General features: G+C 47.9%; 1 protein-coding gene across 1 annotated transcript; it reads right to left on the bottom strand.

Annotated features, from left to right (window-relative positions):
* Positions 1–17998: 17998 nt before the first annotated feature.
* Positions 17999–21123, bottom strand: DUSP1 (dual specificity phosphatase 1). The gene is made up of 4 exons (XM_024753415.1): positions 20493–21123; positions 20071–20216; positions 19484–19703; positions 17999–19059 (listed from the first exon to the last, which is right to left on the bottom strand). The coding sequence occupies exons 1-4, from the start codon at positions 20857–20859 to the stop codon at positions 18689–18691; spliced, it is 1104 nt and encodes a 367-aa protein (XP_024609183.1). The 5' UTR covers positions 20860–21123; the 3' UTR covers positions 17999–18688.
* Positions 21124–71830: the final 50707 nt, after the last annotated feature.

Genomic DNA, 71830 nt, shown 5'->3' with positions numbered 1-71830 from the left:
TCCCCCAACAAGCAGATAAGAGGCCCAGAGCGGGGGAGGGCCTTGCCCAAGTTCATACAGTGAGAATCAGGAGTTACACCCATGTCAGGGACTCCAGGGTCCCTTCTTTGCCCACGGCACACACATGTGTATATGTCTGTGGGTTTTAATCCCCTCCAAGGGCTGCGCTGTCTGCTCCCCACTTCTTCCCACACTTCCTGTACCCAAGAACTTGCAGTTCCTGACGGTCCTGCTTATTTCACACCTGTGCATTCTGCTGGCTGTTCCCTGTGCTGAAACGCCCTTCCTCTACCTTTGCTGCCCCCTTCACCCCTCTCCCACCTGGCAAACTCCTACTCATACTTCAGGGCCCAGCCAACTGCCTCCTCCTTCAAGAAACCTTCCCTGATCCTCAGCCTAACAGAGTCAGTCCACTCCTCCTCCTTGGTCACAAGGTGCTTCTAAATCACAGCGACTGAGAGCTCCTGGAAGGTGGAAAACAGCCTCTCTCTCAACTTTGTTGTTATCAGTATCTACTAATAACTAAATTAGTATCTACTAATAACACACGAGAGAAAGAATTCACGAATCAACTGGCTTGTTGTTCCATGGTCTTAAAGGCAGCAGTTGTGTTTAGTGGTTTTGTTGTCGTTGTTGAGAGTAGAGCATGGGCATCCCAGCAGGGCTGCCGTGTGCGTTCTCACAGACTGTGCACTGCACAATGCCGGGGATGCCAAGCAAACAGACTGCAATGTGAGTGATACCCTCTGGAGGTGGGCAACATGCCAGCCTGACCCTTGGCCATTCTGGAAACACAGGCAGCCCATCAGGTAGTGGAACAGAAAGGGTACAGGCTTTGGATTCAGACTCACTTGAGTTCAAATCCCAGTTTTGCCACTTATTCACTGTGTGTCCCTGGGCAAGTGACTCAACCTCTCTGAGCTTCTGCAGTAAAATAGGAATAGATACCCACCTCACAGGGCTGTCATGAGAGTTAAATAACGATATACCTAACACATGGTAGGCCCACGATAACTGTTCCTTCCTTTCCTTAGACATCTGGAACTCCTGTACCCCTTCTCTAACTTCCAGACTGTTTGCACATCCAGTCCAAGTTCCTCTCAGACTGACTGTAAAAACTTTTTGTCCTTGTCCCAGAAGCCTGGTCACTAGGACCAGTTTGATACAGATCAGTAAGATCCTGTTCCTCTAGGAATTTCCCTCACAGATGCCCTCACATACGTGCATGAGAATATACACCAAAGCATCATGTATAGCAGCAAAAGACTGGAAACGAACTACACGCCCACCAGAAGAGGCAGAATAATGAATTACATGCATCCATACCATGGGTACCACACAGCCGTAACAAAGAGGCAGCTCCCTGCATACTAACAATGTGTCGTTTCCAAGATAAAGTAAGGGCAAAAGAAAAGTATGGAACAGTTTGTTTAGTTAACCAGCTGGGGGTCAGGATCTGACACAGAACAAGGAAAATGACATAAGGGAAAATTCTTAGTTCATCCGAGGGTGGTTCATAACTAGTACCACTCGGGATGCAGAGGAAAGAGGCTAATTCCTTACACACAATGATCCCGTGGGCCATTAAGGAAACTCCACTGAGAAAGGCTGGCCAGACCGTCTCTGAAGGACATAGGGGAAACTGATAATATCAGTTCCTGGAATGGAGAATTAGGAGACCCGGGGTAGGCGTGGAAAGAAGTCACTTACTACCCATCAGATACGTGGGTACTTTTGAATCTTTTGCCATGGACATGACTTAATCTGTTAAAATGAAAGCAAACCATTTTCAACAAGATTGCTTTAAAGTTTATATGTATGAATTAATAATAATAATAATGCTCTTTGACCTTGGGCAAGGCTCATGGTGACTCCATTTCCCCGTAATTAAAGTGGAAGGACCATCGGGGGAAGAGGACAGATTGCTGTTCTCACATCCCAGCGCCCACCACTGTGATCCAGTCCTGAGGGCCACCGCTGGATTTAAGCAGGGCTGTCTTCAGAGGTGTGGGATGTCACCATCCTGGGCCACGCCTGATTTGGGCACAAGCTCTAGGTCCCAGCAACTGGAGCTTGTTGTTTACACCATTTCCCAGGGAGCAGGGTCACAGTAGGCCCTGGCTCAAGGGGTCTAATTTTAAACACTGGGTTAAAAAAAAGGTCAGATCCTGGCTACCTCCAAGATGCATGCACTTTAGAAAGATGACCCTGAGTGCAGAGGCCAGGAAAGAGAAAATGATCTCTCTCTACTCCTCCCTCTCTCCCTCCTTCCACAAACTCCAGCAAGTGCCTATCTATCTGCCAGGAGTGCCCAGCGGGGAGGAAGCAGTGCCCTGGGGCAGTTCCCATTTCACCCTAAGCCAGGCGTCTCAAAGCTGCCTGACCTCAAGAATCCCATCTGGGGGCATCAGTTCAAAGTAGATCACTAGCCCCCAGCCACGTGATTCTTAGGGATCTATTTGGATTTCTTATTTCACATGTGGTTTTCATTTGTTTGGAGTTTTTTGTTTGTATATTTGTTTTATAATTTGTTTAGATCAGAATCCCAAATGAGAGCTACACTTGGCAGTTGGTTGATATGGCTCCAAATCTCCTGTACTCTGTTGATTTCCCCTCCATTTATTCATTTATTTCCTTACTTAGTTATTGTTTCTGTTTCCCTCTCTCTCTCCCTCTCTTCTTGCAATTTATCTGTAGAAGAAAGTCTATATCTATAGAAGAAGTCTGTATCTATAGAGCCTCTCACATCTGAAGTTGGCTGACTGCATTTCCCCAAGGTGCCACTTAACATGTTCCTCTGTCCCCTGTAGCTCCTGTAAACTGTTCAAATCCAGGGACCTGATCAGATTCCGGTTTGAGTTTAGGGCAAGACTACTTCCTGGGTGCCGCATGTCCTTCCATCAGGAGGCTCATACTCTCTTTTTGTGATGCGAGCAGCTGTAGCTGCCCATTCATCCATTAGGGGTTACCCAGTGATGACTCTCTAATTCTATCATTTTTTCCTACATTTTAAAGCAGGTATAAGTCTATAAATAGAAACTTACCCTCATCAACCATTTGGTTACCCTAAGGTACCATCTATATAGGAAAGGTAGAATTAATTATGATTCTTTCTCTTTCTTTAGGAGCTCAAATCCTTTTTGGTACAACAATTGTGTGCTGGCAGTAGGCACATCCTCTGAGCCTCTGTTGCCCCACCTGTAAAATGGGGATGCTGGTGAACTCACAGACTTATTCTGGTATGTGCAGAGAGTTCAGTTCTCCTGTCTAGGCTGTGTGCATGCAGGCTTTCTGTGAACTGCAGAACCGGGCACGCAGCAAGATTTTTCGGCCTCCTCCCACCCCTCGACCCAGCCTCCACCCCAAGCCCACTGCTGGAAGATGGCAGAAGCCATCAGGGGCTTCCCTTAGCCATGCACAAACTCCGTTTGCCGCAGGTGGCCCTCTCTGTGCCTGTTTCCTGTACGGTGAGGATGCTAGTGCCGTCCTGGGGCGGAGGGGCTGTGGTGCTGTGGGAATGCAGCCAGGGGCCTGACACCTGGGGAAACCCAGTAAGGGGTCCTCTCCCTGTTCTCCCAGCTCTCTCCCTTCAGGATACACACACACACCCCCAGTGCGCGCACACACACACACACACCAGCGTGGTCACTAAGGGCGGCCCTATTGTTTGGCCACTTCCCCAGCCCGGAGGGGGCGGCTGGGAACGCGAGGCGACCCTTCCTGCTGGACGCTGACTCGCCTGCGGAAGGAACAGAGCGTCTCGGCGCTGGTGCATTCCTCTCGTGCCGGGCCTAGCGCACGCACGCACGCACGCACGTCCGCACCTCCGGCGGCGTCCTGTCGCCCGGCCCCACAGCCCTGACGGCGTGATTCGGCTCCTGATCTGATTGGGGACGGGGCTCCCTGGGTGGGCTCAGTTGCCCATTCGACGGCTGAGCAAAGTGGAGGCCAGAGGCAGTCAGCATGCCTGGGGCAAATAGGGCAGAACCCGGGCCCTTGAAAATATGCATTTTCAAACTATTTTCTAACTACCTACTATTCCCAAGATTTGATATCTCCCCCCTACCTGCCTCCCATCACCTCTGGTACCCAGGTGCCCCGCTGTGCAGCCTGCAAGGGGTGGCCTGAGGACCACTCAGACAGCGGATTTACGTGACCACGTCTTGCCACTCCACAAGCAGTGGGGAACAGAGCCATCACTTCCTGAGCACCTACTAGTGTCAGGCCTCCTGTAATGACAGTCTCTCAATTAACCCTCATGACAACTTGACCAAATAGATATTATTTATCCCAAGTTAAGTGTCTGGCTAGGAAGTGACTGAACCCTGGATTTCTTGGGTCCAAAACCATCCTTTTTCCAGGCAACATAATTGGGGGACTCAGGACCCAGAACAGCAGAATTCAGATCCTGGCGCCCTTACTCACTCCCTGTTCTGCAATGGGCAAGTTGCTTCACCTCTCTGTGTGTCAGTTTCCTCATGTGTAAAATGGAGATGATAACAGTACCTACCATATAGGATGATGGTGACCATTCCGGAAGATGATGCAGGTGGTTTTCTTATTCTTATTAATTTCACTTGTAGAACTAAAAGGGGCTGAAATGGAGCTCAGGTCACCAACTGTCCCAATTTGTCTGGGTCTGAAGGGTGTCCTGGATGCCAGACTTTCAGTGCTAAAACAGGGACACCCTAGGCAAACCGGCAGGTATGGTCAGCCATCATGACGCTGGTGTTTTTAAAAGTCCATACTCATCTCCAAAGGGTAGGAATATGGCCGTTTCATGCTCTCAGTGCTGGTGAATTATCCCAGAAACCCTCAGGCCTCAAGCCCTTTGTCCTGGTCTCCCTACTGTGCCCTTGCATAGCCAAAGAGAAACCAGACATTCTCAACATGAAAATTTTCCACATCCTTCAGGGCAATCTTCTGGTGCCAGAAATAGCAGGATTTGGGAATCAGCCCAGGCCACTAAAAATAGCTCCCACAGCCCCCTGGAAGGCCTGCACCACCTGGGCCCCAGGTGGCCTGCCACCCAGCGAGCTTCCTGATCCAGCCAGCACCTTAAATGACCATGAGCTCCACTGGTCCTGCCGACCAAGGGCAGCGGACACAAAAAAGGCCAGGACCAACCTGGCCTGCCACCCAGAGATGTTCCTTCCTCTACCCCATGGCATGTCCTTCCCCTCCATCCAGACAAGACAGCACATCGCCTGCGTTCACACCTGGACAGTCATACGAGGGCCTCAGTGGTGCTCACACAAGCAGGGACACATAGCTGCCCCCTCCCTGCCCACCTACCTCAGTGCACACTTCAGCACACACAAAACAGCCACACGCATACACACCAATCATCTATTTTCACTACTCAATTGTCCCTACATTCTTAATTTAAGGCAGTGTTTCCAAATCTTTAATACCTTTGCTTCGATTTCTCTACAACCCCTCCACCTGGCAAATGCTAAGAAGATTTTTGCTTTTTGCTATTGGTAACTGGGGTTAAAAAAGAAAAAAAAAAAAGGATGAATATTCATTTTCAAGCTATTTTCTAACTACCTACTATTCCCAAGATTTGATATCTCCCCCCTACCTGCCTCCCATCAAGTCCGTGAGAGTCCAAGGCCAACAGAGAGAGAGGACGCCTGGGGACACTGTGGGCGTCCCCTCCAGATTCCTGCCCAGCCTCCCAGCCTGAGCCTCACAGCCCTGGTCTAAGGTGGGAGCAGGAAGCAAAGGTACTCTGCCTGGAGAGGGTCCAGGGCTGGAGGCCGGTACACCTGGGGCATCGCCACATGCTAGAGCAGACACACCGCCTGGGCTCCCTGTGCTGCTGCCCATATCCCACCCTGGCCTGCTTGCCTGCTTTCTGGGAGGGAAACAGAAGCAGAAGGAGGGGCTTCCCTGGTGGCGCAGTGGTTGAGAGTCTGCCTGCCGATGTAGGGGACACGGGTTCATGCCCCGGTCCGGGAAGATCCCACATGCTGCAAAGCGGCTGGGCCCGTGAGCCATGGCCGCTGAGCCTGCGCGTCCGGAGCCTGTGCTCCGCAACGGGAGAGGCCACAGCAGTGAGAGACCCGCGTACCGCAAAAAAAAAAAAAAAAAAAAGAAGCAGAAGGAGGAGTGTGTTCCGGAAACAGCCCTCCAAGGAGAGGAGGCCACATCCTTGTCCTGTGGAAAAGCAGAGGAAGGAGAGCTGCCTACCTGCCAGGGTTTGACAAGCCCCGAGCGCTGAGGCAGGAAGTCGAGTCCCAGTCGGGCTCCCCCCACCCCACTCCCACTCTAGCCTGAACCCTGGTTCCAGAGGCCTTGCTCTTAACTGCTCTGCCAGGAACCAGACTACCTGAGTCCATGGAAAGACTTGGGTTTTATTCCGGATCTGATAGGAAGCCCCTGGAAGGGTCTAAGCAGAAGTATGCCTTCAGGTATTAGTTAGAATTAAGTTCAGGTGCAAGAAAATCCCAGCATAACAGTGGCTTAAACAACATAGGAATATAGAAATATAGTTTTCTCTCACACAAAAAAAGCCCACCAGAGACAAGCCACAGACTGGGAGAAAATATTTCTGAAAGACACAACTGATAAAGGACTATTATTCAAAATACTCAAATATCAACAGTAAGAAAACAACCTGATTTTTTAAATGGGCAAAAGACCTGAACAGAAGAAGATAGATATAGAAATGGTAAATAGGGGACTTCCCTGGTGGCGCAGTGGTTAAGAATCTGTCTGCCAACGCAGGGGTCACAGGTTCGTTCCCTGGTCCAGGAAGATCCCACATGCTGCGGAGCAGCTAAGCCCATGTGCCACAACTACTGAAGCCGGCGTGCCTAGAGCCTGTGCTCCGCAGCAAGAGAAGCCACCACAATGAGAAGCCCACGCACCGCAATGAAGAGTAGCCCCCGCTCGCCACAACAAGCCTGTGGGCAGCAATGAAGACCCAATGCAGCCAAAGATAAATAAATTAATTAATTAATAAATTTTTTAAAAAGATGGCAAATAAGCACATGAAAAGATACCCAACGTCATATGTCATTAGGGAATCGCAAGTTAAATTAAGTTACCAAAATAAGCTACAAGGATATATTGTAAAACACAGGGAATATAGTCAATATTTTTAAATAACTATAAATGGAGAATAACCTTAAAAATTGCAAATCACTCTATTGTACACCTGTAACTTATATAATACTGTACATCTACTGTACTTCAATTAAAAACAAAAACAAAGGGACTTCCCTGGTGGTCCAGTGGGTGAGACTCTGTGCTCCCAATGCAGGGGGCCTGGGTTTGATCCCTGCTTGGGGAGCTGGATCCCTCATGCATGCCGCAACAAAGATCCTACATGCTGCAACTGAGACCCGGGCAGCCAAAATAAATCAATATTTTTTTAAAACACACAAAATACCACTACATGCCTATTAGAATGACCAAAATCCAAAACACTAACAATACAGGGACTTCCCTGGTGGTCCAGTGGTAAAGAATCTGCCTTCCAACGCAGGGGACACAGGTTCCATCCCTGGTCGGAGAACTAAGATCTCACGTGCCGCGGGGCAACTAAGCCCGTGCGCCACAGCTAGAGAAAAGCCCAAGCACCGCAAAGCAAGATCCTGAGTGCCGCAACTAAGACCTGACACAGCCAAAAATAAATAAATAAACAAATAAATATTTTTTTAAAAAAAAACCAAAACACTAACAATACCAAATGCTGGCAAGGATATGAAGCAACAGGAACTCTTATTCATTTCTGGTGGGAAGGCAATGGTACAGCCACTTTGGAAGACAATTTGTCGGTTTCTTACAAAACTAAACATGCTCTTACAATAAAATCCAACAATCATTCTCTTTGCTATTTACCTAAAGAAGCTGAAAGCTTATATCCATAAAACGTAGATCGGCCTTATTCATAATTATGTATAATATTATTTATGAATAATATTTATCATTCATTTACAAATGAATTATATTTGTAGTTTATGAATTTATTCATAATTGCCAAATGTTGGAAGCAACCGAGATGTCCCTGAGTAGATGAAAGGATAAATAAATGGTGGTACATCAGACAATGGATTTAAACCATCTAGACATGAAGGAAGTTTAAACGCTTATTAGTAAGTGAAAGAAGCCAGTCTGAAAAAGCTACACACTGTATAATCAAAAATGACATTCTAGGGACTTCCCTGAGGTGCAGTGGTTAAGTGTCCGCCTGCCAGTGCAGGGGATACGGGTTCGAGCCCTGGTGCAGGAAGATCCCACATGCCGCGGAGCAGCTAAGCCCGTGCGCCACAGCTACTGAGCCTACGCTCTGGGGCCTGCGCTCTAGAGCCGGTGCTCCATAGCAAGAGAAGCCACTGCAATGAGAGGCTCGCGCACCACAAAAAAAGAGTAGCCCCCGCTCTGGCAGCTAGAGAAAGCCCGCGTGCAGCAACGAAGACCCAACGCAGCCAAAAATAAATAAATAAATTTATTTTTTAAAAAAATGACATTCTAGAAAAGGTTAAACTATGGAGACAGTAAAAAGATCAGTGGTTTACAAGGGTTGGGGGTAGGGGGAGGGATGAATAGGTAGAACACAGGATTTTTAAAGGAGTGATACTACTCTGTAAGATACTATAATGGTGGATATATGCCATTATACATTTATCCAGACCCGCAGAATGTACAAAACCGAGGGTGATCCCTAATGTGAGCTATGGACTTTGGGTGATAATGCTGTATCATCACTGTTACAAATGTCCCAGTATGGGGCTGTACATTGATAGTGGGGGAGGTTGGGCCCGTATGGGGAAGGAGGTATATGGGAACTCTCTGTGCTTTCCACTCAGTTTTTCTGTGAATTTAAAACGGCTTTAAAAAATAAAATCTATTTAAGAAAAATTTAATTACTGATACAGACAACAACATGGACTAATCTAAAAAAAATTATGCTGATTGAAAAAATGCAGACACAACAGAAAGAATACAACATGACTCCATTTATAGGAAATCCAGAAATCACAATTTTAATCTATGGTGACAGAAAGCATGTCCCTAGGTAGGGATTGATCGGGAAGAAGCATGAGGGAATTTTTGATGATGGATATGCTCTATATTTTGGCTGTGTTGGTAGGTATAATACATTCTGCATACATTTGTTAAAATTTGAACATACACATAAAACTATATAGATTTGTCAAAAATCATTACATCATAAGGTTAAAATAGGTGTTTATTGAGGTAAAATTTATCTCGATAAAGTTAGAAAAAAGGGGGGAAAATGTCCCACTAGGGCTTATTGCTGTGCTCCATGAAATCCTTGTCAGAAGCATGAAGGCCTGAGAATTCCTTCCTACTTGCAAACTAACAAGTAAGCTGACCACAGTTTCGTAGATGCTTGCAGAAGACACAGGACAAGGGACTTTATTACAGCACAGCGGGCAGCATGAGGTTCATATTTGCACTGGTTCCCCTTGCCCCCCAAGTTCCATGGGGCCAGTGCAGTAGGCCCAGGTGGATGCTGTGCACACAATGGGTTTGGGTCAGAGCTAAGGCACACTGAGTTTAGGAAAATCCTAATCTTCTAAGAGGCTGCTAGCAAATCTAGCCAACATTTGCCCTGGAAAATAACATTATCTCTATTATCCTGCTCAGGAAACAAATCTGTTCTCTGTTCCAGAAGACACTATCTTAGTTTCCCCAGGCTATTTGCCTTAAAACAACTCTTGAAAAGAAATAATTTCATTTAAAAGGTGTCACAAAAGTTGTAAAAATGCCACAGAGAATTATCTCCCAACAGTCCTCAGGGACCCAGACTCCTTCTATCTTACTGCTCTGCCATCATTCCTAGTATTGCTTCATGGTTTTGAAAAGCTGCCTCAGCTCCAGCCATCACACCAGTATTCCAGACAACAAGAAGAAGGAAAGGGGGAAGAAAAGAAATCCCCTTCTCTTTAATGACACTCTCTGGAAGTTGCACACACCTTAGGCCTGACTTACCCAAATGGCCACACCTGGCTGCAAGGGAGCGAACTGTAAGACACATACCTAACTAAAAATCTATTACTAAAGAAGAAAGGAAAACCAGATACTAGCGGCAACCAGCTATCTATGTCCTAGTCAGTTTAATCATGGTCTGTGTATTTACTGAAAGCGCTGAGGATACAAGGATACATAAACCCCTTCCCAGGAGCCCTGGGGGCGTGGGGAGCCTCATCTAGTAGTCAGTACTTTCCGCCTTCCCCAAACTTTAAGAGCGATGGTGGGCCCCAGAATGAGGGCAGAGCTCACCCTTATCTTGCTTGGTGCAGTGGAAAGACCTTGCCGGACTTGGGCCTTGGACACTGAGTTCAGCCCAACTTATGGCTCTAAGCAAATCCTCTACTTTTCCAGGCCTCAGTTACTACTCCTTGTGACATGGCAATAATAATAAGCCCTGATGAAGAGGCCAGATGAGAGCATTAAATAAACCACACACGGAAAGCAATAGTCATAGTAGGAGCTCAATAAATGAGACTTCCTTTATCTTTCTTCTCTGACCCTGAGCTATCATGGCTATATTGGGCACTACCTCTGGCCAGAGATATCAGAAATAAAGTTGTCCCCAGTCTCTCATAGAACTTACAGTAGGATGAGCAACGGCCCAAGTGAAACTCAGGTCTTGCCTCTTCAAGGGCTGCAGGGCCCTTCAAACCAGAGAAGCAGCTCATAGTAGAATAACCAGGGTTGAATGCCGTGCCCTGTCACGTCCAAAGTCAGTGTGAGTGGGAGCCTGAATGGCTGACTCTGGGCCGTAGGGACAAGGTAGTCATAATCGTGTTATCTCATCTTCTTGGGACACTGTGCTCTCTGCAGTTTTCGGGTCCATGATGAGAACAGCCTAAAGAATTCATCCAATGAGAATACGGAGAGGAAGCCAGGGTCCAGGCTACTGCCTTTCAGTCTTTCTTCCTTGAGGGTCATGTCCTTGGCCTCACTCAGTGCCCCACAGAGCCCACCCTTTTAGATGCCCACCACAGGGGGCGCGGGGCTCTGGTCCATTTTGTGTAAGAGCAGCACAGTCGTGCGGACTCTCGTGAGGACTCTTGAGAATTCACCTCTAGGGCAAGTAGTTTGGGCCTGGGACAAGTCCTAGGGCCCTTCTTCTTTCCATAAAATCTAGTAAACAACAATAAATTGGCTTCAGACCATTCTTCATCCCCCTGAGGACAGGAGTCCTTTCTGTGCCATGTCCCCAGAATTCCAGGGCTCAAGAGTCACCCCCTGCAGAAAGCCTTTTCTTCTTTCTTCTCCCCTCTATCCACTCCTCCCTGCATCTCCCCACTCCCTTGTCCAGTCCACACCTTGCCACCAGCTCCCAGACCACTGTACTAAAATCCTGGGTCAAGACATCAGTCTCCACCATTTGCTGGGAGAGCCCAAGGTCAGGGATCGTATCTTGTCCATTCCTGTGCATCCAGTGTCCAGTGCAGGGCCTGGCACCAGTTAGAGCTCAGAAGGGGCTGCTTTTATGACTGGACTGCTTTTATGTCAACCAGTACCATCTGCCTTAGCCTCTACAGTGTCATCCACAATAAATACCAAGCCCCAGCCCCCCACCTGCCACTGCCACGAGGCTCTATCAGGCTGGCAATATCCTAGAATGAGGCCCCTCAAGAGTCCCAAATATTCCTTCATTCACTCAACCATTACTTCCCCAACTATAAGCCAAGCCTTACGTTGGGACACAGAAAAGGGCACGATCCTGCCCTTAGTGGCTCACAGTCTGGTCAGGGAGTCAGAGGTCCTCTTCCCCTCCTCCCCTCCCTCCCGCTTTCACTGCTGGCCTCCCTTTCTTTGTTCCTTCCATATGTACTTATTGAGCAACAGACAGACAACTAAACAGAGTGACAAGTGCCAGGAAGGTGCTGTTGAGAGCTCTGTGGGGGAGAATCCCCAGTGGTCACTGGAGCCCTTGACAAAGGACATTTCCAGGAGATTCAGTATAGAGATCTAACCCTCCTGCTAGATGAGAAGCTGTGAGTCATAAGCCCCAAGCAGCCCTACAGACTTCCCCATGAATCACCCACTGCCCCATTCTCCTAATTAGAGGCACACGCCATGGGGAATTCTCTTTGGATGGGAGGGAGGAAAGGCGGGGGGAAATGTGGGAGGATGGAGTTCAGAATGGAGCCCCTGAGGAGCTTTTCCCACTGTTGTCCTTCCAGAGTCACAGCCCTGATCCCAAGAACGGAGCCCCAGGATAAGCAGGTTTTGGATAGCCAGGGCCATCATGTTATTTCCTGATTACAAAGTGCTTTTATATGCTTTATTTCATTTGCACACCACTGTGTGTTACTGGAAATTCTCCAAGGGAAATTGCCTCATGTGGAAGGGAAAGAGGTTGGCTGAGCAGAAAAGAATCACTTCCCCCTAGCTGGAGCCCAGGACCCACCCAGAAAGGAGAGGAATTGTCCAGAGCCTTCAGAGTTCTCTCATTTATGCATCACATTTACTGAGTGCTCACTACATGCCAGGCACTGTTCTAAGGGCAGGAGATCCCACAGTGAACAAGACAGACAAGGTCCTTGCCCTCAAGGCCTTCCGTTCTAGTGGGAAAATAGACCACACACAAATAAGTAAGTGTTAGGCGGTGATAAGTGCTCTGTTGAGAAGTGAAGCAGAGAAAGGGATATGGGGTGGCCAGGGTTGGGGCAGGGCGGTTCTAGTTTAAGAGGGGTGGTGGTCAGGAAGTGGCCCATTGAAGAGATGACTTTTGAACTGAGAGCTGAAGGAAATGAGGAAGCCAGACGCAGGGATCTAAAGGGAGATTGGTCTGGGCGGAGGGAAGAGAACGTCCCTGAAGCAAAAGTGAACTCTGCCTATGCTAGGAAGAGATGAGTGAAGGGGAAGAGTGGCAGAAGGTGTGGTCAGAGATGTATCAGCCAGACAACTGATGTCAGGTTTTGTAGCCTTTGTAAAGACTTGGCCTTTTATTATGAGTGAGGTGGGTGCCATGGAGGGTTGGGGTAGAGGAGAAAAAGAAACCTCATGTGTTAGAAGTTTCACTCTGGGTTTTTAAAAGTCTAAATAACTCCCTTCCAGTCATGGCAGACCACATCGTCCAGAACCACTCTACTGCTGAGGACTGGAAAAGTTGGACAAAATACTTTTAAACATTTCAGTTTGAAGACGTTCAAGCGGTAAAAGGGCAGTGAGGAACTGTGGGATCAAGAGCTGGAAGAGGAAAACCCAGAGGGATGAGCATAGCATTGGGTGCCTCTTTTCCCCGAAGGGCTATCTGCCAATTCTGAAATGAGAAGCTGAACGGCTAACAACTTGAGCAGAGCTTTTAACAGACTCATGAGTATAATGGGACAAATATTAGAGTTCAGGGCACACCAGGAAGGAATCTGGTATACGCCTAGGCTTGCTCGTATATTACCCCAAAAAGTAATACAGGCTGGGGGGCTTGGAAAACCCCCAAACTTTTAGTTGCAACTACTAAAGAATACACCTTTAGAAGAAGAAGACTGTAGCAGTCATCACAGGGTCTAAAGCCCAGCTTCAAGTCCTCTCAAGCCATCTCTGTCTCTGTTTGGGTTAAGGTGATCTGGGATTCCTAGACCTCCAAGCCACCTAGAACAAAGTAAACCCTCTTGAGAAGAGGGTAAAACTGCCTTGAATAATCTCTAAAATTTTTCATACACAGTGCCTGTCACTCAATGAAAATAACCAGGCATATGAGGGAATAAAACATGATTTTACAAATATCAAAAGAAACCATAGGCAACAGATATAAACACAAGAGAATCTATATAGTTATATTGGTCACAGACATTAAAATAGCTATGTTTTATACGTGAAAATATCAAAATGGAGAAATAATAACAGAATTTTCCAAGACTAATGAAAGACATCAAGCCACAGATTTGAAAAAAGCACAAATCTTAAGCAAGGTAAATAGGAAGAAAACTACAGAGACATTATAATAAAACTGCTTTTAAAAAAGCTTGTAAAGCAATTATTCTCCAATAAAGATGTTTTTAAAATTTTTTTTAAATAAATTAATTTTAAAAAAAGAGAGAGAAAGAGAAAATCCAAAGCTACCAGGGAAAAAAGACAGATTACCCTCAGAGGGACAACACTAAGTTAGTAAGCTGCCTTCTCAAAAGACACTACAAAATTGAGAAGACAATGTCTTCAAAATGGTTGAAGAAATAAGGTTGAAACTGGAATTCTTCGCCCAGTGAAAACATTTTTCAATAATGAAAGTAAATTAAAATATTTGTAGGGAAGCAAAAGCTGAATTTGTCATCAAAGGTGTGTACTATAGGCAACACTAAAAGGCTTTTGGTGGCCAACAGACTGAGAGGGACAGTGCAGAAACAAGAACAGCCCTGAGGCTACTGCGGTAACATAGGCAACTTCTGATGGTGGCTGGACAAGAGAGGTGGTTTTGGAAGTGATGAGAAGTGGGTCTATTTTGAAAATGGTTATGTTTTGAAAATGGACCTGTCTCAATTTGCTGATGAATAAACTACAGGTTATGAGAAAATGAGAGGAGTCAAGGATGGCTCCGTAGTTTCTGACCTGAGCTAAGGGAAGAATGAAGTTGCCATTAACCAAGATTGCAAGAGCACAGATGGAGCTGGTTTGGGGGTAAATCAAAGGTTTATTTTTGGAATTGCCAAATTTGGAAGTCTAATATCTCACCTTCAGAGCCTTCATTCTTATCTTATTTCTTAATTATTTATTTACACACCCCAACAGCACCATTGTTAGCTACTTGAAAATAGGAACTTTGAAAAAAACGTAAAAAAAAGAATAGGAACTTTGTCTAACACCAAAGCATCCCTGGGCCTATATAGAGTCAATAAATATTTGTTGAATGAATGATTGAACGAGTGAATGGACTGCTGCTTAGCCTAAAAAGCCACAGTCAAGAAAAAGGTGGTTCTACCGTATTTCCCTTAGCAGAGCACAGTTGTGTGCACTGTGGCGCTAGCAACCGGCATACCCTTTGCTCTCCGAAGGATGAGGACACCTGAGCCGATAAAGGGGAGCAGAGGCCTGGCTGGACCCAGAGGCTGTTCTCCAACAGGTTTGCCCTGCAGGGTCCCAGGAAAGTCCCCATAAGTGGTCAGCCCTCCCACCTGCTCCCCAGAATGCAGCCTGCGGAGAAAAATAGCCCCGGGTGACCTGGATCCACCCGTTGAGGTGTGGGAAACCTGAGCTCGGCCCGCGCGGCCTCGGCTTTGTTTGCCTCTGTGTATGGCAACCAGAAACCACCGAGCCTGCAGTTCTCAGAGGCCGCCTCCCGCACCCCGCACCCCCCTTTATTTTAATCTCCTAAACTGATTTGTCAGCAGCAGGAAGTGACATGACAGCTTTCCTCACAAAAGGGAAACTCCTCCGCGTTTCCATGGGGATGGAGGCTACTGTAGGATCACAGATTTATATAATCTTAAAGGGGTACACGCAATGATGTCATCCACCAGGGGCCAGGGGAGGGAGGGAGGAAGGGAAATGGAGGCCGGAGGCTGCAAGTTCAAGGCCAATTAGCTGCGATTTGCAAAATTCCAAGGAAAGGAGATGATGCAGTGGAAGCATTTGGGGTTGGTAGTCTCCTAATGGAATAGTGGGTGTCTGGAAACCACCAAAAAGCATAAAGTATGCATTGATGCATATTCTACGTACTAGAATTAGAGGGCTGGGAGGAAGCTTACCCATTAGATCCACTGCAAGGTGGCCATTTTATGGGTGGGAAAACTGAGACCCAAGAACCGCTAGAGGTCATTAGGAGAGGGGAAAGAGACCTGAATGTTTCTCCAGTGCCCACAACCTGCCAGGCACTTCTACATTCATAAGCACATTTCCTCCTCACAAGTGAAGTAGGTTTTATTATCTTCATTTTACAGATGAGGAAACCGAGGCCCAAAGGGATAAATGGCTTTTCCACTTTGATATTATGGGGTAAAACCATGCTGACGTCTGGTTAGTTACAAAGCTCATCTTTTCCTCACTCCCACGAGCTGTCTTCTGGACTGAACTAGGGCTTTCTTCCCCAGTCTTCTTACAGACCCATGTTCCCAACTTTGCAGTGCCGTTTACTTGCTGTGTGACCTTGAGCTACAATTAGAGGGTTGTCTCTTCACCTCTCTGAGCCTCAGTTTCCTCCTCTGTAAAATGGATGTTGCTTTAAAAGTTAAATTGGATCATCTGGAAAGCACTTAGGACAGTGGCTGGCACAGGGCGCTAACTCTAAAATTGACAGCTGTTATTACATTATCAGTATTAAATGATCGAGTTGTCCCTATGTCAATCTCCCAGCTGAGAAACAACATTTTAATAGTTTAAGCATCTTTCTTCTCATCTTAGGCACTTTTTTTCCTTCCTAGGAAAAGCAGTCTCAGGCCAAAACTGACATCTTCTGGAGGGCCTGAGACCAGGAATCAGATGCATGGGGAGGAGGGGTTATCACCCTGGCTCTCCAGGGCTGGCAGGAGGTTAAGTAGCTTGTGCTGGGAGAAGTGAGTGAATTGTTTTCACTGGCGGCTCCCTTAGGCAGCCACTGTATTTTTCCACTGTGTGGATCACAGTGGAGATTAATGTTGGTTCAGCCAGTGCCTGCCAAGCAGAAAGTGATGGCCCGAGCCCACGGGGATGTCAGCCATGGCATCTGCCACGGACTCGAAGTCGCTGGTACATTTCCACGAAGGGAGATATTTGCAATAGTAGATTTCTAGGGTTTGATAAAAACACTGGGTATGGTTTGTTTTGAAAGGCGTGAACACACTTGTAATTGGAAGCCTAGCCGAGGAAATGAACTTGCCAGCCTGGGGTAAGTTCTTAGAACATGGAACACAGGGATCTTTCAGGCCCTGGGAGTCAGGTGGTGCATGGTGAACCAGTGCAGAAAGGTCAAGGCCTTGAATGATGGGGCTGGACCAGGACCACTACTCAGAGCACCCCTAGAAAAGTAAAGTAAGATTTTCGCTTTTCTGCTTCCTACAGCACTTTGTCCAGAAACAAGTAAAGGAGTGCAGGGGCTAAGGGGCCAGCAACCCAGGAGCGTCACTCTTATTTAGTTCAACATTAAAGACTGGATTATGGGTTGGTAGTTAATTATACCTTCTCTGCATTGGCCTGTTTGGCAAGACAGAGTGAAAATCGAGAATATTGCCCTAGAGCAAGTCAGATTTAATTGTCTGCCTTCTTCAACAAAATTATGAAAGCGGGGCAGCAAGTGACCTTTAGGAGGCAGCCACCAAAAATGCTGTGTACATGTGCAGAGATGCCTAGGGGATGTGCTCCAAAACAATAATGGTCAGGTTGGGGGTGGGGATTTCTGGTGATTTGTCTACACTGTATTTGCTTATAGCGCTTGGTATTCTTTTCACAAAAAATAAAGGTCTTTTCAAAGGCAAAAAAAAAAAAAAAGCACACATGAGAAGCAAGTGATAAAGCACAAAGCACATAGAATTAGGAAACAAAACAGATGTAGGGCCCAACTCCCCGACTTGTGCCACTTAGCTATGTTGGGTCTCACCATCTTCATTTGCAGATCTTGCCGAGTTGTTCCAGGGTCAGTTAGCACACCCTGCCTTGCACATAGTAGAAACACATTTATAGCAAATGTGTTGAAAAACTATCATCCTCATCACTTCAGCAGAGATCAGAGAGGGGAGGGAGGCTTTTTATGTTATCCTGGGGAAGGTATTAAATGGAAAAAGCAACCAAGTAAATGGCTACTTCTTCCTAGTTTTGGCTCTGGGGACACTTGAGGGAGACATGATGGGAAGATACATAGGTGGACACTTGAATCCAATACCAAGAGCTCAGCTCCAGCACCTATGTTTTTTTGTTTGTTTTTTTATGATTGATCACACTTCTCTACCATCCTTGCAACCCAGCCATCTTGTGGGACTGAGGGGCCACCAAAGAGTATGGGATCAGATGCCAGCACACATTCTGGAGGACCCTGTTCTCCCCTATTTCGGTGATGGGAGAGGGATCAGTGGGGCTGCCCAAGAAATAAAGCATCAAGTTTTCAATAGAAAGGCCATAATTTATTCTGTTGTATAAAAAAGTCATCCTTACGTAACAAAATGTCTTCTTAGAAGAAGAAATATATTATTTCAGGTCATAAATAATCAGCAAACATACAACTGTTGGCAACTTCAAAACAAAACAAAACAAAACCAACACTGGTGCTTTCCATCAGTGCTGAAAACAAACCTGCTTAGGCTATATTTACAGGATATTACAGTACTCACAACAGAAAATTGAGGTATTTGGTTCTTCTAGGAGTAGACACTGACATTTGTGAAGGTGGACCACCTACACAAAAATAAATAAAATAAGGTATATTCTCATATGTATATGTGTCGTCGGGAATGGTAATACTGGTAGGTATGTCAAGCATGAAAGTGTCTTCAGAAAACAGGGACAAGCAAAAAGAAATCGACTCACACACTGAGTCCTCTCTCTTCTGCCCCATTTTGTCATAGGGACTTTATGTACCCACTGTACGTTGGTCCCGAAACCTGCCGAGTTCAGCAAACGTCTTGGTGCTAAGTCATCGCTACGACCACTCAGGAACCCAGTGGAACTCGGGTGAAATTAAATAAATAAGGACCAGCCCTCACAAGCTCCCTTCCCTGGAGTTACTGCATTTCTCCTTTCAGGAAGGAGCCTGGAGTCCTGCTGGGTTGTGAGGATCACCTCCTGTGGCCTTTCAGCAGCTGGGAGAAGTTGTAATGGGGCTCTGAAGGTAGCTCAATGCACTGTTCGTGGGGTGGACGGGGATGGAGACCGGGAAGTTGAAGACGGTGGTGGTGGAAGTGCCGCAGTCGAGCACAGCCATGGCGGGACTCCCCGCCTCTGCCGAGCAGTGCGGGGCCAGGACCTGGGACTCGAACTGCAGCAGCTGGCCCATGAAGCTGAAGTTGGGGGAGATGATGCTCCGCCTCTGCTTCACAAACTCAAAGGCCTCGTCCAGCTTGACTCGGTTAGTCCTCATGAGGTAAGCGAGGCAGATGGTGGCTGACCGGGAAATGCCCGCCTGGCAGTGGACAAACACCCTCCCACCAGCGTTCTTGATGGAATCTGGAAAACAAAGTGCAGTTGGTTACTTGAGAGCCCAGGAGAACAGCCCCGACCCCAGGAATAGGCTGTCTAAGAAATGTCATGTGTGTCCTGTCCGGAGATGGTCAATATCGTCTCATGCCATCACACGGACGCTGTTTGCAGAGGCAGTGTGGAAAAGAACAGCAGGGCATTTAAACCCAGACCAGGCATCACCACTAAGCAGATTGCTATCGCACAAATCAACATTCTGAGATTCAGGGTGCTCATCTATAAAACGGGACACTGAATCTATATTTCTCAGAGATGCTACCCACACCAGACTGACATTAACGTCTAGAGGAAAGCTTAAAAGTATGTCACTCAGGTTCTTGCCATAGAGTTTAAGCTCAGTGACTAAAACGGAAGGAGTGAGCCAGAAGTCTCAGGCATCTGTTCCATTTACCTATGAAGTCAATTGCCTCGTTGAACCAGGAGCTGATGTCCGCCTTGTGGCTGTCCTCCACAGGGATGCTCTTGTACTGGTAGTGACCCTCAAAATGGTTGGGACAGTTGGCTGAGACGTTGATCAAGGCAGTGATGCCCAAGGCATCCAGCATATCCTTGCGAGAAGCATGATAGGCACTGCCCAGGTACAAAAAAGGCAGGATCTCCACTGGGCCACCCTGAAATCCAGAAATATCCAACACTTGTCAAGCTTTATTCAATGTCAATGCTGGTGCCCACACCCACAAAAACTCCCTGCCGGAAAAGTCAGTTTCAACACTGGGTGAACTCTGTAGCACTGCTGTTAGAGTATAAATAAATAGGGGACTAAACCCATTTGCCTAGGCAGGGCCAACAAGTTCATTTCTGTAGTGCCAACAATTAGAGACCCAGCTCCATCATACCACTTAACCATGGGATAAATAATATCCCGTGTCCCCTGTTATAAATAAAGCTGCATGTCGCTTTCTATATTCTCACTAGCACTGCTCTTCCACCTTTGCCAGCTGTTCCTTCTCCCCTCGGGCACGGCTCCCCCCTACTAACCTGGTCGTAGAGTGGGGTGCTGCAGGAACTGCACCCGGATTCGGCGCTGTCGGGGACGCTAGTACTCAGGGGAAGGCTGAGCCCCATGGGGGTCGACTGTTTGCTGCACAGCTCCGGGCAGGAAGCAGAAAAAGCTTCATATCCTCCTGGGAATAAAAAGAGACATTTTTTTTCTGTTAGTACCGCCGAGACAGGGCACCTTCATACAACTCCCCCATCCACTAGGGCTGTAAGTTTATCCCGGAGAGGCCCAGGCGAGTCTTTTGTTCCTAGTGCCAAACAAAGTCAACAAGTTCCCACAATGCGACTCAGGCGTCCAAGCGCTCCAGGTGGGGCAGCCCCCCAGGAGCTGAGGGCCAGGGGTCCCCGGGCAAGGCGGCAGGGGGCGTGCGGCCCGCCCCTGAGCACCCCCGACGGCGTACCTTTGAGCAAGAAGATTTGCGCACCGCGCGCCTCGCGGCAGAGCGCTCCGGCGGCCAGAGCCAGGGTGCCGTCGCGCTTGGCGCAGTCCAGGGCGGCGCTACGCTCGTCCAGCAGCACCACGGCTTGGTAGGCGCCGGCCAGCAGGCGGCCGCGCAGCTCGGCGTTGGGCACGATGTGCTCCAGGCCCATGGCGCCCTTGGCCCGGCGCCGCACAATGGTGCTGAAGCGCACGTTGACCGAGCCGACGATGTGGCCGGCGTTGAAAGCGAAGAAGGAACGACAGTCCAACAGCAAGCACTGCGCCGCGCGCTCCCGCAGCAGCGTCCGCAGGCCTCCGGCGTCCAGGGAGCCCACTTCCATGACCATGGCCGGCCCCAGCGCCCCCAGCGTGCAAGTCCTCCTGTGCTCTTTGTCCTGGGAAGCCAAAAGTAGAGCGACGGCTTTCGAGGAAAAGCCCGACCCCGGTTTTCTTTGCGCCAAACCCCAAACTGCCTTTGGACTGAGCGAGGGGTCGTCGTGCGGGACTCTAGACCGCCTCGGTTTCCTTGCTGCTCTCCCGACTGCTCCTCCGGCCCGCCTAGCCCCTACAGCCCCGACGTCCTTCACAGCGAGCCTGACCCGGGTGAGCGCGTTTATATGTGGCCTCTCGGCAGGCAGGCGAGGCGGGGCGGGGAGGGGCGGGTCTCGCGCGCTCAGGGGGAGGGGGTTTGTTTGTTTGAATAGCGATCACGTGACCGGTGCGGTGACGTCACCCGCCCTGCCGGGCTTGGCGCCGGAGGAGCCAAAGGCAAAGACGTCATCGGCCTCCGAGTGGGGTCCGCTGGCTGCGCTCTGGCTCCGGCTCAGGCCCCCGCCAGGCCATCCGGCCTGCGCCTGGCGCATCCCCGGGGACCTGGCCCGCGCCGCTCTCCGGGCCCAGCGGGAAGGGGAGGGGACGGGCACTCTGCCAGGCGAGGACTGACCTCCCGGGTGCGAACGGCGGGGAGATCCGGCCGTTTGCCACCGGCCTCCGCCTCCCCTCCCTCTCCACCGTGCCGCTTCCCAGCGCCCCCTCCGCCGCCCACCGGAGCGGAAAGGGGTTTCCTTTGTTTTTGCATACACGTGGGCCTCTTTCGCCCATCGCCTCGTCCCCAGTTGGCGAGGAAGCAGGTTCCCAAGGAGAAGCGATTTACTTGCCCAGTATCACACTGCTGGGGGTGGGGCAACAGCGAGGCGCCTGAAATGAGGGCTGAAGACAAATCCATCCCAGAACTACCGGGCTGAGTTGGGGTGGAGGTGTTCGGGGAAATACTCTCCTGTTCCCCAGACTTCCCTGTTCCTTAAAATGTACATTTAACGAGTAAAACGCCTTCCAATCGAATACCAAGCGGAAGAATCTCATTCCTAGTCGTGTAGTCCCTAGACGATTGTGAGCCAATGGAGCGCAAGTCAGGGGCCTGAACTCAGGGTGAGGGGTCGCAAGGCGCGGTTGTGGATTGCGGGGTTCGGGGTTTAGGGAGGCGACCCCCATCGCGGCTCGACAGCGCCCCACCAGGGGCCGCCAGACACGTTTCTGGCCACATTTGCTTAAGACTGAGCGGCTCCATCTCTTTATGCCCCAAATATGTACTGATTGAGCGCCTACTAAGCGCTGGGCTCGGAGTCTGCAAAGGGGAACAGGGGCCGGGCGCAGCCCCCACGCTCTGCTTCTCACCATCAATATGGGCCGAACTCGAAATCCAATCCTACAGTGCTTTAAGAGGATTTCCAGGACCTGGACAAAGGTTTGGGAAAACCCCACGCGGTCACCCTCGTCCTGGGCTCTAGTGACGCCCCCCTGGGCGGCGGAGCCCCTCTGCAGCAGCACCAACAGTGCTAGGTACACAAACATAAATACTGCACCACCGTGCTGGGGTGCCGAATCAGGAACATTCTGTAGTTTCTTAGCCTCTCCTCCGGGGGAGGGGGGCGTTTCACTGCCACCCTGGGTGGTTGGTCTGTGGATTGTATCACCAGAGGCAACTTCTGCATTTGCCTCGCTTAGCTTCGGTGTTCTCACATGCTCAAACTTTCTGCCTAAATTCTAGAAAAGTAAAAGGCTAAGTGCTTTTTTCTTGTAAAGGGCGTTTTCTACCTTCAGATGAACATTGGCTGAGGGCAGCAAAGAGGTCCTCAGATAATGGCAACGCCCTCCCTGTATCTTTTTTAAGAAAGAAAAAACTTCTTTGTTTATACTACTTATTCATCTGAGGAACTCAACATATTTTATGCGTTGAATCATAAAATGTTACAGCTGCTGACTTTTCACAGCATGTGAACTTGATCCAAGTTTTGTTTTTTTTTACCAAGAGCGGTTTTTAATACCTACACATTTTTTAAAAAGAAAACTTTTTTATACAAATATTACAGTGTTAAGTGACACAGTCTGGCCCTAAAGTCAGGTGTCTGCTGAGCTCTGCGGGGTTTTCCTCTCTATCCCTATTTGGAAAGAGCAGAGCTTGAACCCCACGCTGTCATTTTGTTGCTGGGTGATCCCAGGTGAATCTTGTCCCCCACTGAGCCTCTAAGCTCGCATCTGTACAATGGGTTTACAACTGTCCACTTTGTGGATGGTTTGAGGCCCAAGTTAGAGATGATGGATGTAAGGAACCCAGGCCCTACCCATCCCTTCTTGTTATGATTCACTAAGTTTCTTGTTTTTTCCCTTCCTAGCAGAGCAGTGCTTATATCATGCCACTGTGTGTTTCAGCATCTGGCATCAGAACCTGGGGAGAAGTCCACCACAAGATGCAGGTAGGTGTGGTTAGTACAGAGGTCCAGTTCAGGCTAAGGTCCCTCCTTGAGGCCAATCAGCACACAGTGGCACAGGTCAGAGGGGCTGGTGGTAAAGATGTAGCCACCCAGGCCCCCAGTCCAGGAAGTAGAGATGCTACTTCTGGCTGGAGATGGAGCCAAAGAGAGGCCCAGCATAATCTGGTCTGTGGTGACTGCAGAAGCAGCAAGGGGCTGGAATTGTGGTCCTGATGGGCAGAAGGGCACAAAAGAGCATCAGGGGATTTTTTTCTCTGGGGAGAGAACCTGGCCTTTCCGACCTGGGCTCTTCCTGATTTTAGATGTACTTAGAAATAAACCTGGAGGCAGGGCGGGGCAGTGGGACCGCCTGGCCTGGACTCCCCACCCTTAATGTGTGGCCTTGAGTAAGTCCGTTTCCCTCCTGAGCCCCCAGTCCCTCCTTCCTGTGATGGAGATAAAAACATGTACTCCTAGGGGCTGTGGGAAGACTCAGTGTAGCCGGGGTTGATATTACCCTACAATCTCTGTCTGAATCCTGCCCTCAAAGTCGACTTTGGAAAGAGTGGCATGCCCCAGATGACAGGCAGAAAGTGGCCCCAGCTCACTGTCTGCTCTGTGACCTTGGGAAAGTGGCTTAACATTCCTGAGCCCCCATTTCCCCATTTGTAAACTGGAAATACTATCCATCGAGGGCCTGGTGCCAGTCACATCTGGAGGTGGTGCTCTCGGGAGAGGGAGTTGGCTCCCACCGTTCCTGTCCTCTTCCAGAATCCACAGCCCTTTTACTGTCCCCCTAGTGCCATAAGGCAGGCAGTTCCTGCCTTTGCTCAGTATGCTTCCTAACGCCCTCTGTCCCACCAAATCCAAAGCCACCACTAGGCTCCACCCCTCCATCTGGCCCCGCCCCCACTGCTCTCACCGACTCTTCTGTTGTGATTTAGGCAAACCCCTGGACACGTGTTTCTCATCCTTTCCCACCCCGACACCTTTGCTCACACTGCTCCCCCTCCCCCTGCCAGGATGCTATCTCCTCTGGGCTCCAAGTCCCAAAGTGGCATCCCCAGGAAGCCTTCTTTGGTTTCTCCAACTTCTGCACCTGGGCCCCAGAGGACTTTGTCCAAGTTTTCTGATTATGTAAACATCTCTCAGATCCTTATCTTACCCTCCCTGAGTTGCTTAAGGGTAGGAGGTGTGTTTCTCTCATCCGTCACCTCCCCACCCTACTATCTTAGATACAGTGCCTGGCACATGGTAGGTCCACAATTTCTGGTATCCCTGCTGCCTTTCCAAAGTCACTCCGTTTTGGGGATTTGGGGCAGCCACGGGCACAGGGACTTAGCAGCCAGTTGGCCCATCCTAAGGGGCTGGCAAGAGGTGACTTCACCCTCCACACCCAGACAGTTAGGACAGAACCAGCTTCTGTTGCACAATCCTTACAAACAGATCTCACGGTCAGGGAAGGCCCGTGGCAGTGCATCATCTCAGCCAGCTCCCTCATTCGGGAGACAAGGACCCAGAGTGGTTAGGTAACCTATCCAGAGTCACAGTGTCCAGAACATTCTAAATCTAGTCAGCATTGTGTGGACTCTGTGTACAGACCCTTAAGTGTTTATCTCTGGAGGGTGGGGTTACTTTCATTTTCTTTCTTACAATTCTGTATGATTTGAATTTTTCAACACAAATGTGGAACATTTGTAATCAGGAGAAAAAGCTAAAAATGTCGAAAGGCAACCGTATTTAGGGTAAACCATATTTACCATATTTAGGGTGACTTGTTAAAAGCAAGTTACAGAGTTAGACTGCCTGGGTTAGAATCCCGGCCTGACCACTCACCAGCTGTGTGTCCTTGGACAAGTTACTTTACCTCTCTGAGGCTCAGTTGTCTCATGTATAAAGTGAAGATAATAATAACGTCTATCTTGTAGGGCTATTGTAAAGATCATAGGAGACAGGGATCAGCAAACTACAGCCCATGAGCCAAGTCTAGCCTACTCCTTCTTTTTGTACAATTCACAAGCTAAGAATGGTTTTTATATTTTAAATGGTTGGGAGGAAAATCAAGAGAAAAAGAATATTTTTGTAACGCGTGACAGTCGTATGAAATTCAAACTTCAGAGTCCGTAAATAAAGTTTTATTAAAAATCAGCCATACACATTGATACTATTCTCTGTGGCTGCTTTCACATTACAACGGGAGGTTAGTAGCTATGACACTGTCTGGCTCACAAAGCCTAAAATATTTACCTCTGTCCCTTTACAGGAAAAGTTTGCCAACCCCCGATATGAGATCATGGATGAAAAGCACTTTAGAACAATTCCTGGCACAGGGTAAGTGTTTAGTGAATTTTGTTCTTATTAGTATACGGATGTTTATAAAATCTTCTTTCCCTAGGATGTGTTCAAAAGCAGTAATTGCTTTTATATTTCGTTGAGCCTAAGGCACATTTCTCATATTTTAACGTTCCTCAAAGTGGAATATAACTTACAGTCGGAGGCATAGCATACTTAATTGACATAGTTAATTGCCAACATTTCTCTTTCTTTATGGTATATACATTAAATGGGGGTGGGGGGGGAGTTGGGTCTCAGAATAGCTGACCTCTTAGATCCAGGAGAATACAGTAGAGTAATTAAAACACTACAACAAGCAGTCTAGCAGGGGGACAGACTTGTCAATAGACAAGTACGACCCAGGTGCTAAGCGCCAGGGTAGACATCGGAAAGGCCGGAAAAGGGCCCTCTCCCAACTGGGAGTGAATTATGAGGGAAAGATGCCCAGAGGAGGGGATGTCTCCTTAGAGACAAAGACTGTGGTAGAATAGAAATGTCGGGACGAAACACCTCTGAGAGATGGGTCTCAGTTATCTACCACTTGGCCCCTGAGAGTCTCCGTTTTCTGCCATATAAAATGGGGGCAATAATAACCCCAAGAGACCAGCTCTCAGATTCGCTGTGGGACCAGATGAAGCTCCAGCAGCCTGTGTGAACAGGCCCCATGGCTGACCATTTCTGTTTGTCCCACTAGCTTGGGAGCAGGGAAATGGTTCCTTGCCGTTCTTGGCCCCCAGAACAAACCTCAAAGCAGGTTTGTTGGATAAACACATGCAGATGAACCCAGGAGCCCAAGAGAGGGACCAGGAAGTAACAGGGCCTCTGTGACTCAGACAGGCCTGTCCCTGAACCAAGGGCACCGCCTGCCAACATGGCCCCAAGCCCCGCCCCAGGCACCAGGGGAACTGACGCCACGGTGAGAAGTGACAAATCTCTGTTGTTAGTTAATTTTTTTGAGACGGAATATGAATTGAGACATAATTTCCTTTTCACTATTAGAAAACACTAATTAATGTTGAAGGGAGCAAATGAGGTCATAGTTTGTCTATTCCAAACTGTCCCCTGAAGGAAGGAGAAGAAAGTTACCGGTGGTGTGTTCAGAATCCTAGTTGAAGACTCAGAAATTGTGCCTACCAATTTTGCCTTTGTGGGTAAGTTATTTTGGGGCAGTTTTTATTAATAATTGCCAATCTCTACTGAGCGCTTGCTGTAAGCCCTAGCCCTTTGCCAAGTGCATTACATACATTTCCTCCTAGACTGTGACACTAGCCCTATGAGGCAGGTACCATTAACCACCCACAAAGGAAGAGATGAGGGAACCGAGGTCCAGAGAAGTTAACTAACTTGTCCAAAGGCACATACAAGTAAGCGGAGCAGCTGGGGGCCTGGTGCTTCCTCTCTTGCTTTCTAAGTCCTTCGTCCTTATCTCTCCACAGCACACAGAGGGCGTATCATGAGGGTGGCGCGTTGCGGCATTTCACTGTCTGTTTCATGGGCTGATGACTTTTAGGGGGCTGCTTCTAGATGCCAAAGGAAGGAGACAAGGAAATAGGCCTCAGACTCGGGCTTTCTGCCTGGCCCTCCCTGACTCACTGAGCCATACTGCACAAATGATTCATTCACTGACCTCGACCTCAGTGGGTTTGGCCACCCACTGAGAGTGAAGTCACACCTCCAGCTTTCCAAAGCATTCATTGGTTCACTCACCCGCTTCAGGCAGGCAAGAAACAGGCCTGGCTGGCCTTGCTTGGGGTCAGGAAAACACACAAATGCTTCTCGATGTCCTGAAGTCATGGCTGGACAGCTCAATTCCAGCCTAAGAGATCCTCCGAGGGGCCTGAAGTGGATTACTAGGGTTGTCGAAACAAAGTACCCCAAGCTGAGCGACTTAACATGACAGAAATTGCTTGTCTCGTGGTTCTGGAAGCCAGAAGTGCAAGACCAAGGTATTGACAAGGTTAGTTCCTTCTGAGGGCTGTGAGGGAGTATGTGTCCCAGGCCTCTCTCTTAGCTTCTGGTGGCTGGCTGGTAATCTTTGATGTTCCTTGACTTGTAGAGGCATCACGCCAATCTCTGCCTTCATCTTCATCAGTCACATCAGATTAGGTCCCACCCTAATGATCTCATGTTAACTTGATTACCTCTGTAAAGGCCCTATTTCCAAATAAGTTCACATTCTGAGGTACTTGGGGTTAGGACTTAAGCATACCTCTCAGGGGGAACATAATTCAACCCCAAAACAGGGCCCCAAAGATAGCCCCCTAATAATAACATGTTCAATACCATAAAGATGTCCATTTTGACCCAGGTAAATATATCCATTTTAAATGATCCTAATGAAAATACTGAGAGTAGATTGGGGTGTTTTTTGTTTGTTTTTTGTTTTTATTTTTCCTGGAGTTAAACAAGTTGATTCTGAAGTTGATATGAAATAATTATCAAGAATGGCCAGGAAAACTTAAGAAGAAAGGCAGTGGGATGGGGATAAGTCCTACCAGATATTAAAACATATCATAGGGGCTTCCCTGGTGGCACAGTGGTTGAGAATCTGCCTGCTAATGCAGGGGACACGGGTTCGAGCCCTGGTCTGGGAGGATCCCACATGCCGCGGAGCAACTAGGCCCGTGAGCCACAACTACTGAGCCTGCGCGTCTGGAGCCTGTGCTCCACAACAAGAGAGGCCGCGATCGTGAGAGGCCCGCGCACCGCGATGAAGAGTGGCCCCCGCTTGCCACAACTAGAGAAAGCCCTCGCACAGAAACGAAGATCCAACACAGCAAAAATAAATAAAATAAATTAATAAACTCCTACCCCCAACATCTTCTAAAAAAAAAAAAAAACATATCATAAAGCCCCAGCATTAAAATAGTGTAGTTAGGAACATGACTAGCCAGACCAAACAATGGAACAGAATAGAAAGTCCAGAAAGTTGCCCAAGTACATATGGAAATTTGATGTATGATGAAAGTGGCATCTCAAATCACTGGATATGATGGACTTTTTAATAAGTGATCTTGGGACAATTGGACAGCCATTTGGAAAAAAGATAAAAGGGGACCCATACCTCACACCAAACACTTGAATAAATACCCAATGAGCCAGAGATTCAGATTTTTTAAAGTGAAACCTTAAAACCTGTAGAAGAAAACATGAGGGGATTCCTTTATAACTCAGGAATGAGAAAAGCCTTTCAATGTAGGACTTGATAAATTCAGCTACATAAAAATTAAAGCTAAATTAAAAAAAAGCTTTTTATGGCAAAAAAAAAAACCTGCACAAGCAAAAATTAAAAAAAAAAAGACAAATGGGAGACAATATTTGCAACATAGAGACAAAGGCTAATTTCACCAATATTTAAGGAGTATTTAAAAACAGATAAGAAAAAAATTAAAATATGATTTTAAAATGGACAAAAGTGGGAATTCCCTGGCGGTACAGTGGTTAGCACTCCACGCTTCCACCGCAGGGGACATGGGTTCGATCCCTGGTTGGGGAACTAAGATCCTGCATTCTATGTGGTGTGGCCAAAAATAAAATAAAATAAAATGGACACAAGCCATGAGCAGATAGTTCCAGAAAAAGAGATGCGGAAGGACCCTGAGCATGTGAGAAGATGCTCATTTGTAATCATAATAAGAGACAAGAAAATTCTAATTACACTGAGAGACCCTCATCCTTCAGTTTGGCAAAAATGAGCATGTGAGAAGATGCTCATTTGTAATCATAATAAGAGACAAGAAAATTCTAATTACACTGAGAGACCCTCATCCTTCAGTTTGGCAAAAATGAGCATGTGAGAAGATGCTCATTTGTAATCATAATAAGAGACAAGAAAATTCTAATTACACTGAGAGACCCTCATCCTTCAGTTTGGCAAAAATCCAAAAATTTGATGGTACCGTCTGCTGAGAAGTGAAATTTGAATATGAATTGGACATTAGGTGATATTATAGACGTATTCACTTTTTGGTGGTTACTTAGGAGAACGTCTCCTTCTTAAGAGATGCGCGCTGAAGTATTTAGTGGTAAAAGGTCATGATGTTAGCAACTTCCTTGAAATGTTCAGAAGAAAATAAAAACAGCAGTAAATAAATTAAATATGGCACAACATGAACAATTGTTGAGTCTATGTGGTGGGTACAAGGGTGTCCATGGATGGCATTCTTCTTTCAACCTTTCCGCATGCCTGAAATTTTTCATAATAAAATGTGAGGTCCAGTCACATGGCCTCAAGGTGAACTCTGGGTGAAGTGGAAGCTGTCAGCGAAAGCAGCTAGCTCGGCTGAGACAGTAATAATTATTAACATGATCCAGCACTTACTGTGGGCACCGGGCACTATTTCAACAGCCAACTCATTAATCTTTACTGTCCTCGTTTACAGACGAGGAAACTGAGGCATCAGCAATCTGCAAAATCCACAGAGATCTGTACCCTCCCAGCTCTGCCGATTGATTTTAATCTGTGCCAGTGCCTGAGGATTGCTAATAGGCTTTGAAGAAGCAGCCTTAAATCGAACTGTTATTAAATTGGACTAAGTTCTTTTACTCAAGCAAAAGGGTTCAGCCAAAGGGTTAGCAGGGATCTTTCTGATGCATCTTATAAACATGAGCCATTTATAAGGGCTAATGTTCTGTTCTCTAATTTAGACTGAATACCTTCAGGCTCACTTAAGGAGAGAGAATGAGGAGATTATAATAAAGCAATTGTGCATTCAATCTAATGACTCACCTAGCAGCCCGTCAATGGTAAGTTAGGGTATTCTTTAAATCAAGGTATGTTAATAAAAGAGAACTTACAATTGAAGCGAAGTTGAATGACTTTCAAAGTGTATTTAACGGTGTAGAGTGCTTGCATCAATGAAAAATTAAAATGGTTCATGATTTAAAGGAAAATAGAGCAGCCCCACCCCAGTGCCTGTGTTCAAATCCCAGCTCTGCCAGTAACCTCAAAGGACGATGCCGGGGGCAAGTCACACATCCTCCCTTGACCCCAATTTCCTCATCTCCAAAGTGGAGATGACTAGCGCCCTCCTCCAAAGCTCTTGCGAGGGTTAAGTGATTTGGATGTGCTGTCTGGAGGGCCATGCACGGTTTGAGACAAGAAAAATTTGTGCTTTGGCAGAGCCACCCTGAGAGCCTGCGCTGATGGCTTGGTCCATGGGGCTCCACCTCCCTCAAGAGTCTAACTCACTTCTTTTTAAGGAGCGTCCACTCTGTGCCAAGCGTGGGCAGGACACTGGGGACGAGCAGATGAGGGACACATCGTCCCAGACTGGGAGGGAGAGGAACACATCAATCATCTCGCCACTCAAGGAGACAAGAACAAGGGCAGAGGGTGACAGCCAGCACAGGTGTGGGACACCAGAGGGGATCGTGGGGAATGGACAGTATTTTTTAAAGGATAATATCTTCTTGGGGGTGCACAAAAATGGGAATGTACTTAATGCCACTGAACTCTACACTTACCAATGCTTAAGATGGTAAATTTTATGTTACGTGTATTTTACTAAGAATATACATATATTGTATATGAATATATAATATATGTTTTAATGGGTAATATCTTCTTGGAGCCTGCAGCCCGGAGGATGTATTCTTTTTTTTTTTTAACATCTTTACTGGAGTATAATTGCTTTACAATAGTGTGTTAGTTTCTGCTTTATAACAAAATGAATCAACTATACATGTATATAGCTGATGGAGTTATATCTCCTCCCTCTTGCGTCTCCCTCCCACCCTCCCTATCCCACCCCTCTAGGTGGTCACAGAGCACCGAGCTGATCTCCCTGTGCTATGCGGCTGCTTCCCACTAGCTATCTATTTTACATTTGGTAGTGTATATATGTCCATGCCACTCTCTCACTTCGTCCCAGCTTACCCTTCCCCTCCCTGTATCCTCAAGTCCATTCTTTAGTAGGTCTGTGTCTTTATTCTCGTCTTGCCCCTAGGTTGTTCATGACCTTTTTTTTTTTCCTTAGATTCCATATATATGTGTTAGCATACAGTATTCGTTTTCCTCTTTCTGACTTACTTCACTCTGTATGACAGACTCTAGGTCCATCTACCTCATTACAAATAATTCAATTTCGTTTCTTTTTATGGCTGAGTAATATTCCATTGTATATATGTACCACATCTTCTTTATCCATTCATCTGTCGATGGACACTTAGGTTGCTTCCATGTCCTGGCTATTGTAAATAGAGCTGCAATGAACATCGTGGTACATGACTGTTTTTGAATTATGGTTTTCTCAGGGTATATGCCCAGTAGTGGGATTGCTGGGTCATATGGTAGTGCTATTTTTAGTTTTTTAAGGAACTTCCATACTGTTCTCCATAGTGGCTGTACGGAGAATGTATTCTTACACTGGGTGTACAGAGGAAGAAATGGAGACCCAGAGTAGGGGAGCAAACCTCCCACCCAGGGTGAGGGGGCTTCCTTAGGCCTATTTGATGGAGGTGGAAACCCACCCAGGGCTTGACTCTCAGGCCTTAAGTTCATTCTGCTGCAAAGACACAGAGCAGGACAGGGACCCAGGATTGTCTGACATCCAGCTGGGGGCTCTTTCCACTGCAGCCTCCACCCACCTATGCTCAGACTGGGCTCAGGGTTCACCCCCGCACACACACACACGCCTAACCCCAGTCCTAGTTCTGGGACAAGCTCCAGATAAGGGAGGGGGTGTAAAGAGATCCCGTTCCTTAACCCCATGCAAATAGGGAATGTATTTTCCTGGTTCCCAGGGGCAGAGTGGAGTCTCCAAAGGCAGGATCACCTCTAGTGGGTTGGCAGCTGGGGGAGTCACTGGGAGCCTGCCTCTGTCCTCCCCATCTCCTGAGCGCCAGCATTTTCTATTCAGATGAAATGAAATGCAAACAAGCTTCAGGTAGATCCCTTGTAGAGGCTGGGCCCTGTCTGGGTGTGGCTGGGCTGTTTAGGCAGGCATGGGTGTATATGAGCCTCCCCGGGAACCCCCACCTACTGCCTCCTGAATGTCTTCCCATCTGCATGGAGACCCTTCCCCTCCCAGCCAGGAGGGGTGGGGCAGGGGCCTGAGTGTCCCAGAGGACGCCCCTCCTAGACCCTCCTTCATCCAACCCTGGCTAAGCACCAGCTCAGGCCCTCCTTCCAGCCATATTATTTGTCCTTGGAACTCTCAGAACCATCTTGAGAAGGGAGAGGTATAAAGTCTGAGATGGTCAGTGCTGTGGAGAAATACAAAGCAGGAAAAAGGGTTAGAGGTGTGGGGTGTGAGGAGGGGTTCAATTTAAGTAGGGTGTTCCAAGAAGGCCTTGGCAAGAAGTTGACATTTGAGTAAAGACCTAAGTAGGTGAGGGAGTGAGCCATGGAACAGCTGGGGGAAGAACAATACAGGCAGACACCCCCAAACAGGAACAAGCCTCACGGGAACAAGAAACAGGCAAGAGGCACCCAGACTGTAAAGGAAGAAGTACACTGTCTTCATTCTCAGATGACATGATTCTATATGGAGGAAATCCTAAGGAATGTAAAAGAGCATACGATGAGAACTAATAAACAAGTACAAGGTCACAGGATACAAGATCGATATACAGAAGTCAAGTTTATTTCTACATAGCAAGCAACGAACAAGGCAAAAATGAAATTAAGAATATAATTCCAGGGCTTCCCTGGTGGCGCAGTGGTTGAGAGTCCGCCTGCTGATGCAGGAGACACGGGTTTGTGCCCCGGTCCGCGAAGATCCCACATGCCGCAGAGAGGCTGGGCCCATGAGCCATGACCGCTGAGCCTGCGCGTCCAGAGCCTCTGCTCCGCAATGGGAGAGGCCACAACAGTGAGAGGCCCGCATACCGCCAAAAAAAAAAAAGAATATAATTCCATTCCTAATGGTATCAAATAGAATAAAATACTTAGGAATAAATTTAACAAAAGAAATACGAGACTTGTACACTATTACAAAACTTCACTGAGGGAAATCAAACTCTAAATAAATGGAGAGACATTCCATGTTCTTACATTGGAAGACAATATTAAGATAGCAATACTCCCCAAACTGATCTATAGATTCAACATAATCCCTATCAAAATTCCAGCCCGCTTCTTCTTCCAGAAACTGGCAAACTGATCCTAAAATTTATATTGTAATGGGAAACACCTAGAATAACCGAAACGTTCTGGAAAAAGAAGAACGAAGTTGTAGGACCTTCAGTTCTTGATTTCAAGACTCACTATAAAGCTACAGTTGTCAAGACAGAGTGGGACTGGCATACAGGTCAATGGAACAGAATTGAGAGTCTAGAAATAAACCCTTACATTTACAGTCAATTGATTTTTGACAACAAAGTCATGGCAGTTCATTGGAGGAAGGATAGTCTATTTAACAAATAGTGCTGGGACAATTGGCTGTTCGTCTACTTGCAAAAGGAAAAACTTAGACCCTTACCTCACACCATATACAAAAATTAACTCAAAACGGATCATAGACTTAAATGTAAGAGCTAAAACTATACAACTCTTAAAAGAATACATGGAAAAAATCTTCAAAACTTTTTGTCAGGCAAAGCTTTCTTAGCATCATTTATAAAATAAAAAATCAAACTGAAATTCATCAAGGTTCAAAACTTCTGTGCTTAAGAGCCACCTTTAAGAAAATGAAAAGGCAAACAATAGACTTGGACAACAGATTTGCAAAACCGAATCTCATAAAGGACTTGTATCCAGTATTTACAAAGAACTTCTACAGCTCAATAATAAGACAAACAACCCAATCAAAAGATGAGCAAACAATATGAACAGATATTACTCCAAAGAAGATATACCAATAGCTAACAAGCACATGAACAGATGCTCAACATCATTAGTCATTAAGGAAGTGCAAATGTCAAATGAGATCTATATCACACCTACTAGAATGATTATGATCAAAATGACATGATAACAAATGTTAGCTAAGATGTGGAGAAACGGAACCCTCCTACATTGCAGGTGGGAACATAAAATGGGGCAGCATCTCTGGAAAACAGTTTGGTGGTTCCTCAAAAAATTAAACATAAACTTACCATGTGATCCAGCAATTCCACTCTTAGGTATCCCCCCTGGAGAAACGAAAACATACGTCTACGCAAAGATGTGTGAGCCAGTGTTCACAGCAGCATTATTCATAATAGACCCAAACTGGAAACAACCTAAATGTCCATCAACTGATTAATGAAATGAATAGGCAAAATCCATACACCAGAACTATACAGCAATACAAAGGAACAGACAAACGACAGGTGCTGCCATATGGATGAACCTCAAGGGTGTTATGGTAAGTGAAAGAAGCCGGACGCAGGGAGTAAATAGTGTACGGTTCCACTTTATATAAAATGTCCAGAAAAGGCAAATTGATAGAGACGGTGAGTAGATTAGTGGTTGTGTAGGGCTGAGTGGGAACAGGGATTACCTGTAAATGGGCATGAGAAAGGGATCTGACTGGAGGACTATTTGAATGTTCTAAAATTGATTTACGGTGATGATTGCACCACTTGGTAAAATTACCAAAAAAGCACTGAATTTTATACTTAAATGTTATGATATTTAAAATATACCTCAGTAAAGCTAATTAAAAAAAAAAAAGCTTCAGTTCAAGGTTCAGGTTGAGATTGAGTTTACGCCTGACCCAGGAGCCCTTCCTCATTGTGATAGGCTGGGATAGATGCCACGCTTTGGCCATAGAGCACTGTGGGTCATAGTTCCATAGCACAGCCCCAGTGGAATATGAGTATTTGTTTACATATTGGGCTCTTCACTTCAATATAAGCTTCTTGAGGGCAAACACCTAGTTTATTCTCAGAATCCTAGAACAAAGCCCAGCTCATATGGGACTCAACACAGGCTTGCTAAAGTAATGAAAAAGTGTGATTGGAGGAATTCCCTAGTGGTCCAGTGGTTAGGACTCGGCGTTTTCACTGCCGTGACCCGGGGTTCAATCCCTGGTCAGGGAACTGAGATCCCGCAAGCCGCATGGCGAGGCCAAAAAAAAAAAGTGATTGGAAAGGCAGAACCAAGCAGAAGGAGAATGTGATCCCATTAGTGAGGTCTTTCATCGAGACCTCCATGAGTGTGAGAATAATAACAAAGAAAGGGATAGCATGGCCAAAGTACGATGTATTTCATACCATGCGATTTTATCCTGTCATTAAGAGAAGGCTGGGCAAAAGGAAGCAAAGTCCACGTGTGTGTGAATGCCGTGTGGACACAACTTATTCTTTCTTTTAAAAAGTTGGCCAAGGATAGAAAGAGGAGAGAAGAGACAGGTCAATGAAAACCTTGGTTGGGGAGGCTGAGGTATCTGGATGATAAAATACGAAGAAAAGAAGGGAAGGGAAGGAGAAGGAGGGGAGGGGAGAGAGATGGAGGGGGCGGGGGGAGGAAGCAGGGTGGCCAGACCCTGCAGGGCTTCGCAGGCACTGAGTGGGGCAGGACCGAGGAGTCTGCAGGCAGAGCAGTGACCGGGAAGACGTGTGTCAACAGGGTAATAACAGGATTCACTTCACTTGGGCGTGTGAGGATGAGTTGAGCTCACAGAGCAAAGTTGCAGCACAGTGATGCATAGTAAGCACGAAACTCGCCAGTTAGTGACAGGATCACTGTTTCATCCCCCTAATACCCCCGGCCCAGAGAGGTGAAGCACATGCTCACTGAGGTCATAGTTTCCTGTCTCGTGACCCGCAGGGAGTCTGGCTAAGCAAGCGCCCTGCCCTTCAGGGGAAGCCCCAGGGCTGGTGGTCAGCTGCTGGAGGGCAAGGGAGCCGGGCAACGAGGGACAGGCGGAGTACAGAGTGACTGTGACCATGCCACCCACCAACTCAACTTCCTTGGCCTCTGAACCTCTGCTCTTCACCTGGGGACGGGAGAGTAGCAGTGATACCTCCTACAGGGGTCACTAAGGGGACAGAGTAAGGCAGAGCCAGTGAGGCTCTCAGCCCAGGGCCTGGAGTCAGTGTCTCACAAATAGTGCCACCTATTCAGGGGCCTTTATTTGGCAGGTGTTTACCGACAAGAACCACAGGCCACACCAGCTGGGGGATGCTAGGGACACAAGGTGAACAAGACGTACTTCTCTGGACCACACACAGACACACGCACAGATATACACAGATACACACAGAGACACAAACCCACACACGGAGACACAGAGACACAATTACACACAGACATGTACACACACAGATGCACACGTAGACGCACGACACACAGACACACACACACCATTAGTAAGCTCCACGTGTCAAAACACCAAATTCCAGAATGGGGGTAAGTGTTTATAAAATTCTTTCTGTGAACACAGTAGGTGACCCGTGGGCTTACTTGCTCAAGGATAAGCTGGGGAGGCTCTTCACAGGACATGCCGTCACTGGGTCCCTGCAAGCGGCATCTTCCAGTTCCTAATTGACAGCTTTCTTTGACTAACAGGCAGCAAAACCTCCAAAGCGCCCAGGTCTTCACCCTGGCAGAGTAACCGTCCTAAAGAGAAAAAGAAACATTATGACATTATGAGAAAATAAAGGGATATTGCTCTGACTTAAAAAAGTTGTGTTTTGTTTTTTCATTTTCTCGGACAGAAAGCAGCACTGTCAGCTTTAAAAGCAGGGAGTCCTGCGGCCACTTCAGCTCCCAGCCCACATACCACACGGGTGCAGTGGGGAGCCCAGAGCAGGATTCTCAGCCCTGGCTCCACACTGGACCCCCGGCATTCGAAATCCTGAGCCTGGGTCCTATCCCCAGCATTTCCAGTGTAACTTGCCTGGGGTGAGGCCTCGGCACTTGGACTTTAAAAATCTTCCCAAGGGTTCCAGTGTCCAGCCAGAGCTGAAAACTACTGACCTAACGGATTATCTTTAATGTCCAGTATCTGTTGTTGAGGGAAAAAAACAAACTGGCACATGGTAGATGCTCAGTATATGTTCATTCAAATGACATGCATATAGAGTGGTTTCCCTTTTTTTTTTTTTTTTTTTTTTTCAAATACAGAGAGTGTGTGTGTGTGTGTGTGTGTATGTGTGTCTTGCGCCGGGGTGGAGGGCTGTAATCAATCACACTGGACAGGGCTGGTGGGGCTCCAGCCAAACACATACAGGGCCCTTCTGGGGTGGGGGGCAGTTTCACTTTTCAGAGTGTGTGCTTCTCAAGCAGTGGCATTTTCCACTCCAAGCACGTGTCATTTTTAAAATTAATAATAAAGAAAAATAAAGAAGCCATGCATTGAGCTTCTTTCGCTTCCCTTTTCTTTACCTATTCAGGGGACAGGAAACACCCATAAATAGCCAGTGGGAAGGAAAGTCAAGGTGAGGTCTGAGTCAGTGAGCCAAAGCCATCAGGGGCTGAGTTGCCTGGCTCAGCCCTCCAAAATCCCTTCAAAAATCCCTGGGCCCCTTCCAGGCCAGCAGCCTGGACCCCACAGAGGGTCAGGGTAGCCTGGGAGCAGGGAGTTGGTGGAGCAGGTCCTGGGGGCCGGGAAGGAGCCTGGGTCCTGGACTTCCGAGCCAGCTGGCCCTCAGGAATCCAGTCTTGGGGCTCCACTGGGTCACGGCCCTGGGGCCAAGTCACCCTGGTAACCACGCTCTGACACAGCCACCTGGCCCTGCCTCTGGGCGTTTTGGAGAAAACTCCAGACGGGGGTGGTGTGGAGAGCCCACTGAGGGCCCCGTTATCTAACGAAACCACGGCACGATGTTCTGTGAGGGCCCCAGCAGAAGACCCCTTACCGCTGCTGAGGGTATGGAGGCCAGGCTCAGGGTACCTGGGAGCTGGTCCTAAGCCACACAGGCCCTTGCATTTTAGGAGCCCCCAATACCCTGCAGCCCCCAAAGCCAGGCTGTAGTCAATCCCCCACCCACACTGTCCCAGGGACTCTGCCTGGTGGTCTCCCCCCTGCTAGACAGAGAGCAGAAGCCCTGGTAATGTCTGTGCCCTAAATGAGACACCCTCCACCCAGGAGACCTAAAGCACTGAGAAATTGCAGCCTCGACCCCAGGAATGCCAAGGTCACTTCACTTATGTCCCCACCTATAAGAGCAGGAACTGACATCACTGAGACACCTGCTTCATGCCCGCTGCTTAGAGAACTTAAGGCAGAACTTGCCTTCCGGGTGGCAGTGCTGTTATTCGCCCCATTTACAGACGAGGAAACTGAGGCTCCGAGTCATTTGGGCACATGACCTGTGTCCCCACAAAAGGGGCAAAGCCAGGCTGAAACTCAAGACCCCTTGAGTCTTGAACAGGCCCTACAGTGCTCTCGGAGGACCTGAGTGGTGACAGGGACAGAGGGCTTCCTTCCCAACCCTGGCTACCTCGCCCGTCCTCAGCCTCAGGCATCTACCAGGAAGGCCAGGAAAAGGATCTGGATGGGGGCAGATCACAGCTGGCCTCAGCCTTGAAGACCAAGTGCGTGGGCTGAGCCAGGCTGGAGGCTGGGCCCCCAGAGAGCCAGCCTCTGGGCCAGGAGCCTGACTGACCTCTGGCCCTCAGGCCAGGACAAGTGTGTCCCTTCCCACCTCCCTCTTTCTTAGAAGTCCTCTCAGCCCTGCGCTTCCTGAAGTTTCCGCTGTGGTGCCAGCAACCTGCCTAACCCTTCATCTCCTGTGCCCCCCTTCCAGAACCCAGAGGGGAAGGGTCACAGGACGCAGGTGCCATAGGGTTCCAGGGGAAGAGAACACACATCTGGGACCCTCCAGGGTTCCATCTCAGCTTCATCTATTACTCGATGGCTTTAGAGACTTGGCCCCTCAGTGCCTCCGTTTCTTCAGCTGTCAGTGGGGTTGACAGAGACAGCAGCTTTGCAGAGCACGCCTGCAGACGGAATAAGGGCAGGCTTTGACAGGGTGCCCAGCACCTTCTCTGGGCCAGTCACTGTCATAACTGTTGGGGGTGCATGTGCATTTCCTAATGAATTCTTCCCAACCACCCAGAAAGGTAGAAATTTATATTTTCCCCATTTCCAGCCACGGGACAGAGACCCAGAGAGTGAAGGTAGTGGTCACAAGGTACGAGGTAGAATAATGCCAGTTGCAGCAACATGGATGGACTTGCAGATTATCACACTAAGGGAAGTAAGTCAGACAGAGACAAACATATGACATTGCTTATATGTGGAATCTAAAAAAAAAAGATACAAATGAACTTATTTACAACATAGAAACAGACTCACAGACTTCTAAAACAAACATATGGTTACCAAAAGGGAAAGGTTGGGGGGAGGGATAAATTAGGAGTTTATAGATAATCTACAAGGACCTACTGTATAGCACAGGGAACTCTGCTCAATGTTCTGTAATCACCTATATGGGAAAAGAATCTGAAAAAGAATGGAGATATACATATATATCTGAATCACTTTGCTGTACACCTGAAACCAACACAACCTTGTAAATCAACTATACTCCAATATAAAATTAAAAAATTAAAACAAAAAAACCCAACAAGGTCCATGGTAGAGCTGGGGGGAGTTGAGCCAAGGCAGAGAGAGATTTCATTTTGCCTCTGATGAGTAATAATACTTACCTGTCAGGCTTCTCATGAACTATGAGAAGGGAGCAGACCTGGCCCATTCACTGTGTGCCCCAGCACCTAGTAGGGTGCCTGACACAGAGTAGGCACTCTGAACGAAAGAAGGTTTTGGATGAACAGTGCAGATGTTTGGGGCTCTGAAATGAGACACCCTCCATTTGCCAGCTCTGTCACTTCCCAGCTCTGTGACCTTATAGAATCGTCCCTCCTCTCAGAACCCCAGTCCCTTCATCACAAAATGCAATGATAATGAAAACAATACCGTGAAAGGGTCACTGTGAGGATTAGTGGCACATCGAAGGGCCCCCTTCATCTGCAACTCTGTGAGTACTACCTTTATTATTGTTTTGAATTATTAACTTAAAACTTGGCATGTTATTAATTTGAAATGAGAAAATGCAAAGAGACTTTGAAAGGCACCACCCAGTGTGTCCAGCTGTGTTTTGATCCTGTTGATCTGCCTGAGGACACAGACAACAGGGTACCTTTCCCAGGTCAAGATGGAGGAGTGAGGCTGTCAGCTCTAGGGAGGGACTCATGGGGACATTTGGTGTTACCCTGTGAGCCAGCATGTGATGGGACTGACCAAGCATCTGAGACCCAGACGGGGCCAGACTGGGAACAGGCCACCTGCTGGACCCTCATTCTAGAGCCCAAGCCTGACACTAGCCAGATTGGGGGGCTCAGGCGGGTCATAGCCCCACTGTCTCGTCCAGCTGAATGGGCCTTTCAAGACCACCCCACTCACCCTGGCCTCATCGTTTCAATGAGAAAATGGAGGCCCCAGTGAGGGGCAGGGGGCTGGCCAAGGTGACCGTGAATCGTTAAACGTGGAGTCGAGACCAGAATTCCTGCCTCTTGACCCCAGCTGTCCACATCCCTCGCCAGGCTGAGCGTTCCCACTGAAGCCACCCTGCCTACTTCCGGTGCCCAGGAGGGCACAGACCATGAACAGGTTGACTTCTACCCACCCAGTCAAGGCCACGTGCCTGGTGATGGCCAGCCCCAAGCCTGATCTTACTCTCACTCTCGCCTGCCCCAACTCATGTCCTGACATGTGGTGGCACTCGGAAATACCTGCCAAGCAAATGAGACCCTGCTCAGTGCTGGGCCCAGGCTAGGACCCCTAGAGCCTTATAGGGCTACACATGAGTTGACCATGAGATCTCAGAGGTGAAAACCACGTGAAGCAGTGAGAAGTGTGACATAGGTGTGAGTCATGGCACATGAGGGCTGTGTGGTGAGTCACAGGCTCTGGGCCACATGGCCTGGGTTGGAGTCCCCTCCACCATGCACTAGCTGGCGGCCCTTGAACCAGTTTCTTAGCCCCTCTGTGCCTCGGATTGCTGGGGTAAGAGAATACTCAGCCCACAGAAGATCCGTGAGAGGCACACACTTGGCCAAGGGCCTGGCCCACGAGCACCACTCACCAAACCATCGCTATTGTTATTGTCTAGAATAGCTGTCTCTGAGCCACACACCTGCACACGCATACTGCTTCTGGATCGCTTCCCAAAGCAGGGCTGTCACCTTCCTTGACTCACTAGGACAGAGCTTTCTGAAAAGGTATCGGCATTTCCCTGCTGCTACTGTTGATTCCCTCCGGTTCTTTCTGGATGAAAACAACTACCCTGAAGCCTTTCATTCCTGCCCTGGGCGGTCACACGGCGATTCCTAGAAAGAAACCAAGGCCCATGAGTGTCTTCACTCTAACTGGCCCCAGACTTCTGGGTGAATTGGGGTCCACCAAGAGCCCTGATAGGGGAAAATGAGCTTGCAGTGACCTCAGGCTGGGTGTTTCTCCCCCGTGGGCCTCCTCATCCTCTGTGGTCAAATAAGGGGTGATCTAAAATAAGATCGTGATCTCCCTCCGATGTCCCTTTGATGGCTAACGCTTTGTGGTTCCATTTTTTGTCTTCTCTGCTAATGGCATCATCTGCCCCCCCAATAGCTCGCGTGGATTGAACACCTGCCATATGCCGGAAACTAAACTCAGGGATGGATATAACGGCAACTATCAGTTACTGAATGCTGTCACCTGCCAGCCGTGAACGCTCTTCCGATGATCTCATTTAATCCTCTCAGCAACCTGACCGTCCCCACCAGAAGCTGAGCGAGTAGGTTCCGCATGATGAGATGGTCTCATTCAGCTGGGATCTGAACCCGGGAGCCAGGCTTGGAATCACTAGGTCATGCCCAAGTCCCTACAGCCCTGTGAAGTGGGAATTATTATCTCTGTTTTACTGATTTAAAAAAAAAAACCACCTGTGGCCCAGAAAGGGGAAGTGAGTCAGTCCGTGTCATACTGTTTGAAATGATGGCCTCTGAGGATATCCTGCTTCTACCTCCTTTTATCCTGATCATCTCAGCCAAGGCTTTAAAGAAACGTACCTGATGGAAAAAAAAAAAAAGATGTATCATACTTTTTTTTTTTAAAGAACAATAAAATCAAGAGAAACTGAAAAGAAAAAAAGAAAAGGAAAAAAGTAAATAAAAGAAACGTGCTTGGACTTTGTGACTCTCAGTTCCAACTCAGAATTCCTGTCCTGTTACTCTGGGCCTGCAGCTGAGCTCCAGATAACCGAGGGCCCAGCCTTTGGCAGGAGGTCTGACCTCCAGATAAGCAGAGCCCCAATGTGGAACGAAGACACGAGTCACAGAAGAAGCTCACGTACCATCCGCCGCCCGGTTCCTTGTTGCAACTCGGGGAGGGGCTTTATCCCACCGGGGCACGTGCTCCACGCTTCACGTTCATCATCTTTTTTGTGGCCCATGACAACGTTGTCAGCTCAATATGACAATCTTTGTTTTGTAGGAAAAGGAGGTCGTATGGTTTATCTAAACAGGGAACCAGTGACTAGTGAACCAGGCAAATTATATCGCCCAGGATACTTTTTAAAATTCCAGCAGATTGTGGAGGGTGGGTTATTTTTCCACTTTGGGGGAGAGGGTTCGGAGCTGGAGGCTGCAGGACCCCCCTCCAGCCAGGCAGAGAAAGAGGTTAATGAGGAGCCGTGTGGCTGCAGCTTCAAATGCTCCTTCCCTGAGATTTATTCCCTTCAGGGTCCACCACGGAACCCACAGCAGCTTAGTTCCTCCTGTCAGTCCTCCCTTCGTAGACTCACCTTTCTGTCCGCAAGAGCCCAAAAAAGAAGAATTGATTGTTTGATTTCTGAAGGCCCAGGCACAGTGAAAACAGGGGCAGCTCCGAGGAGGGGTGGGTGACTCATTCCCTGACCAAGAGACGAGGCCAGCCAGAGCAGAGGGGACCTTGGGAAGACCTGGGCTTTTGTTCCCTTTGGAACCAAAATGAATCACCGATCCCACCAAGTCACACTGGCCAGTCCCGAACTTTCCCAGGTAAAACCAGCACAATCATCAAAAGTGAGTCAGGTGAGGCCCTAACAATGGGCACAAAGGAGAAGGCTGTGTTCTTCCTTGCTCTTCACCTTCAACCTAGCCCTTGAAAGAGGCCAGACAAGACTTGGTGCTCCTTGGGGCAAAGCGGAAACTGGAACCAGAAAAGGAAGGTTGGCCACAATGCCTCTAAGGAGACCAGCCAGCAAGGTGGTGACCACTTGCTGTGTGCTGGCTGTTTGGACACCATGCAAGTTTGCTCACTTGTTCACTCACTTGGGCAGGTGGTCAGGAGCATTGATTGGACGTCCAGCAGCTGCCGGGCATTCTGCAGGTTATCCTTCCTCCAGATTGCAGACCGTGATGCTCGTGCACGGAGGAGGAAACCAAGGTACTGGCCAGTGTCGCCCAGCCAGGAATCCACTCCAGAGCCGTCAGACTCTGGAGCCTTGCTTCTTTTGATCCTGTGTGTCTATGGAGACCCGGTCTTCATCAGTGGGCAAAGAATGCCCATTTCACATGTCACCGCCTGAGCTGGGCCAGGAGAGCCTAGAAAGCCCAAGACTTTTCTCAATGAAGCAGTCTCGGTGATTTCAGAGGAAGAGCCTGCCCCAAGGAGCAGCAGAACCCCAGGCCTGTCCTCTGGGTCCTCAGCATTCCGGAGGCCAGATGTGTGAGCCTGACGTTATCCGCCAAGTCGTGGCCTGGCTTCAGGCTGTGCTCCGCTGGCTTGTGACCCCCGCTCCTCTGCGCTCTCCTCCTCCTTTTCCTCAGCATGAAAAACTGAGTGGTGCTGGCAGCTGCTCGTCAGCATCTGGCGGAACATTCTGCCCCATAGCTGAGCACCTCTCACTCCCCAGCCATCCCTGGGGATGGCCGGTGACTCATATTTCCATTCTCAATGCAGGGCCAGGGACCAGCTCTTCCCATGACCACCAGGGCTGGCCATTTGGCGTTGGGATTAAGGACATGAGCTGTGACGTCAGGCAGGCCTGAGTTCAAATCCTCCTTCTGCTGCTTGTGTGTGATTTCAGGCAACGAACTTACCCTCTCTGAGCCTGTTATTCCATTTGTAAATGGAGATCATGGCTAACAGCTCTGGTATCTTCTTAATTGAAAAAGTTTCTTCCCTTTTGCTCACAACTCTAAAAAATGAACCATTCCCTCTACCAGTTTTCTTTTTTATACACTCACCATTCATAAGCCAAGGAGAGAGGAAGCTGATATTTGGTTTCTTTAAAATGCAACAGTAATATTTATGTACTATTTACCGTGTGCTAGGGATCTGTTATAAGGTGCTATCACCAACCCCATTTTATAGATAAGGAAACTAAGGCCCAGAGAGGTAAAGTAACTTGCCTAAGGTCACACAGCCAGTAAGTGGCAGAGCTGAGATTCACACCCAGGCTGTCTGGCTTCAGAATCCTGCCTCTTAATCATTATGCTGAGAAAAGTAAAGAAGATGAAACACATAGAGCATGTGGCATAGTGCCAGGCACATGGTGAATTCTGAATAAGTGTTTGCTGGTAGTATTATTACTACTATTGTTATTATTTTGCCATCAACATGTCTGAGTCTCATTCTTGACCATGAGAAGAAGCGAGTGAGGGCTCCCTGCCCTTCCAGCCAAATCCAAGAAGCTCTTGAGTTAAAGATGGTCATTGGCCAACCCAGATGCGTGGGTCTCTTGACATGCCAATTCAGTGATCCTGCTGTGCGGCCTTAAGCATCTGACTTCATGGCTCTGGGCCTCAGTTTCCTTACCTGTCAAGTGGGGATGCTCTGCTCTATCTTATCTTTGGGCTGGGAACAGGAGATAAAGCACTAGGTGTGTGCATTGAGTGCTCTGTTAAATATTGGCAGGCTGTCAGCATACCCTCCAGCCCCAGCAGCCTGGCAACAGAGGCCTGTTATAACCACTGGGCTGTACTGCTTCCCCGGTGGAATGTTCGTATCAAAAGGCAAAGCTTGCAATTTGCTTCCCAACTCCCCAAACCAAACAGCCAGTGAAATGCTAGTAACAGAAAACCCACCTGAGACAAAGGGTCCCTGTGAGGTTATAAGTGAAAGGCAGGGTACCTGATTATCAGGAAACGACAAAAGAAAGCAGGGCTGACAACATTGATGACAGAACACAATCTGAAGTCAAAAGCATCCAGCTGAATGGTAAGGGGATCCTTAATTCTCTTTTCCTCCATGTGCTACCCTCCATCGGCTTCTTATTTTTAATGTCCTTCCCAGACCTTTTCCGCCTCATCTAGTTCTTCCATGGTCACTTCATGGTCCAAAAGCCTGTCTTCTTCATATTCCTTGAGAGACGAGGCAGCGTCCTCCAGGCCTCCCCTCTGCTGCTTGCATTCACTTCTTGGAGGCTGCTGCCTTGTTGAAATGTTTCCTGCCTTGTCCTCTTTGACCAGACAGAGCCACTGCGCCTCCCTCCTGCTATTCCCAAGGCCCCACCCTTGCCTGCTCTCAGGGCAGTAGGGAGCTCGTCTCCCAGAAGGAGTAGAGGGAGGGTGGGCACCCAAAGGACCTCCACCTGGTGTGTTGCTCACAGAGCCATCTCCAGCACCAGCCTATGAGTGAGTACGGGGCCTGGCCAATAGTAGATCCCCATTAAAGGTGGGTTGCGTGAGCTTAAACTGACCACTTAGTCTGTAAGATGTTGTTAGTTCAACCTGAAAAAAAGTGGTGAGGAGGTCTTGTCTGGCAGCATTGGTCCTGAGCTACAGAGAGAATTGTTTTTAATTTCCTATTGAAGATTTTCAGCTAGAAAATATGTCCACCGGAATCTTCCAAGCCCATGCCTTTCTCTTACTTCCGTCAGCCAATGTGTATTGATTGTTTTTGCTACCAGGCTCTTGATGTTGTAAGAATGCAAAAATCGTGTAAAGCTTGGAGCAGCTAATTCTATAGAAGGGACAGGAAGCCTCCCCGCCACTGGTCAACATCTACGGAAAATCAGGTATTTATTACGTACAATGCAATGGGGAACAAACGCTTCATGGAGCTTACAGTCTAGGAGGTGCGGCAACAGACATCACAGTAAGAGCCAGGCACCCCACACACAAATAGCTACATTTCAAGACACTCCCTCTGCAGTTGGGCTGGGCTGGCCTAGCATCTTGGCTACTTACTTCATGTGACCTTGAGCAGGAGGCTTAATAAGCTCCCCGAGGCTCAGTTTCACTACGTTTAAATGGAAACGATAATTACTTTCTTCCTAGGGTCATCACGAGCATAAGAAACGATTCAAACAGCCGGCATATCATTTTTATTGTTATGATAAGGATGATGACAATATAATAAATGCCGGATGAACGGTACAGAAGAAGGGGGGAGGGGAATACCTCTTCCTGGAGAGGGATGGTATGCATGAGGATTTTCAGGAGCATGGGGTAGTTGGTGCTGGGTCTTAAAGGAGGGGTTGGATTTCTGTACAAGGAAGTGGCCAAGAGTGAATCAGTTCAAAAGTAGAAAAATGAATGATTCAGAAGGTCATTAAAATAAAACAACTAAAGAATCTAAACCAAATGACTGGCTTCCTTAAATATAAGACATTGCATTGCCAAGCTAAGAAAGCGTTAGTCAGGCGGGGGAGGAGGTTGCTGGGAAATTTCACCCAGTTCAGCATTATTGAGAAGTTGTGGGTTCCTGGAGCCCTCGGTGGGTGTTGCACAATCCTGTGGGGTCAGGGTTACCCAAACTCTGGTCCAGGGACCGAGAGGAAAGTGTTTAGGACAGGATCGATGTTAGAAAAAAGAAAGAAGCTATTTGTAAAGAGGAGCTGTCTCAACTCACAGACACGGAGAACAGACTTGTGGTTGCCAAGACAAGGGGTGGGCGGGGGTGGGAGGTGGACTGGGAATCTGGGGTAGGCAGATGCAAACTATTACATATAGAATGGATGGACAGCAAGGTCCTGCTGTATAGCACAGGGAAGGCAGAGTGGTCAATGTCCTGGGATAAACCATAATGAAAAAGAATATAAAAAATAATGTATATATATAGGTACAACTGGGTCACTTTGCTGTACAGCAGAAATCAACACAACGTTGTAAATCAACTATTCTTCAATTAAAAAACAAAAGAAAAAGAAGAGCTGTCTCAAGAGAATGTGGTCCAATGTATTGGAGGAGTCTGGGGTGGGTCCACAGGCCAGCAAACATTTGTTCCAAGAAACCAAGGCAGGGACGATACATATCCAGGGGTCTGGGTCTGATCCACAAGACAGACATATCCCATTCCTTCTCTCCAGTGTCCTGCAGCCCCTGCTCACTTTCCTCCGCCCTCTTATACTACAGGGACACCCCAGCCGTCTCCATCCAGCTGGCGGAACTAGACAGATGGGGCTCAAACCCCAGCTCTGCCACTTGCTGGCTGTGTGATCTTAGGTAGGTCACTTTACCTCTCTGTGCCCTCATTTTTTGTCTATGAAAAGGCGATTATAATATTCACTTCACTGGATTATGGTGGGGAGTTAATGGAACACATGCCTGGCACATTTAGGTGTTCAGAAAATGTTAGTTCCAGCACCTTCTCCTGTTCTCTCCCTTCTTCTGACTTCCTCTTTCCCTACCTATTCTGATGATTTCTTGCTGGAGGTAACCATAGAGTCTACAGGAAAATAATTGAATGCTTCCTATCTGGTACCCGGCAAGAAAGATCACTGATTTATTTATGTCATTCAGCTTACATTTATAAATATCTATCATGTAATGAGCATTGTGCTTGGAATAAAGACAAAGGGATGAGGGACATACAAAAGATGGAGATGGAATGCCAAGGAATTGAGAAGGGAGAAACCAACATTTCCAGTGCTCTTTGTGCCAGGCATGGAGGTGGACATACAGGATAAGGAGGTAAAAGTGGCAACCTGGAGCATTGGAGGGGCCACAGCTCAGGGGGAGACAGACACACACACACCCAAATGACAACTGTGGGGACCCATGGGAGGTTGTGATTTTATCGTCTCAGGCAAGCTGGGAAAGCTTCCTGGAGGAGGTGACAGAAGAGTGGTGGGTGCTGAAGAGTGAGTATTCCCCAGGTAGATAAAGTCAGGAAGAGCATTTTAAACTGAGGAACAGCCTATGCAAAGGCCCAGCTGCATCAAAGGACAGAATGTTTGGAGAACAGTTGGGTGCCACTTTAGAGGAAATGAAATAAAATCTTTTCATTTAGTGCAAGACCTGGCACGCAGTAAGTGCTCCATAAAAGCTGGCCATGAGTATTGACAGGTGGTCCGTGAACTTGACCTTCAGAGGTTAGCTAAGACTCCTACAGAGAGCCCAATCGCCTCCCAGGATAAAGGCAGGTTCAGGGTCAGAGGAGGGAAGGAAGTGAGCTTCAGAGAGGGGCTGTGGTATGAGACACTTCCTGCTTTACAGGGAGAGCCTCTGGATCCAGCCTGTGATGGGTGCTCAGCTAACGGGAAGGTGGACCACGCTGGGCCCCAGTCATCGGCTTGTCCTTATGAGCCAGACCCTGGGGATTCCTCGGGCCCCGGGAGAGCATTTGGAGAACTACCCTGCGAGTCATCTGCCCTGTGCAGTCACTGCCTGTCAGAGCCGCACTGGGCCGGCGGGGAAATGGGCCGATTGCAGCACGGAGCGGTGGGAACCAAGCCCTGGGCCCCAGAGCTGGGTTTGTTACTGGAAGACGGTTAGGTAATCCGTTCACTCATGCCCTAGACAAATGTGTATTGAGTGCCAACTGCGTGCCAGGTGCTGTTTCAGGCTCCGGGGACACTGCAGAGACAGACATCGTATCCCTGCTTCAGGGAGTTGACATCCTGGAGGAAAAATATGCACGAACAATTCCCTTCTGCGTTTATTGAGGGTTTACTATAAGCCAAGCCCTGGACCATGCACTGCGCCAGCAGGATCTCATTTAATCTCCTTAACTGGTTCATGAGACAAATCTTGTCTCATAATTGTTATCCCATTTTACAGATGACATTCTCCCACTTTAAAAACCTACCCATGGGACTTCCCTGGAGGTCCAGTGGTTAAGACTCCGTGCTTTCGATGCAGGGGGTACCAGTTCAATCCCTGGTCGGAGAACTAAGATCCCACATACCTGCTCAGTGTGCCCAAAAAAACAAAACAAAACAAAACAAAAACCTACCTACAGGGACCCCGTTCCCCAGATCTGCCCGTCATTACCTTTCAAAAGTGGGTGAGCTAAGGTGAGATGCAAACAATGACACACAGCCCCGCTCTCGGTTCACAGTGACCTAACGGGGCAGAAATGAGGGGCCTGGCATCTTCTGATAACAGCCAGGCGCCGCCTGCCCAAACCACTCTCCTGAACTCTAAGAGCTTTCAGATGCTTTCAGAGCTGCGTAATAATGCCCTTTCCCAGAATTCCTTAATCATCATTACTCTGGACTCAGGCATTTAATTGCTCATCTGTTTCTCAATTCTTTCATGAATGGAGAATTTCTTTCATGACTGGATCAGGGCTAGAGCAGCCTTCGACCAGATGGTGCTATAGGTGAGTCTCCCCTGACCCCCCATCCCCTGTAATTACCACTCTGCCTTACACTCTGTTGCCCTGTACCCACGTGTGAGCCCTGCTGTGTGCCAGGTGCTTGGGTCAGGAGCCCACAGGGAGGCAGAGGAAGAAGCAGGCCTCCAGGAGAGGGATGACAGATAGGAACCAGAGAGAGGGTATGGGGACCTTGGGAAGACCTGGGCTTTTGTTCCCTTTGGAACCAAAATGAATCACCGATCCCACCAAGTCACACTGGCCAGTCCCGAACTTTCCCAGGTAAAACCAGCACAATCATCAAAAGTGAGTCAGGTGAGGCCCTAACAATGGGCACAAAGGAGAAGGCTGTGTTCTTCCTTGCTCTTCACCTTCAACCTAGCCCTTGAAAGAGGCCAGACAAGACTTGGTGCTCCTTGGGGCAAAGCGGAAACTGGAACCAGAAAAGGAAGGTTGGCCACAATGCCTCTAAGGAGACCAGCCAGCAAGGTGGTGACCACTTGCTGTGTGCTGGCTGTTTGGACACCATGCAAGTTTGCTCACTTGTTCACTCACTTGGGCAGGTGGTCAGGAGCATTGATTGGACGTCCAGCAGCTGCCGGGCATTCTGCAGGTTATCCTTCCTCCAGATTGCAGACCGTGATGCTCGTGCACGGAGGAGGAAACCAAGGTACTGGCCAGTGTCGCCCAGCCAGGAATCCACTCCAGAGCCGTCAGACTCTGGAGCCTTGCTTCTTTTGATCCTGTGTGTCTATGGAGACCCGGTCTTCATCAGTGGGCAAAGAATGCCCATTTCACATGTCACCGCCTGAGCTGGGCCAGGAGAGCCTAGAAAGCCCAAGACTTTTCTCAATGAAGCAGTCTCGGTGATTTCAGAGGAAGAGCCTGCCCCAAGGAGCAGCAGAACCCCAGGCCTGTCCTCTGGGTCCTCAGCATTCCGGAGGCCAGATGTGTGAGCCTGACGTTATCCGCCAAGTCGTGGCCTGGCTTCAGGCTGTGCTCCGCTGGCTTGTGACCCCCGCTCCTCTGCGCTCTCCTCCTCCTTTTCCTCAGCATGAAAAACTGAGTGGTGCTGGCAGCTGCTCGTCAGCATCTGGCGGAACATTCTGCCCCATAGCTGAGCACCTCTCACTCCCCAGCCATCCCTGGGGATGGCCGGTGACTCATATTTCCATTCTCAATGCAGGGCCAGGGACCAGCTCTTCCCATGACCACCAGGGCTGGCCATTTGGCGTTGGGATTAAGGACATGAGCTGTGACGTCAGGCAGGCCTGAGTTCAAATCCTCCTTCTGCTGCTTGTGTGTGATTTCAGGCAACGAACTTACCCTCTCTGAGCCTGTTATTCCATTTGTAAATGGAGATCATGGCTAACAGCTCTGGTATCTTCTTAATTGAAAAAGTTTCTTCCCTTTTGCTCACAACTCTAAAAAATGAACCATTCCCTCTACCAGTTTTCTTTTTTATACACTCACCATTCATAAGCCAAGGAGAGAGGAAGCTGATATTTGGTTTCTTTAAAATGCAACAGTAATATTTATGTACTATTTACCGTGTGCTAGGGATCTGTTATAAGGTGCTATCACCAACCCCATTTTATAGATAAGGAAACTAAGGCCCAGAGAGGTAAAGTAACTTGCCTAAGGTCACACAGCCAGTAAGTGGCAGAGCTGAGATTCACACCCAGGCTGTCTGGCTTCAGAATCCTGCCTCTTAATCATTATGCTGAGAAAAGTAAAGAAGATGAAACACATAGAGCATGTGGCATAGTGCCAGGCACATGGTGAATTCTGAATAAGTGTTTGCTGGTAGTATTATTACTACTATTGTTATTATTTTGCCATCAACATGTCTGAGTCTCATTCTTGACCATGAGAAGAAGCGAGTGAGGGCTCCCTGCCCTTCCAGCCAAATCCAAGAAGCTCTTGAGTTAAAGATGGTCATTGGCCAACCCAGATGCGTGGGTCTCTTGACATGCCAATTCAGTGATCCTGCTGTGCGGCCTTAAGCATCTGACTTCATGGCTCTGGGCCTCAGTTTCCTTACCTGTCAAGTGGGGATGCTCTGCTCTATCTTATCTTTGGGCTGGGAACAGGAGATAAAGCACTAGGTGTGTGCATTGAGTGCTCTGTTAAATATTGGCAGGCTGTCAGCATACCCTCCAGCCCCAGCAGCCTGGCAACAGAGGCCTGTTATAACCACTGGGCTGTACTGCTTCCCCGGTGGAATGTTCGTATCAAAAGGCAAAGCTTGCAATTTGCTTCCCAACTCCCCAAACCAAACAGCCAGTGAAATGCTAGTAACAGAAAACCCACCTGAGACAAAGGGTCCCTGTGAGGTTATAAGTGAAAGGCAGGGTACCTGATTATCAGGAAACGACAAAAGAAAGCAGGGCTGACAACATTGATGACAGAACACAATCTGAAGTCAAAAGCATCCAGCTGAATGGTAAGGGGATCCTTAATTCTCTTTTCCTCCATGTGCTACCCTCCATCGGCTTCTTATTTTTAATGTCCTTCCCAGACCTTTTCCGCCTCATCTAGTTCTTCCATGGTCACTTCATGGTCCAAAAGCCTGTCTTCTTCATATTCCTTGAGAGACGAGGCAGCGTCCTCCAGGCCTCCCCTCTGCTGCTTGCATTCACTTCTTGGAGGCTGCTGCCTTGTTGAAATGTTTCCTGCCTTGTCCTCTTTGACCAGACAGAGCCACTGCGCCTCCCTCCTGCTATTCCCAAGGCCCCACCCTTGCCTGCTCTCAGGGCAGTAGGGAGCTCGTCTCCCAGAAGGAGTAGAGGGAGGGTGGGCACCCAAAGGACCTCCACCTGGTGTGTTGCTCACAGAGCCATCTCCAGCACCAGCCTATGAGTGAGTACGGGGCCTGGCCAATAGTAGATCCCCATTAAAGGTGGGTTGCGTGAGCTTAAACTGACCACTTAGTCTGTAAGATGTTGTTAGTTCAACCTGAAAAAAAGTGGTGAGGAGGTCTTGTCTGGCAGCATTGGTCCTGAGCTACAGAGAGAATTGTTTTTAATTTCCTATTGAAGATTTTCAGCTAGAAAATATGTCCACCGGAATCTTCCAAGCCCATGCCTTTCTCTTACTTCCGTCAGCCAATGTGTATTGATTGTTTTTGCTACCAGGCTCTTGATGTTGTAAGAATGCAAAAATCGTGTAAAGCTTGGAGCAGCTAATTCTATAGAAGGGACAGGAAGCCTCCCCGCCACTGGTCAACATCTACGGAAAATCAGGTATTTATTACGTACAATGCAATGGGGAACAAACGCTTCATGGAGCTTACAGTCTAGGAGGTGCGGCAACAGACATCACAGTAAGAGCCAGGCACCCCACACACAAATAGCTACATTTCAAGACACTCCCTCTGCAGTTGGGCTGGGCTGGCCTAGCATCTTGGCTACTTACTTCATGTGACCTTGAGCAGGAGGCTTAATAAGCTCCCCGAGGCTCAGTTTCACTACGTTTAAATGGAAACGATAATTACTTTCTTCCTAGGGTCATCACGAGCATAAGAAACGATTCAAACAGCCGGCATATCATTTTTATTGTTATGATAAGGATGATGACAATATAATAAATGCCGGATGAACGGTACAGAAGAAGGGGGGAGGGGAATACCTCTTCCTGGAGAGGGATGGTATGCATGAGGATTTTCAGGAGCATGGGGTAGTTGGTGCTGGGTCTTAAAGGAGGGGTTGGATTTCTGTACAAGGAAGTGGCCAAGAGTGAATCAGTTCAAAAGTAGAAAAATGAATGATTCAGAAGGTCATTAAAATAAAACAACTAAAGAATCTAAACCAAATGACTGGCTTCCTTAAATATAAGACATTGCATTGCCAAGCTAAGAAAGCGTTAGTCAGGCGGGGGAGGAGGTTGCTGGGAAATTTCACCCAGTTCAGCATTATTGAGAAGTTGTGGGTTCCTGGAGCCCTCGGTGGGTGTTGCACAATCCTGTGGGGTCAGGGTTACCCAAACTCTGGTCCAGGGACCGAGAGGAAAGTGTTTAGGACAGGATCGATGTTAGAAAAAAGAAAGAAGCTATTTGTAAAGAGGAGCTGTCTCAACTCACAGACACGGAGAACAGACTTGTGGTTGCCAAGACAAGGGGTGGGCGGGGGTGGGAGGTGGACTGGGAATCTGGGGTAGGCAGATGCAAACTATTACATATAGAATGGATGGACAGCAAGGTCCTGCTGTATAGCACAGGGAAGGCAGAGTGGTCAATGTCCTGGGATAAACCATAATGAAAAAGAATATAAAAAATAATGTATATATATAGGTACAACTGGGTCACTTTGCTGTACAGCAGAAATCAACACAACGTTGTAAATCAACTATTCTTCAATTAAAAAACAAAAGAAAAAGAAGAGCTGTCTCAAGAGAATGTGGTCCAATGTATTGGAGGAGTCTGGGGTGGGTCCACAGGCCAGCAAACATTTGTTCCAAGAAACCAAGGCAGGGACGATACATATCCAGGGGTCTGGGTCTGATCCACAAGACAGACATATCCCATTCCTTCTCTCCAGTGTCCTGCAGCCCCTGCTCACTTTCCTCCGCCCTCTTATACTACAGGGACACCCCAGCCGTCTCCATCCAGCTGGCGGAACTAGACAGATGGGGCTCAAACCCCAGCTCTGCCACTTGCTGGCTGTGTGATCTTAGGTAGGTCACTTTACCTCTCTGTGCCCTCATTTTTTGTCTATGAAAAGGCGATTATAATATTCACTTCACTGGATTATGGTGGGGAGTTAATGGAACACATGCCTGGCACATTTAGGTGTTCAGAAAATGTTAGTTCCAGCACCTTCTCCTGTTCTCTCCCTTCTTCTGACTTCCTCTTTCCTTACCTATTCTGATGATTTCTTGCTGGAGGTAACCATAGAGTCTACAGGAAAATAATTGAATGCTTCCTATCTGGTACCCGGCAAGAAAGATCACTGATTTATTTATGTCATTCAGCTTACATTTATAAATATCTATCATGTAATGAGCATTGTGCTTGGAATAAAGACAAAGGGATGAGGGACATACAAAAGATGGAGATGGAATGCCAAGGAATTGAGAAGGGAGAAACCAACATTTCCAGTGCTCTTTGTGCCAGGCATGGAGGTGGACATACAGGATAAGGAGGTAAAAGTGGCAACCTGGAGCATTGGAGGGGCCACAGCTCAGGGGGAGACAGACACACACACACCCAAATGACAACTGTGGGGACCCATGGGAGGTTGTGATTTTATCGTCTCAGGCAAGCTGGGAAAGCTTCCTGGAGGAGGTGACAGAAGAGTGGTGGGTGCTGAAGAGTGAGTATTCCCCAGGTAGATAAAGTCAGGAAGAGCATTTTAAACTGAGGAACAGCCTATGCAAAGGCCCAGCTGCATCAAAGGACAGAATGTTTGGAGAACAGTTGGGTGCCACTTTAGAGGAAATGAAATAAAATCTTTTCATTTAGTGCAAGACCTGGCACGCAGTAAGTGCTCCATAAAAGCTGGCCATGAGTATTGACAGGTGGTCCGTGAACTTGACCTTCAGAGGTTAGCTAAGACTCCTACAGAGAGCCCAATCGCCTCCCAGGATAAAGGCAGGTTCAGGGTCAGAGGAGGGAAGGAAGTGAGCTTCAGAGAGGGGCTGTGGTATGAGACACTTCCTGCTTTACAGGGAGAGCCTCTGGATCCAGCCTGTGATGGGTGCTCAGCTAACGGGAAGGTGGACCACGCTGGGCCCCAGTCATCGGCTTGTCCTTATGAGCCAGACCCTGGGGATTCCTCGGGCCCCGGGAGAGCATTTGGAGAACTACCCTGCGAGTCATCTGCCCTGTGCAGTCACTGCCTGTCAGAGCCGCACTGGGCCGGCGGGGAAATGGGCCGATTGCAGCACGGAGCGGTGGGAACCAAGCCCTGGGCCCCAGAGCTGGGTTTGTTACTGGAAGACGGTTAGGTAATCCGTTCACTCATGCCCTAGACAAATGTGTATTGAGTGCCAACTGCGTGCCAGGTGCTGTTTCAGGCTCCGGGGACACTGCAGAGACAGACATCGTATCCCTGCTTCAGGGAGTTGACATCCTGGAGGAAAAATATGCACGAACAATTCCCTTCTGCGTTTATTGAGGGTTTACTATAAGCCAAGCCCTGGACCATGCACTGCGCCAGCAGGATCTCATTTAATCTCCTTAACTGGTTCATGAGACAAATCTTGTCTCATAATTGTTATCCCATTTTACAGATGACATTCTCCCACTTTAAAAACCTACCCATGGGACTTCCCTGGAGGTCCAGTGGTTAAGACTCCGTGCTTTCGATGCAGGGGGTACCAGTTCAATCCCTGGTCGGAGAACTAAGATCCCACATACCTGCTCAGTGTGCCCAAAAAAACAAAACAAAACAAAACAAAAACCTACCTACAGGGACCCCGTTCCCCAGATCTGCCCGTCATTACCTTTCAAAAGTGGGTGAGCTAAGGTGAGATGCAAACAATGACACACAGCCCCGCTCTCGGTTCACAGTGACCTAACGGGGCAGAAATGAGGGGCCTGGCATCTTCTGATAACAGCCAGGCGCCGCCTGCCCAAACCACTCTCCTGAACTCTAAGAGCTTTCAGATGCTTTCAGAGCTGCGTAATAATGCCCTTTCCCAGAATTCCTTAATCATCATTACTCTGGACTCAGGCATTTAATTGCTCATCTGTTTCTCAATTCTTTCATGAATGGAGAATTTCTTTCATGACTGGATCAGGGCTAGAGCAGCCTTCGACCAGATGGTGCTATAGGTGAGTCTCCCCTGACCCCCCATCCCCTGTAATTACCACTCTGCCTTACACTCTGTTGCCCTGTACCCACGTGTGAGCCCTGCTGTGTGCCAGGTGCTTGGGTCAGGAGCCCACAGGGAGGCAGAGGAAGAAGCAGGCCTCCAGGAGAGGGATGACAGATAGGAACCAGAGAGAGGGTAGCCCAGGGGACTGGGGGAGCCCAAGGGTCATGTCACCTGGCCAAGGTGAGAAAATGCCACCTGCAGGAGCGAGCACTTACAACTGAGTCCGGACGTCCAATAGAAGTCATCCAGGGTTAGGGTTCTCTGGGCAGAGACTCATGACGGGACATGGCCTTTGGGGGACCTGGATGTCACCAGGGGTGCACCATAGCATCTGGGGGACAAAGGGTGCTAGGCAGCAAAAGGGCCAGCAAAGAGACTAGAGCAGTGGAAGGCAAACTCATGAAGGGTCTTCAGAGTTGGGTTGAAGGAAGTCCTTCTCCCTCTTCAACAAGCAAGGATGCAGCACACCCACAGAAAATCAACTTCCATATTCGATTCAATTCAACCAATAATTAGTGAGCATCCCTGATCGGCCAGGCCTTGTTCTGGGAATAATAGGGATTAAGAAGCAGCACATAATAGAGATTGAAAATGCACTCATGGAGCTGACATTCTAGTGGGAGGAAGAGAGGGAGACAGTAAACAAATAAGCAAAAGACACGACACGTCAGCTGGTGTAAGCGTGGGGGGAAATAAAGCAGGGGAGGAGAGTGGAGGGTGTTGGCATGGAGAGGGAGGACCTCAGTGCGAACGTGACATGGGGAAAAGACCCCAAGAAGATGAGTGGGGTGCCGCTGATATTGGGGGAGAGATGCCCCAAGCCCAGTGAAGAACAAGTGCTCAGGCGATGAGGTGGGGGCTTAACTGAAGAACAGGAAGCTGAGTGAGACAGGAGAGAGGGTGAGGATGTGAATGGGCCTTTGCCTGTGAGCCCAGAGAGATGGGGGCGCTGGCGGGTTGGCTACTGCAAGAATCCAATAAACGCATCTGAAAAAATGGAATGGGTGGACAGCAGGTCCTTCCAGCAGCAGAAGCCACATGTGGACATGAGATGTCTCTAACCTTCAAGAATCTTTCTCCTAACACTGACAGCCCTTGGATAAGATGCGATAGATGATCAATGGCCAACATAGCTGTCCAAGAGATAGTACTGAATTAAAAAATTAGGTTGTAGAATAATATAATCCATTTCATGCAGGAAAAGTGAGTAGATGATAGATACATACATACATACATACATACATACATACATAGGGAGAAAGGAAGGAAGGAAATGGCCAGAGAGAAAGAGGAAGGAAGGGAGAAAACTGCACAGACCTGTTGCCCAATGGGAACTGACCCTACAGCCACCCTGCTCTTGAACTGAGGCCAGGCTCAGCATAGCCTGAGCATCTCCCCCCAACAAACCCAATCCTGAAGTATTACCAAGGGTGTGGATTTTGCTTCTGATTTTCTTTATCATGAAATATACAAATAAAGAATATGTGTAATCTGGTCCACTGTATTGCCAGAAATGGAAGTCTCAATAGCAGATTTTACTGGTGGTTTTCTATAGAGATGGAGAAAAGGCGTTACAGGGTACAGGGCTCGTGGAGGTTTCTGGAAACTCCATTTAAATACCCCGCTCCTTTCCCAAAGCCCCTCTCTCCACCTCATCCCCAGCTTTCCACTCTCAGCTCCCCCTCTCCAAGCACGTTGGCTTCCTTTCCCTTCCCTTTGCTCTTCCTGGCATTTCCCACTTGGCAAGACCAAAGCTAAGGGGCCTGAGCACTTGATGACACAGACAGTGGGCTGACGGTCAAGCTGGGACAGTGTGGTCCTTCAGCGTCCCCGGCGCCTCACTTATACCCACAAGAAGCTGTTGATAGTGGTTACTTCTGGAGAGGAACCCAAAGGCTGGGCTTGCCATTTTCCACTCTTTAGAACAATTCATTTCTTCTCTAGATGTACATTAATTTTATGTTTTAAAAAAATAATTATACTGCCATCCAGGCCTGCCCTTAACGTTGCAGGGCCCAGACAAAGAGAGCAAAAGGAGGCCCCTGACCATTGCTTGCCCTCTGCCCCTTCCCTTCCTGTCCCAGATCCAGCCTCTGGGCAGCTGTGTGGGGACAGCCCAGCTCACATGTGCTCCACCCACTCCCCACACTCAAAAGCAGACCACTGGTCATCCCTCAGCACTAGGTCTACCCCTGTCAGGTAGGACCTGGACCCAGGCCTATGCAGGCTCCGGAAGTGGACTTGGGAACATTTAGGCTGGGAATGCACAGATCCTGGCTGTCCAGTCCCGGCAGGAACTATTAATACCACATCCACCCAACGGCAGGATTACCAGCATCTTCCTCTGACATTCTTCTATATTGCTGGAACATTTTACATCCAGCAGAACATTTATGATCTCTGTGTGGCCCCCCCCATTCCTCAGCTACATTTGGAGGAACGGATTCAACTGCAGGATGGCGTGCAGGGGGAGGGCTGGGACGCCAGGCAGACCTGTAGTGTATTTTGTGGTCTGTCGCTTCTTCACTGAGGGTCCTTGAGCAGGTCCCCTTCTGTCTCTGAGCTTCGGTTTCCTTCTCTATAAAAAGGGAATAGGGATGAGCACTTTTTAGGGTCATTGGAAGGCTTGAGTAGCCAGGCAACGAGTGGCATATTTGAAGAATGTAATTATTACTACTTTTTAAATGTCAGTCGATGCCAGGAATATTATGATGACCCTCCTGGGGTGGTTTCAGCAGGCTTATTTCCTAGTCATAATCACTTCCTCCATCACCCCTTACGTCATCCTCAGTCCTGCCTCACTCACCCTCCCGCCCTGCCCGTCCCTGAGCCACATCACCCTCCCTGCCCCCAGGCTTAGCCTTCCCCACCCCAGGGCTCAGCCAGAGAAGAAAAGCACCAAGAGGACACACTTTCTCTTTTACTTCAGCCTGTTCTTTTGACCTTTCCTCTCTCCCTGACCCATTTCAGACCCTTTTACTCACTTCTGCAGAAACCCTGTGAATGAGCTTCCCAGGGTCATTCTCAGGTTACACTGGATAAGCTGCGGCCTTGTCGGCTCCCTCAGGGGAAAAAGCTGGCCTGGGAGCCAGACACTTGAATTCAAACTCTGTGTCTGTGCTTCCTAACTGTGGGGTCTCTGATGAGTCGTTTCTACCTCTCTGAGCCTCAGTGTTCTCAGGTATAAAATGGAAGAATGATTCCTACCCAGCAGTTTTGTAGCGCAGATCACTGACATGTGTCAAATATGGAGGAATATGAGTTTGGTTAGTGATAGCAATTAGGTGGAGGTCAGATCATGCAGGACCTTGAAAAGTAACCAGTGAACTTGGGCTTCAATGCTGAGGGCAGTGCGGGAGCCGGGGATGACTTTAAGCAGGTGGTGGAGCTGAGGTGGGGGAAGTCTCCCTCAGGTGACAAGATGGGGAGAGGCAAGAGGTGGGGGAGCAGCCATGAGACCTGAACTCAGGCAGTGGCTGGAGAATGAGGAAGAAGAGATTCAACACAGAGCCTGGAACTGGCATCCGCCTGGGAGCAGGTGTCCTCATTCTCCATTCATCTCAACCAGAGGGTCTGAGAGCCCTCTGTCCCGCGCTGGCCACCGGGATTTAACCCTGGACACAGGGGGATCAGAGGAATAGGAAGAGGAAGAGCGTGAGAGGGAGATAAGGTGACACAGAAAATGGAAATCCTGATTTTTCTCTTTCCCAATTTTTCAAACACTGATTTCAGCTAGAACAGTCAATACCTAGCAAAAAAGGAAGGAAAATAAATTTATTTTGAGAAATAATCATAGCTGATGCTCATTGAGCTCTTACTGTATGCCAGGCTCCGCACTAAGCATTTTTACTCTGTAATCTCATTAAATCATCACAGTTAGCCCATGGAGGAGGTATCATCATGATCTCCCTTTTAGAAATGAGGAACACAGGGGCAGAGAGGTTAAGGGTGTGGTCTAAGGTGAGGGAGGGCATGGATTGTGATTCAAGGTTGTCAGACCCCAAGCCCCAAGCTCTTAGAGGACAATGAAACATCTAATGAGACTAGAGCAAAAATGAAAACCAGAAATCTGAGATGTCTAATAATAGCGGGATAGTCACTCTACCCTACAAATAGTCAGTAACCCGTAGAAAACAGTTGTGTCATATGATATAAGTGGAAAAAGCACATTATATACGGTGTGACTACAAGTACACTTTAGAAGTACATGGACACAAGATACTATTCACAAAAGCAACCAAAAATATAAGGTACCTAGGATAAGCTGTCAAAGGCTTTTAAAGAAAGTTATAAAATTTTACCAAATGATGTTAAAGAAAGCTTAAATACATGGAGACACATGCCATGTTCATGGATAGGAAGGCAGTTCTCCTCAAAGTGCCCTAACACTATTCCAATCAAAAGCCCAACTCAGTTTTTCATATAACTTGGCAAGCTGATTCTTCAATTTATATAGAAGAGCAAAGGACCTGGAAAGGCTAAGACACTCCCAAAGCAGAATTCTGGGCAGGGACTTAACCTACCAGATATCAAGTTTTAAGTAAAGCAACCACAATTTCAACAGTATGATATTGCTACAGGGATTGGCAAATAGATTAATGGGACAGAATGAGGGTCCCCAATAAAGGGATCCACATATATTAGAAAACGTGATTTTATTATTGTTTTTTATTTTTGCTTGCTTTTTCTTTTTCAGAAAATTTGGATGGAAGATGCCCTGAAGACCAAAGAGGAAATAAACAATGATTACACAAATAAAGCTGGGGAAGTTGGCTATCCAGATGGGGAAAACCATACCCCTTAGCACATAAAAAATCAATTCCAGGTGGGTCAAGGCCTTCGATGTGAAAGAAAAATCTTAAAAGAATTATTCAGTCATGAAAAATAAGGAAATCCTGCCATTTGTGACATGGATGGACTTTGAGGGCATTATGCTAAGTGACATAAGTCAGAAAGAGAAAGACAAACACTGAATGATCTCACATGTGGAATCTGTTGACGGGTCATTGGGGTTGGGGAGAATGGGGGGATGTTGGTCAAAGGATGCAAACTGTCAGTTATAGATGAATAAATTCTGAGGGCCTAAAGTACACCATGGTGACTATACTTACGATATTGTATTTTATACTTGAAATTGCTGAGAGAGTAGATCTTAAATGTGCTCGCATCGCACACACGCATACACACACACACAAACGGTAACTACGTGAGGTGAAGAATGTGTTAACTAACTTTTTTGTGGTGACCATTTCACAATATGTACATATATTAAATCAGCGTGTTCTGCACCTTAAACTTACACACTGTTATCTGTCAATTGTCTCAATAAAGCTGGGGGAAGAAATCTTAGAAGAAAATACAGAATATCTTTATGATCTCAGGTAGAGACAGATTTCTTAAGCAAAAGAGAGAAAGTATTGTACAAGCACAAAGAAAAAGATTTGAAAGAAAAACATTTGACTAAATTAAAAGAATTTTCTGTTCATCAAAAGACATCCAAAGAGGGCTTCCCTGGTGGTGCAGTGGTTAAGAATCCGTCCGCCAATGCAGGGGACACGGGTTCGATCCCTGGTCCGGGAAGATCCCACATGCCGCGGAGCAGCTAAGCCCGTGTGCCACAACTACTGAGCCCGCACTCTAGAGCTCGCGAGCCACAACTACTGAGCCTGCGTGCCACAACTACTGAAGCCCACGTGCCCTAGAGCTGGCACTCCGCAACAAGACAAGCCATTACAATGAGAAGCCCGCGCACTGCAACCAAGAGTAGCCCCTGCTTGCCACAGCTAGAGAAAGCCCACATGCAGCAACAAAGAACCCAGGCAGCCAAAAATAAATTTAAAATTATTTATTTATTATTTTTTTAAAAAGACATCAAAACAGATGAGATGACAAGCCACAAATTTGGAGAAGACATTTGTAATGTACACTTAATAAATGATTAGTATCCAGAATAGGTAAGAAGTCCTACCAATTCACAAAACTAAGGCAAACGATTTAATAGGAAAATGGGCAGAAGACTGAAACAGATAGTTTACATAAGAGGAAATAAAATGACCGAGAAACCTTTGACAAGATGCTTAATATTGTTATTACTCATGAAAATGCAAAATAAAACCACATTGAAATATCATTTCACACCCATCAAACTGGTGGAAATTGTAAGTCTGACAATAGTAAGTGTTAGGATGTGCAACTAGAACAATCATCTATTCTTTTTTTTTTTTTGCGGTACGCGGGCCTCTCACTGTTGTGGCCTCTCCCGTTGCGGAGCACAGGCTCTGGACGCGCAGGCTCAGCGGCCATGGCTCACGGGCCCAGCCCCTTCGCGGCATGTGGGATCTTCCCGGACCGGGGCACGAACCCGTGTCCCCTGCATCGGCAGGCGGACTCTCAACCACTGCGCCACCAGGGAAGCCCCAATCATCTATTCCTGATGGCAATGTACATTGATACTGCCACATTGGAAAATAGCACACACACATATCTTATGACCCAGCAATTCAATTATTAATTGTAAAACTAGAAAAACTCTTGCACATGTGCACCAGGGTATATGTACTAGAGTGGTCATGGCTGTTTTGTTTATTAAAAATCCTGGAACCACTCCATATACACATTAGGGTGGCTATTAATAAAGAAGAAGAGGGAGGGCTTAAAGGTGAAAAAATCCAGGGACTTCCTTGGCGGTCCAGTGGTCAAGACTTTGCCTTCCAATGCAGGGGGTGAGGGTTCTATCCTTGGTCAGGGAGCTAAGAACCCACATGCCTCGGGGACAAACAATCAAAACATAAAACAGAAGCAACATTGTAACAAATTCAATAAAGACATTAAAAATGGTCCACATCAAAAAATCTTAAAAAAAGATCCTAGAAACTATCCACGTGTCCATCAGCAGGAGAATGGGTAAATAAATTAGAGTACAATATACGCATACAATGTATACCTCTATGGAGCAGTGAAAATGAATGATCTACATTTGCACGCATCAACACGGATGAATTTCTCAAAGATAATAAATGAAAGAGGCAAGCTGCAAAATAATACACTCAATTATATAAAGGTCAAAAATATTACATTGTACGTATATATACAGTAACACTATAAAGAAGAGCAAAGGAATGACTCACACAAAATTCAAGATGGTGGCTACCTCTGTGTGGATGGGGAGGGAGGGACACATGAGGGCTTCTAAGGTATTGGTGATGTTCTAGTTCTTAAGCTGGGTGATGGATACATGGGTATTCACGCTATAATTATTTAAATTGTACATCTGTATTATATACACTTTTGGGTGTATATATATTACATAATTTTTTTAAAAATTTATTTTTGGCTGCGTTGGGTCTTCGTTGCTGCACGCAGGATTTCTCTAGTTGCGGTGAGCAGGGGCTACTCTTTGTTGTGGTGCGTGGGCTTCTCACTGCGGTGGCTTCTCTTGTTGTGGAGCATGGGCTCTAGGCGTGCAGGCTTCAGTAGTTGTGGCACACGAGCTTAGTTGCTCCGCGGCAGGTGGGATCTTCCCAGACCAGGGCTCGAACCCGTGTCCCCTGCATTGGCAGGCAAATTCTTAACAACTGCGCCACCAGGGAAGCCCAATATATAACATAATTTTTTTAAAAAACCTATACATAGAAAAATGCCTGGAAGAACTCTAAATGTGATGGTATCTCAGTAGTGGGACTCTTTTACTTTCTATTTTTCTGTATTTTTAAAATATTCTTTCTCCCTTTTATAGTGAAAAGAGCACTAAACCATGTTAAGAAAAAAAGAAATGAAGAGAGCTTTTCCCTCAAATTTGTTCAGAGAAAAGGGAAGTGAGAGGAAATGGGTGAAAGCTTTGAGCTTTACCTAACTCTAGAAGTAACAGATGACTTTGGAATTTTGAGGCAAAATGCTAATTAAGAGATAATGAGTTTTAACTGTTATCTTGAGGAGGGGAAAAGTTCCTCCCCAGAGTGAGCTCCCCAGTCCCTCTTCTCAGGAAACCCCTGCCAGTTTCAAGACTGGGCAGAGGGTTTTGATGCCCTTTTGAAACAAGGAACGTCACCAAGGAGATGAAGCCACAGGACTCAACCAGCCCTTGGAGGGGTTGATTTCAGATCCTCTGAAATCAGGGCATGCATCCCCTTTCAAGAGCCTTAAAGACCAGATGAAAGAGAAGAATAAGAGAAACACCACAGAGCTAAGAGAAATACTTGAGCTAGGAGATGGGTTGAGAAAATATGGTCCAACACAGTCGCCATACAACTGGATAGTATGATTGCCATTTGGGTAAATTTAATTCAAGGGTCTTGGGTTTCTCTTCCCAGTACTATCATCTTGTGTACCTCCTCTCTCTCACATCACTGAAAGCCCAACACAAGACAACACAATCGTTCACTCTCTTGAGGCATTCATGTACTCCACAAACACGTAGGTAGGCTTGTTTGGGGCCTGGAGATGCAGGTGAATGAGACAGAGACCCTCACTTCAAGGAGCTTACCCCTGTCAATGGAAAAAGTTATCAACAGTCAATCTAAGAAAGAAATGGAAACTTTTATTGAAGCCAATTATAACCCGGGAGACAGTCTTTCAGAAAGTTCTGAGGACTGTTCTGCCCATCAGAGGTCAAAGCATGGTAATATAAGTTTTTGAGACAAAGTTTATATGTCAATGACATCATTGACAGTTTACACAATCCAGATCTACACATACAAAGAGTGGTGCATCATGGCTCATCTTGGCCCCATGCTGAGACTGGAAAGGAATGTCATCTCCTAAGGAGCTCTGGTTAACCCAGAAGCACAATACACCCTAACGGGGCGGGAAGAGGCCCAAACAGGCAAAGAAAACTTTTATGTTGACATTTTTCTCACCTTGCCATAAAGTATGAATTTTATATCATCACCCTCAAGAGCGGAAGGCAGATATAATGGCAGTTAGAATGGGATGGGAAGTGCTTTGGTAACTAAGTATGAGACGCGGGTGCAGAGGAAAGACATCTAACTCAGCCAGTGAGCAGCAAGGCGAACACCCGAGATGGAATGGCCCCCGCATCAAGGTGCAAAGGATGAGTCACAGTAAACCAGGCACAGAGTGGCTCGGATGACGAGCTGGTCTTCCTCTCGGCCTGGACTGCATGGGCAAAGATGTGGAGGAGAAGAACAGCTGGCCATGAAGGGAACCATAAGTAGTTTGTTTTTCTGGAGTGTGATATTGTGATTAATAATAAGAAATATATATTTGGTCGTCGTCCAGTTTCTGGCGCAGAGCTTCTAAAACGCTAGGAACTTCCTCAGTGATTGATTAAAGCTGTCTTTAGGGCTTCCCTCGTGGCGCAGTGGCTGGGAATCCGCCTGCCCATGCAGGGGACACGGGTTTGAGCCCTGATCCAGGAGGATCCCACGTGCTGTGGAGCAGCCGGGCCCGTGTGCCACAACAGCTGGGCCTGCACTCTAGAGCCTGCGAGCCACAACTGCTGAGCCTGTGTGCCACGACTACTGAGGCCCGTGTGCCTGGAGCCCGTGCTCCGCAACGGGAGAGGCCACCGCAATGAGAAGCCTGCGTGCCACAGCTAGAGAAAGCCTGTGCGTAGCAGCGAGGACCCAACGCAGCCAAAAACAAATAATAATAATAAATAAATGTTTTTTAAATAAATAAAATAAAATTGTCTTTAGATATGCCTAACAAGCCCCTTTCAACCACACCTGGGTTTATGTTAATGAGGTGAAATTTGGAAAGCCTCTAAGGATGGGGGCTGGTTGCCAGGGGAACCAACCATGTGATTGGAGGGTTGTAACTTAGTTGCCTCCCTGACCTCCCGGGAGGGGAGAGGGGCTGGACATTGAGTTCAATCACCTATGGCCAGTGATTTAATCCATCATGCCTATGTAATAAAGCCTCCATAAAAACCCAAAAGGATGACGTTCAGAGAGCTTCCAGGCTGGTGAACACGTGGAGGTGCTGGCAGAATGGCCCCTTGGAGAAGGCATGGAAGCTCCGAGCCCCTTCCCACATACCTCGCCCTATGTACTTCATCTGGCTGTTCATCTGTATCCTTTATAATAAATGGTAAATGCTAAGGAAATGTCACTCTGAGTTCTGAGAGCCACTCTAGCAAGTTAATTGAACCCAAAGAGGCGGTTGCGGGACCCTCCCCTTGCAGGCCATTCAGAAGCACAGGTGACAACCTGGACTTGAGAATGGCATCTGAAGTGGGGCAGTGGGCCCTTAACCTGTGGGATCTAACTCTATCTCCAGGTAGCCAGTGTCAGAATGGAGTTAATTGCTTGGAGGTGTCAGAAAACACATGCTGGATGGAGCATGGATGACAAGGCAGGACCTGGCCAGGGGAGGCTGGAGAAGTGATGAGGAACCCTCTGTCTAAAAGATCTATTCTTACCCGGTCGAGGGACTTAGACCTGGTCCCTTGGGTACTGGGGAGCCATGGAGGTATTTTAACAGAGAAGAGAGGTGGCTGATTTGTCTCTTGTGTTATGATCAATCTGGCATTTAAATGGCCCACTTGATGGTATCATAAACCAGGAAACTTAGGGTACAAACCACAAGCAGATTGGGTAAAGGGAAGGTACAATGCAAACTTAGACAAATCCACATCTGAATCTTGCTCCAATACTCACCAGCTGGCGTGAGTCACTTAGTTCTCTGAGCCACCGTTTGCTCATCTGTAGTGGGGCTGATGTAAGCAACCAGTGAAACACTACCTGTGGAAGCCCTGAGCATAGATCCGTATTATTCTGAAAATAAATCTCCCAGATATTTTGTTAATCCAAAAATGAAGTGGCAGAAGAATATGTATTTCACTACTAATCTTGAAAGACAAATAAAAACAAAACATGTATGTTTGAAAAATGCAGAGAAAAAAATTGGAAAGATTCACACCAAATTGAAAATAGAGGTTCCTTCTGGAGAGGTAGAAGAAAACCTCTTCTAAGATTGGAGCTAGAGATCAAAGGGGCCTTCAGTCTTATCTGTAAAGTTTTCATTTTTTTACATGGAAAGTGTATTCCTATACTACTTGTGTATTTAAAAATTAATTTTAAAATAACCCAACAAAAGCCCTTGACAGAGAGCAGATGTTCAGTGTTCTCTCCCGTCTGCTTGCTTACACAGTGAGATTCGGGGGCCCTCCAGTTCCACTTCCTAATTCACTCTAATTTCAACCCCAGTAGAAGGCCAGAAGGCCTGTCAGAGTCACTCAACAAATATCTGAAGAAGACCTTCTCTGACAAGGTTAGTAGGTCTCTCACAAGTGGGTTAAAGTCTCCCTTAGTGGACCTGAGATCCCACAGTCTCCCCTGGAGGCCACCTGAGGGCCTCCACTCAGTCCTCAGCACCCCCTGCCCCCACCCCGAGGACACTGCCCTCCCTCTGGCCTTCTGGTGGACCCTCAACTCCTTGGGAAGCTCCACTCTGCTTCCTCCCTCCTGGCCTCAGAGCTCCTGGCTGGGAAAGCAGAGAGATGCCTGCCTCCATTGCCTTCCCAAAGAAAGGCTGGGGTCACCCCTGGTCACCAAAAAGCCCAGCGCAGTGAAGAAAATCTTCATCAGTGGTTGCCTTTGCTGGGGCCTGGGGGGATGAGAGAGATTTCACTCTCCACTGTGGACCCTTTTTCCTGTTTGAATTAACTTTTTATATAGGTTACTTTTTAAATTAAAGAATTACTCTTCCTTTAAATAGTTCGGGGAAACAAAAACATTTCACAAAAGCTAATTCTATTTTTAAAACTCTGATTGAGGCCAGATTAGAGTTCTTGATGAATATATGACTTGGCGAGGGGCAGGGCAGAAAGAGAGACAGTTTTTTTTTTTTTTGGCGGTATGCGGGCCTCTCACTGTTGTGGCCTCTCCCATTGCGGAGCACAGGCTCCGGACGCGCATGCTCAGCGGCCATGGCTCACGGGCCCAGCCGCTCCGCGGCATGTGGGATCTTCCCGGACCGGGGCATGAACCCGTGTCCCCTGCATCAGCAGGCGGACTCTCAACCACTGCGCCACCAGGGAAGCCCGAGAGACAGTCTTTTGATGACTCTAAGTATGAACGATGAGTGGGGTGACTCTTCCGGAGAGGAGGGTGCAGCTGATGTCTCCTCTATCCAAAACACCTCAATACTGACTGGGACTCAGTGAGGATTTCCTGAATTTAACTCATGTAGGAAGCCAGGTCTCGGGTCTGCTAAAAATGTACTTGTTTTGGAAAGGAGGAGAAAAAATGAAAAAGTGGATGGAGTGAATTCACAGAGTGTGGAGAGGGCTTGGCTGTTCTTTAGATCTCCTCACTTCACCATGAGACCAGAGAGGGGGTGGGACTTGAGATCCAGCTAAAACCAGATCCAAAGTAAGGGAGCATTCCGCGGGATAAACACTTCACCCTCCCAAATACCCCATGAAGTGGGCACTCTCTCCATTTTGCAGAGGAGGAAACTGAGGCTATGGTGGGGAATGAGGCAGCCCCAAGGTTACCCAGACAGGTATTGACTGAACCCTGACCCCAAAGCTTTCTCTTCCACCTTTGACCTCACCTCTCGTCATGCAGCTCTTGGGGTTACAGTGAGCCAGATTTTCATCTGGGCTTTCTCCGTTTGCAGGCACCTTGGAATGTACGGATCTGGCCAGAGACACCTGGAACATATTATTACTGGGCATACGTATATGCATCGCTATTTATGAGGTGCTACACACTTGTATGTAGAGAGAGTTTCTGTCCTGTGTGCTAGTATATCATCAGCTTGCTACAGAGTGAGTGAACGACTCTAATCCTGGAGCTCCCCCACTTCACAGATGAAGAGGTTGAGGCTCAGGGAGCTGAACGGATTTACTTCAGTTATATAGTAATCGGAGCCTTCCAGGTCTTCCTTTTCGGTTTCCTCCGCAGAGTCAAGGTTGGCTTGACACACAACCCATCACCAGCCCACCCTGAGGAAACACAGCACTGACATCAGCTGGAAGAAGAGACCCACCTACCCCTGGGCAGCAGTGCTGCTAATACATGGGACACCCACGCACCATTACATACACTGATGCCTGGGCCACACAAAGGTCTCCCCAAGCTCTCCATGTTCAGCCAAGGAGCGGGAATGGAGCAGCAGCGAGACGCCCCAGATGCAGTCCCCATCCAACCCCAAGCCACACCGCAGACTGCAGACTGAGGAGGAAGGGGTCCAGGTGAGCTGCATGGCAGAAAGAGAGAAGGAAGGGGAACGGGTGATGCTGAGTCACACAGCTTGTGGAGCTGACTGCTGCCAGTAGAAGGGAGCACTGTCTGAGTTGGACCTCAAACAGGTGAGCCCCCCAGTTCCTGAAAAGTGAGGATGAAATGCCACACCCTGGGCAGGCTCAGAGGTCCCCTGTCTAAAAATTGCAGATGGTTGGTGGGAGATGTGCTTCCTCACTCCTCTGATTTCCATGAGAAGGGGAGACGGGTGAATTCCGACTGGCAAGTTGTCGACTGGGGTCTGAGACTACGTCGTCCAGGTCTTTTGGGAGAAGGCTGTGCACAGGGAACCATGTTCTGCTCTGCCCAGACCTTCCCAGGGAGGCCTTGAACTTTTCCTGCCTTTCCTGTGCCGGCCTGTGTCTGTCTGCCAAATTCAGAGACTGACAGTTAGGAAGCCCAGAAGTCTCATTTGTTCAGAGCACAGACAGGAGAGACAGTGCCATATATTGGGCTCCCTCACATCAAAATATTGTGAGGTATCCCAGCTTAATATACTTTAGGGCCCCTAACTGTAGAAGAAATTTCACGTTTTTAACACAGCTCTTAAAGCCCTCCACAATCCAGCTCCCACTTACTGACCTCTCCAGCTTGACGTAATCCCCGGCCAAAGCCAGGCTGTCTGCTCGCCCACCTCCGTGCTTTTGTGTCCTTCCCCGGGTTGTAGCCAGCCTCCAAGATGACCCCAGTGATCCCCACCTCCTGGTCCCTCCCCACACCCTTGTGAGATCCCTCCCTTCGAATGGAGGCTGGACTTATGAATAGAAGAAGGTAGAAATGACAGTGTGAGCCTTGGAGATGACTTCATAGAATGCCGACTCTCCTCACTCAGCTGGGAGAAGCCATGCCATGACCGGCGTTATGGACAGGTCCATGCGGGGAGGGCTAAAGTCTCCTGCCAACAGCCCTGTGAGTGAGCCTGGATCCTCCAGCTTCAGTCGTCTTGAGATTGCAGCCTTGACCAACAGCTTGACTGCAAGCTCATCACAGATCCTGAGTCAGAACCCCACAGGTAGCTTCTCGTGGATTCCTGACCATGAGAAACTGCAAGGTAACAAATTGCTGTTTGTTTTAAGTTTTGGGTAATCTGTTACACAGCAATAGATAACTAATGAACCCAACCTGCCTTTCTCCTTAAAGCCTGCTTGTTCTTCAAGGTCTCAACTCAGACACTTCTTCCTCCCAGAAGCTTTTCCTGACTCCCCGTAGAAGATACCTGACGATTTAGCCTCCCAACATCCCCTCCATCTTTGGCAATACTGTCCTGACTTTTCTCCCTCTCTTCCTCCCTCCCTTCCTTCCTTTCTTGTGGCCACGCCGCGTAGCTTGCAGGATCTCAGTTCCCCCACCAGGGATTGAACCCATGCCCTCGGCAGTGAAAGTGCTGAGTCCTAACCACTGGACCAACTGGGCGTTCCCACCCCTGACTTTTCTTTAGGAAACCACCCTTCTCCCATCTGAATCTGTGTGTGTGTTGAATGAGGCTGATTCCACTCCAGACTCTAGGGGGTTGGCGTTCAGCCTAGGCCTGGCCTATCCATTCTTCTAGAGCCCACTGTTCAGGGATGCAACCTAAGTCAGCCCCTGAGGGTCAGCCCAGGAGCCTTTGCTGGAGGTAGCAGGAAACAGGTCACCTTTATCTGCTGGAGTTGCAGAGCAGGAAAAACAGCCTACAGCTACAGCTTCCTTCCTTCTTTTTCCTTTTGTTTCACAAGCACAAAAGGAAAGCCTCTCTAGAGGTGAAGCCAGAAGAAAAAAGATGAGCCTAGGGATGGGGAGAGAGATTCCTGATGCAATTATTGAAGTGCCTGGATTCAACTGTGCCTG

The sequence above is a fragment of the Neophocaena asiaeorientalis genome, unplaced genomic scaffold, assembly GCF_003031525.2.
Source record: "Neophocaena asiaeorientalis asiaeorientalis breed wild unplaced genomic scaffold, Neophocaena_asiaeorientalis_V1.1 scaffold268, whole genome shotgun sequence".
Taxonomy (NCBI): Eukaryota; Metazoa; Chordata; class Mammalia; order Artiodactyla; family Phocoenidae; genus Neophocaena; species Neophocaena asiaeorientalis.
The sequence above is the reverse complement of the archived record's forward strand: the minus strand, read 5'-3'. Positions and strand labels throughout refer to the sequence as shown.

Coding starts and splice junctions, on each gene's coding strand:
- DUSP1 (XM_024753415.1), bottom strand. CDS start 20,859: ATGGTCATGGAAGTGGGCTCCCTGGACGCCGGAGGCCTGCGGACGCTG. Junction 20,217..20,492: donor GCAAATCTTCTTGCTCAAAG/GTACGCCGTCGG, acceptor TTTTATTCCCAG/GAGGATATGAAGCTTTTTCT. Junction 19,060..19,483: donor CGAGGCAATTGACTTCATAG/GTAAATGGAACA, acceptor TTTGTTTTCCAG/ATTCCATCAAGAACGCTGGT.